This window comes from Vanellus vanellus, assembly GCF_965231255.1.
Source record: "Vanellus vanellus genome assembly, chromosome: 5".
Classification (NCBI taxonomy): Eukaryota; Metazoa; Chordata; class Aves; order Charadriiformes; family Charadriidae; genus Vanellus; species Vanellus vanellus.
Genome location: NC_138910.1, coordinates 61,081,624 through 61,153,712, shown reverse-complemented (window position 1 = coordinate 61,153,712; position 72,089 = coordinate 61,081,624). Strand labels below are relative to the sequence as shown.

General features: G+C 40.0%; 1 protein-coding gene across 1 annotated transcript; it reads right to left on the bottom strand.

Annotated features, from left to right (window-relative positions):
• Positions 1-22,547: 22,547 nt before the first annotated feature.
• On the bottom strand, positions 22,548-67,680 carry PLPPR5 (phospholipid phosphatase related 5; the record flags this gene model as incomplete). The annotated part of the gene is made up of 6 exons (XM_082483463.1): positions 22,548-22,580; positions 31,107-31,226; positions 33,290-33,466; positions 42,363-42,613; positions 44,930-45,062; positions 67,450-67,680. The coding sequence occupies 6 exons, from the start codon at positions 67,678-67,680 to the stop codon at positions 22,548-22,550; spliced, it is 945 nt and encodes a 314-aa protein (XP_082339589.1).
• Positions 67,681-72,089: the final 4,409 nt, after the last annotated feature.

Sequence of the window (72,089 nt, the reverse complement as noted above, 5' to 3'; positions counted from 1 at the left end):
TTCTCATTCCACACTTCACCCTTTGCATTCCTGTTTGTATTCCCTCTGAGAACTTGGCAACTTGTCAAAAAATGTAAAAAAAACAGCCATGTTTAGGACTGGAGAACAGCTAGACAGTTCCCTCTACACGCACACATGCGTTTCAGATGGAGAGACATTAAAAGGTGCAAAATTTCAGCCCACAGATCCTTAGCAGTTACTGAAAACAAGATTCTCTTCTGGTATCACAAATTACCAGCTACTTGGAAATATAGGCCATAAGTGGCCTTCCGTGGAAATTCAAAATGCATTTCAAAGTTGAAACTTGCACCTATTTTCAAGTGTTCACAACATCCTCCTTTTTTTTTAGGTGCATGTGTGGAGATAGGCAAAAGTGTGAAGGCACAACTGAAGCCATTTATTCCTCTAGGGCCTTAATTTTCTGTATTGAGTTAATTAGAGTTGGGCTCTCCAGCAGCACGAAGTTAAACTTTCATTTCTGTTTCTGTGAACCGGAAAGCAAGGTGGTAAATTGCTTTGGCTGCCTTTGAGGCACCTAATGTATTTTTCAGCCTTCCATTTAAAAGCTGGCTGTACAATGGTAATGGTCAGAGGAGAAGATGCCAAACATTTATCAAGTTAAGGCTCATTTAAAAAATATACCAGGAAATATGTATACTGGAGCCAAATATGCCACATATTTTAACAACCATTGAGAATGGTTTTGCTGAAAGAGAAGACACTCAATGTAACAAATACTCCATCTTTCCCTAATATATCTTTGAGAAGACACTAGATTTTTTTTCCCTGGTTAAATTTTTCTTTTCATGCTTGATCACTACAAATAATAGCAAAATCGGGGCCCCTGTTCCTGAAATTATGTAGGTTATAAGGGGAGGTAACTCAAGTATTGGTATTTGAACGTGAAAACTTTGCTAACTCCAGGCTACTATTAGTTTTGCACCCTGCCAGTGAGTAAAGTATGGATTAGACTCGCAGAAATACCCCCAACTGTGCTCATGCCTTGGGGCGGATTTAGATCAGACTGATTGTTCCATTAAGCTCCCAATCTGGTGAGAAGTCACACTAGTAATTTGCATCTTCATAAAAGAATTAGCAGAGCTGTTGCTTTGAAGTTCAATTATCCATGTGCATGTTTAAAGCCGAATATTGAAAATGCGTTGTGTTGTTTGCACAGCTGCAGAGAGCTAAATACGCGGGATGTTTGCAGGTTTGCTATCTAACTTTCCGCGGAGCCAAGGAAACACAGGGCTATTGTGAAGTCTGCAGAAGACCTAAAACCATGGGCAGGCATTGAAGCAGAAGTGAAGCTCTAAAGAAAGTTTATAACTTCATTTGTGGACATTGAGGATAAATTCAACAGGCCACTTAAGTGTTTATATTATGAGGTGCCAGCTGCAGCTCTGTAGTTAAGGCTGAATTGAGCTTTGAATTTAAATCAGGGGGGTTCAACTTCATGATTTATGTGGATGATGTGGTTTCCTTTCTTTTTTCCCTCTTGTCTCAAAATTTACAGTTTTCGAGTACACGATGGATTTCCTACTAACTAGAAAGTAAGTCAAGCAGTTAAGGGTTCAAATGAAACTGTAAAATAGATCCCTTATGAAATTAGATTCTGTTCAGAATACTACTGATTTTTTTCACATTGTTATCACTGTTAAAATTCAGTTATACAATCTAAAAAAATAGCTGAAAAATACTATGAAAATAATTAATCGCTATTTATATAATTGCTATGATCCACAGCTCATTTATACTTATAGGGATTATTACGGCATCAAATCTTACGCAGCCTATCATCCCTCCTTGCCAGCACAGCCATTCATTGCCACGGCACTCCAGGTTTCAGCTTTCCATGCTACAGTACTCCTACTCAGAGAAGGGCAATAGTCCATTTAAACAGCCATCTTGGCCCAGCTGTTATGGCCCTCACACCTTGGTGATCTCCTACCTACATGGCTGCTCAGGTGTGACTGACCCTGCAAGGCTCTGTCAGACTCCCTGCATTGGTGCAGCCCTGCACGAGACCCAGGTGCGATCCCCAGAGGACCGGGGGTGGACGGTGGCTTGCAGTTTCGCCCTTTAAAGCCTCTTCCTACGGACCTGCCTCAGCTCTCCATGTGGGAACACCTTGTGGTCCAGCCTGGGCAGTGCTAGGGGAAGCCTGCAGCTGCCGTGCCCCCAGGCACCACAAGTGGGTCTAGTAGCAACGAGATCACTTGCAAAAGCATCTGAAAAATACGCTGATATCAGCCCACACACCCCTTTGAGAGAGATTCCACAGCTGAATGGGGCTTTAGAGAAGCCACATAGACTAGATTATCCATTATGAAACAGTATACACTGTGAGAAAAATTAATATTAAACAGATTGGCCTGGGTAAGCTGCAGCTACTGCTGTCTACACAAGGCACTTGATATATGTGTTATTTTATGTCCTTCATCCTTACATAAGTGACATAGTATTTCATGGACCACTCTGCTTGCTGCCACTGTGCCACATTTTGGCTGCTGGTCATTTTTGCAGAGAACAGGAGGGATCACTGCAAAAGAGACAGGCATGACACTTAATAGTTATGAGTGAGGAAGATATTTTGATATGACTTTTATATTTATTGCTAGTGACTAATCAAAGTTCCAGCTCAGCATCTGAGGATCAGCATTTCTAATATGCTGGCTGCCTAGCTCTTAATCAGAGCAACATCTTAACATCAAGGATTCTGTAGCCTGTGGCATTTGTTATGGGAATGTAAGTCGTCAAAAACCTAAGAGAAACAGACAGATCTGATCTCAAGGAAACAAAAATATTACAACTCTGATATCATCAAAATTAAATGACTGGCTTTGAACACGCTACTTTTCCTATAGCAAAGACAATTACAAAGGGAAATACAAGTGAGGAAGGTTTTTTGAAATGCAGTAAGTAACTAAGGAAATCTCATGTATGAAAATCCAGGGTGTTTTGTACAATTTCATGCATTGATGAATCTTTGCCGAAAGGAACAGAATTCCTTAAGCTTACAACTGTACATGTAATTAACCACATCAAAATGATAACCCACAGGAATTCAATAGTTTGCCCCAAAACATCATCTTCTTGGGTCTTGTGGCAAACTATTTGTTATACAATAAGGCTAAAATATTACAGAGTCAGATCTGCTCAGTTCACACGTAGTGTATTCAGATAGCTGTGTCTTTCCAAATGAAAAACCCAGTGGAAGAGATAACAATGTATTTATTTTATTGAAATACTACTGATCCTCATAAAACTAAGTTTGGGGTTAATCAGGTTTACTGCAGTTTATTACTTTTCATTTGTGAATTATTGGAAAAGCATCAGATCCTGGTGCAGTCAAAACCCTGGAGTAAACTGCAGATCAATATAAAAATTGATCCAGTTGGTTTCCACAGCACACATCCTCCTTTTGGAGCAAGTACAAATGCTATACAACTTAAACTAAACCACTGCAAAGAATATTAGTATTATAGCTGATTTCTAGCGACTGCTAAACACCTCTAGCCCTGAAACCACACTTTTACCAACTGCACCACAGTCTCGATACATTTCTTTTCAGTGATTCATATTCTTGTAATCTATAGAATCATTTCTTGTCTCTCTGTGTTTAGCACTGCAACAAATAATGTCTTTTCACTGTATTGTAATTTCTTTAATATTCAATACCATTTGCATTCCTATTAAAAAAAAAAAAAAAAAAAAAGAAAAAGCCTTCCATAGTTTTTAATACTGGAAGGAATTCTGTCAGGCAAAGAAAAAAACATCTTAAGAAATAGCAATCCTAGAAAAAAAAAAAGTTTCAAATTAATTCAAAGAAGTCCATGTCAAGCCTGCAGCTCACTCACACACTTGCTTATCCAGTGGACAGAGATAAAACATGGGTTTTACAACATATGCAAAGGACTACTAGCTAATGTTGAATGGGATACTATGGAAAGATCTGATGATGTCCACATCCCACTTCTTTACAGGTTCGTTTCTGACCCATCATATTTAAATTAATACTTTCCTATTATTACTTATTAAACAAATACTTGAATTATTTCTTAAATAGAAACCAAGAGGGGCGTTTGCATGCCTTGTTGCTACATGTAGAGCAACTGCATCTTGTCTACTTTACCGGTCGCAGGGGAAGGGTACCAAAACACCACGGGAATGACTCCAACATCCACTCCTTACATTGTGCCCTGCTGTGATTTATGTTATTTTCCTTAACTGTTTCTGGTCTATGCAGTGTTTGCTAGCTACACAAATCATGTTTGTAAAACTTGCAACATTATTGCCCTGTTGCAAAGAGACTTCACCTTGTATTTTATTACAAACCAAAACTGTTTCAACAAAACAACCCAAACCAAGGGTCTGTCTTTATGAAGTATTTGTATATTTAGCCAGGCAGAATGCAAAAACGATGCCACATTACTGATTTGCTCATTTCCGATCTGAACAGTTCAAACTCTAAATATGAAATGTTTTTATTAAGTCATTTATAGCCAATTCACAGATATAAAATAGCTGAGAGAGGATTTGTAAGTGTAGGCTTGACCTGAGATCCATTTAGTCCAGTGTGCAGTCTCGGATGTGTATCAGCACTGGACTTTTCACAAGAGACCGGGTAAAAGAAAATATGAAATAACCATCCTATAGGAGAAGTCCTCTCTTCAGGACTAAGATTGCTTCCTTAGTCTAATGGTTTAATTATACTGTAAATAGCTTGAAATCCTATCTACAACAGTCATGAACATTTCCATCACCTATACATCTAGTTCTTTTTTCTGAATCTTATTAAGCTCTTAGCTGCAGCAAAACCCTATGGTAATACAGGCCTAGAGTTAATTTAAAAAGTCATTAGTTTTAATCTTGTCTCACTGAAAAACCCCTTTGTACACATGGTAACAGCTCCCGAGGAGCTAGAGCTTCTCCTTTCCTTACTTGCTTACTTTCAGCACAGCCTCTTTTACTTGTTGCCACACTGAACTAGATTCAGGCTTCCTTTGGAAGAAAATGTCTATTTTGCAAAATTATTACTACTCAAAACACACTATTTGTTTATCTCAACATTTTTCGTTTTCTTTGATGAAGATATATTCAGTTTTCTTGATGGAAGCTTCTGTTTCCTTGAAGTAAAACCCAAACACCCTAATGAGGATGACTTTTTTTTTTTTTCCTATAGCCTCATTTGTTGAGCAAGGCACATACATGAAAAGGCAGGTAAAACCACAGTTGCAATACTGCTGTGAAACTGAGCATGGTGCTGCTAAAGGCCTGGCATTAACACTGGGGTTTTCCAGTGGCCAGAAACCCGCTTCAACACAGTCCCGAGCTTTCTGTTTTCACTTTGGCCAAGCTCCAGCATCAGCCAGTGCACTGTGCACAGCCACGGTATAAAATGTCTGACGTACCTGACTATTCATCAACCAGGGACAAAGAAGATGCTGCTGCTCATGAGGAGAAAATATATTTCAACAATATTGTCTAATCTGTCTAAAGGAAATGCAGTTATTAGAAAACATGCAAAGTGCCAAGCCCCTCACAGTGTGCTTAAACATCAAAACAAGCTCCTAGTGAGAAAAGCCTCAGAGAGCAAAGACGTTTGTCCTGAAATTCACACAAAGGGGACTGGCAGCTCTAAAGAACCCAGTTCCAAGGTCAGAAATGAAAAGGAAGACCCTCAGCTTGCAATTCCATCAGCAACCTTTCTGAACCATCCTTCTCAACGGAATGTGACTTCTCCAATACAGTATTTCAGATCTTCCCAATAAAATTCCTAATGAACACTGTGGAGGCCACAATTCCTGCTGAAAGGGTAACTCCTTCTTCAGAAGTGCCAGTGCCAGGACTGCTCCAAGCCCCGAGGAGCAGTCAGTGTGTCCTTTGAACAGCAGTCCTTGCGCTGCTGTGTCAGGGCAAGGGAATAACCAGATGGGCAACAGCTCGAGTCACGGCACACAGCTGCTTCCAAACCCAGCAGGAGAGAAGGGGAGGCAGAGGTAAATCACTAGGGTGGGAAAATTAGCTCTCAGAAGTCCAAAATGACCTTCATAGAGAAAAAGGTAAGTCTGTTGTAACACCCATGGGCACAGAGGGTGCACTGCAGACAAAGTTAGAAGTGGTTATGAACAGTACATAGTACCGACAAGTGTCAGTAATAACTATTAAAAAACTACAACTCAGTAATATGTTGGAAATAACTGTAAAAAGTGTGCAAGGTGCCTGATTGAGTACGGATAATTTCCCCATCTCATTTCTTGCACATAAGGTCCTTTCTGCTCCCATCTCCCTTAAAAAGTGATTTTTGTTTTCTAACTCCTGAAGGGGAAAAGGAAAAAAGAAAGAAAGAACAAAGAATTACTCAGCAGCAATTTGGTACCAGAGAAAATTTATTGACACTGAGTCAATAAAGACAAAACCTCCACATGCTCTGTTTGGTTCCTCACCCACCAGACTGTTTCAGGAAGGTGATGCGTGCAGGAAGACTATATAGTTTAATTGGGTATTATTATCTATGAACTACTAGGTAGGCCCTGAGGTGTTCTGAAATAGTCTGTAAAAGGAAAACGCATCTGCAGTAAAGAGCACGAAGAACATAATTCTTTTCTTATTTACTACTTAAAACCAAGATTTAAAATACTTCTATTTCCAAGGGATCTCAGCCTGCAAATGTACAATGCACCATTATGACAGCTGCAGATGATATTAAGAGAACTGAATTGCAAGTACACTTTGGAACACAGCACTGAATCATCAATGAATGCTGGAGAACTGTTTGTCCATTATTTTAAATGCGTACACATTACCAAATAAAATAAAAATATTGTGTATTATTGATATTATATTACAGCACAGTAGGTAGGTTGCATAGAAACCAGAAAAGGATAACCAGAATACCTCTCTAGTTAAAATATTTAATAAAGTTTATGGAGTTTAATTTGTTATCTGAAAAAAATAACAAAAATGAGATACAGATATAGGATCTACCCTTGATCTCAGAAGGAATTTCATTATATTAATTTCATTACAGAAGATGCTCAGCTTTTGCATGATTTGTTTTTTTATAGTTTAATCATTGTAGGCTTCTCTAAATTAAATAAAATATTCAATTGTTTGGACAAAGAAGCATAAATTATCACAAACACATTAGAAAGTATTTTTAATAAAAGCCTGCTAGGGTCTATGAATGAATGGTGGTGAGGGCTGTAAAATTTCATTTTAAAATGAACTCTTGAATATCAGAGAAACATTCTCATGCTTAAATGCAAGCACACAGATTTTTCTCTAGCATGGGAGTATTATTCTGCAATGAAATGATGAAAACGCCATAATATGTCATAAACATAATTTAATACTTTTTTTTTTCATTAGAAGACTGCTTGCAGGCACAAAGATAAGTTCATTACAGCAGAACCATTGGTGCTTTCACAGTTAATGCCTGATAGCATTTTCATTTAAAATTTGTTTTTTTCCATGCTTTGTAACTTGACAAATTCCCCCAAAACATGGTTCTCAAGAACTAATAGTATGGACCTCATTTAACCAAATTACATTTAAGTATGCATTTTAAAAACAACGGAAAAACATTTTCCGTGACTGAATCGTGATGGTGACAGCCATTCAGGATAAGCGGGAAACTGATAGGATGGTCAAAATCCAGTTTGTGCTCTGGAGCAGGTTAAATATTACCTGTTCAGCAGCATCATGAGAGCTATCAATCTGGCCCTGAAAATCACCATCCCTGCATGCAGGAGCCACTGTTTTATTTCACCACTAAGGAAAACTATTGGCACTGGGAAAACACAAATGATTATCCATACTGCAATGTGTGAGCAATTAAAGCACGGAGGGTTTTCTGTCCTCCAAAGGGCCACCCATCCTACAGTAACTCCTCTTAGATGCCTGCTCACTACCTGTGGGATGAATCACAGGCTTTCACTTCCTAGTGACTTGCCCAGATTTCCACAGATAACCTATGTTAAAAAAACAAAACCTCCAGCCCGTGGTTTACCTGCCAAACAATTCAGCTCTCTACACTTTCTATTCTTTCTTCTCCTTCCAAAAGATGTTCACCTAAACTGGAAGTTTCGAGTCAACATCAGAGATACCGGCAAATTAAGCCTTGTGCCGTTTTCCTTCTGGTTTATTCAAGACAAGCAGGGGCAGAAATATTACTAAACAACATGTGCTAAGTGCATGATGGTTGTATGCTGCAGAACTACGTTTCCCCACTTGAACTTTGCATAGCTCTTTCCTGCTGCCCTGTAAGCATGGGAAATCTCTTAATACACAGTAGAGGCAAAATTAAAATTTCTTTGCTTCAGAAGCAATATTCCAGTATGGGGCTTAATGGACTTAAAAATCCAGAAACTATGATTTCAAGACAGAGCTACTCAGAATCCACGAATCTGCCACTTAAAATTATCAAAAGAATAGTACAGACTGTGCTTTTCAAAGGCACCCCAAAGTTAATCCACTGAACTCCCACTGCAAGCTAAGGCATTTGACATTTGATTTCTACAAACTCTTTAGCAAATCCCTCAGCTATGGTATAAAAGCACATTTTCTTGGCCCAAAGAAATTGTCTCCTGCAGAGACTGTTTTGTGGCCTAGCAGGAGCTGGCTGGGCAGCACCGGCACTGCGGCCAGCATGAATGCCCCAGCAGGAAGAAGCAAGGCCACTCCATGGGGGAGTGCACTCCTTGCGATGCCCGTGCTCAGGGCGCACGCTAGAAGGGTGAACGCGTGGCCTGCCTTTTCCACCACCCTGCTGGAACGAGTATAATCTCTGTTTTTATACTTTTAATTCCTGGGAATCTTTCCAGGCTAATCTGTTCTGCACGGACTGTTTGGGCCGCCTCTGCCCCCGCTAAGTCAGCGATGAGGCACTCATTGCTTTCAGTCCCTGCTGGCTGTATCCAATGAGCTCATCAAGAGCTTGAGACAAATCCAAAATCTCAAGAAGAGCTCCTCAGCATGTCTGGAAGCCCTTTGCTGTGTCTGTCCCACAGTAGTGTATTTCCACAGCTCAGCATCCTATGCAATTGTATTTCTCTACAGAGAGCAAAAAAACTGACTTTCAAGCTGACCCTTGTAGGGTCATTCCAGCATCAGCTCATAACTGCCAGCACATTAAACCCAAATCCATGTGTTCAGCCTAATATTAAACTGCTTCATCCAGACGTATGTACATTCATATAGATGTGAGTAATTAATACCTTTGGAAAAATACTAACTTTTGAAAGTTAAAATGCATTTGAAAACTTTGCCCCAAGGACACAGAAAAGTAAAATTGCTACCAACAGTTTGGAAAAGCCCAAGTCAGCTGTAGCTCTGCTCAGCTAGCTGTACTAAGATAGCTCTACTAGCATCTGCTCAGGCATAAATACAAGATTACAGTAGTCAAAACCGGATCCACATCAGTATAAAAATAACTATCAAATAACATTATACACTTCTAGAAGTAATATCACTTATAATAAGCATTTAGAGAACTTCTTTGAGTTTAAAAAATAATAAAGAACAATGCCATACAAAATACAAATTAGAATGTGATTTTTCTGTGAAGAATGACTTTTAAAGCATAGGCTACTAATTCTTGCATTCAGTGCTTTCCAGACTGAATGTCCTGCTTAAAACACTTTCCATATTCCCAGCTCTGTACTCCCAGTATCTCCCCTTGTGCTTTCACACTTTACAATAATGTCTCATGTTATTTATTTCACTATCCTTCAGTTAATTCTATTTTCTATAGTGAGACAGATACCAAGGTGTGAGAAATCTTAGCCACCAATCTCTGCCACAGACTTCAACCGAACCCTGAAAGGCACTGCTAAGTAGGCTACAGAATATGCAAATATGAAACCTGGTAAATTACTAGCTGCCTTTCAAAATGAATTTATGGCACTCTCTGCCCACAGACGGAGCTTTCCTTGTAATATTTCTCCTCATGGTTCTCTTTCATGGTTCATGAAAGCGTTTCCAAACAGGGTAAACAGGAGGCAAATTTCATGCTCAAAAAACAGTCTGGACACACTTTATGCATCTATCGTTCTTGTGAAAGTTGTCTAAGGACTTTGGTCACAATATCCCCATGGCTAACGATCCCAGACCACCATCCAGCGCTGTGTCACTGGGTATTGGGTGCCTGGCTCCAGGACAGTCAGCCTCTTCAGTCACTACCATTCTTGCCCAGTGACTGCCTTGGATTGGCCGTTTTAGTGGCGCACAGCAACACTATACCAAATTGAAGAACAGCAAGTGAAAACTATATCAGTCTGTTGGTGGAACTGAGTAAATAAAGCCAAGCAGAATATACTTGGAGGTTGGCCAGAAAACAAAATGTACTACAGATCTCATCAAAACGGCTAAGATCTTGCACTACAACTCAGATTAAACTCCATTTAGAAAAGGAAACAAGATGTAGCTACAAACTTATACCTGCACCAAAGGTGACCTTTACAATACCATTTTTTACAAATAGGGGAAGAGATGGGCTCAGATCTTATTTTTGCTGTTGTCTGAAATGTCCTGCTGCTTTGATACTAGCTGAGACATGAAGACCAGGAGAACAGAGAAATGGAAACAAAAGCAACGCTCACTTCTAGCAGCTGCTTCTTTGCTGCCCAAAAGAGCAATTGTCCTGAGGAGTGGATTCCCCTGTTTTTAATTAGAGTCGGGGAAGACCAGCCAAGAGACCAGGTCCTTTTCTATTAAAACTAATGCATAAGAATCAAGCTGGCTATTTTGGCTGAAAAACTAGTCAAACTGCAATGTGTCCTGATCACTTGGGTGATCACATTGGTCAATATCCAGCAAGCCACAGTCACCTGCCATTTTTATGCATCTCTTTAAGCATCTTATAAGCAAGCATATATTTGAGGTTTCTTTCAATTGTTTTAGGATTGTGTCAGGTGAAAGAAATAAGAACACAGGAAAATAAAAAAAACTATTAAATGGTATTTTTATTCTGAGGAAATATGGCTTTAAGTATTTCCTAGTCTTTGCTACAAAAGTACTTAGTAAATCAACAGAAAGGAGAAATGCATTATTTTTTAAAGTTTTGAGAAAATTCAATGTGTCTCCAGTAATTTTTACTGTCTCCCACTAATTCTCAAGGAATTACTTATCTACCAGCTCAAGCCAAGATCTTGTGTTGGCAGGATCTTGCACTTCCACTCCCCAAGCTTTGGTTAATTAGGCTAACTCTGAGGTGAGGCACTAAAAGATGCACAACACAACTAATACAGAGAGAAAAAAAAAGTTACAACTCCCTTAGTTCCTTCAAACCAAACTTTTCATTCTCTGGAGTCTCCCAAGTGCTTCAGAAATATCCATATGCTAGGCTGTTGTAGGAAGGAGCAGGTGACTATACTGAGATGAAAAAAGGTCTGTTACCATGATTTTACTTTTAGATACCATAACGAGCAATTGCTTTAATAGATGACAAGTGTGAATCCTCCTATAGGACCTTCTCATAACTACAGAGTCCTGTAAGGCAGGACTGATAAATTGAGGCCTACGTTGTTAACGCTGAGTTAGCACTTGCACAGCTGTAGAACTACTTTCTTCACGTTTCCTCAGCCTCTGTGTGACAAAACCTTCTCCTAGACCTCTCCAGAAATAAATAAGCAGACAGAAACATCAGGACTCTGATACCTAGAGTCAAACTGCATCTAAATTGCCGGTTCATTTGTCTAGGAGCCTCTCAACTGTAATTAGAAACTGTAATGCTATTACCAACAGTGGCAGTGTCTATTGCTAAGGTCGTAAATTGGGTGATTTGGTTATAATCTCTCTTTGTGGAAGCATGGCTGTGTGATAAGGGTATCAATGAATGATGGATTCAGCAGCCATCACCTCCAGCTCCTAAGCTTTTTATCTAGCTGATATCAGAAGTCCTGGCTGCACACCCATATTCAGCAAAACTCTACTTGATTGCGCATAGTGATCATGATGAGCTCCATTCAGGGAACAGCAGGTCAGAAAACAAATTCCTGTTACATAAATACAGTCTGTAAATATAGTCAATTTATACTTTTGTACACTGATCATAGACTGCAATCTCCTGCATAGGATGGCACAGCAAAAGGCTTAGTCTCAGAAAAAAAGACAGGAATCTATTTGCATTTCTATGTATGTGTTTATGTGGTTTCTTCAATAAAATACTTGGAAAGCTCCCTTTTTGGTGGAGATTTTTTTTTTTGTAATTTTTCATTTGATAGGCTTTGTTACTTCAGTAAGCAACTTTTCTCCTTCAGAATCTTAATATCTAAATAGCTCTTAAAATCTTTAGCTAAATTTCTTTGTCTCTCCTTTTTTTCTTTTCATGCCTTCCCCTTTTCACCGTAATCTCAATTTTAAGCCATCAGTTGCACAGTTCAGCAGCATAAAAGATGCTTATATATCCTGGCCTGTTCTTTCATGTTGACAGGCTGGCTGAAGCATCTCAGTGCTGTCCACCGTTCCAGGTCTGCAGATACTGTGCTCAGCAGTGGGATCCCAAATGCCTCCTAGACAGATAAAAGTGTCTATAGAATATTATGGATGACGTTTAAAGGTCCCATTTGGGATGAAAGGTCCATTTGATGAGGTGCCTTGCAGACCCAGATACAGACAACTCATAGTGCAAAGAATCTACAGTCTAATAGATATAAATCACCTCACACTTGTAGCCAGATACGTAGCAAGAAAGCAAATACAGTCATAAACAGTGCTACTTCTGTTCTGTATTGGTCTTTGTTAAAATAGAACCAAAGTCAAAGGGATTAACAGTAGTGGGGCAGTCACTAGAGGAACAGAATAAGATGAGGGAAGAGAGTCAATATTGTGTTAGTTCCTTGGTAAAAACATGGTCAGTTGTATCTGAAGGATGGATACGAAAACAGATGAGGTGATACTTCCACCGACATATCAGCATGTTGCACGTTTGCATGAAGAGGTACACAACAGAAAATGAAAAAGCGTCAGGGACCCTGTGCATTTTGGGCATTACTTAATCTGCTTTGACCCTGCTGATACAGAAACAGAAGCGTATGGGCAAACCAGCAAAGTACAGCTGTTATTGTGACAACAGCACTGAACACAAAAGCAGGGCTCCAAAAGGACCACACCTGCCTGTGACAGACCTTCCTCAGTCTCATGAGTGACTGTGCCAGGAGAGCCATGAAGACACTGATGCCTGGATCAGGAGGTCTCTCCCCGCTTTCGGAAAGTCTCACATTTCTCCTTGCCTGTACCTCTGCACTGGAACCAGCACTCATGTCCAATAATGCACAAACTGGCAGAACGTCATAGTTCCACCACCGCCACAGGGAAACGGGAGCCTTGGTGTCGAAAAGTGCAAGGCAAAGCTATCTATTTGTCTGTGATATATTCTAAGCCAAATGCTACACTGCAAACCAACATCAAACAATGAGGAAGATGACATGTTTAAACACTGCTAAAGTGTAAAACTCAGCAGAGACAAATGGCACTGCAAGGAAATGGAAAAAAAAATTAAGCTAGATTAATGTATGCTACAAAGCTCTTTATGCCATCTGGCAATAAGCGCAATAAAAGATCAATATGGAAGAGTGAATAAGTTCAAAGAGTAATCAAGAATAAGAAAATGGCATCGGAAAAAAAAGATGGCATCTGTTGCAGAGAATGAATGGAAATCACAACTATCTCATACTCAAGGAATAAGAAATGACGAACTGAAAGCATATTCTGATAACATACTGTCCTAGAAAAGGTCTATGCCAGGATATCTTAAAGCTTCTGAGAGACACAGCTGATAAACTCACATGATAATTCCAGCCTCCATCTGGCAGGTGAAAGAGCCTTTTCCTGTTCCAGGGCTAACCACTGATCTACGTGAGCTTGCAGCCTCCTGTCACAACTAAGTCTGTCAGGAAGAATGATATGAACACAACAATACAACATGCAAATACTCATCAGCAACTAAGACAATGGCCCAGTTTCCCACAGTATGCTGTCCTGATGAAAATGTTTGGTATCTTTTTACCCTAGTAGGAGGGAGCATGGCTGCGTATCTCAGCTCTGGCTGCAGAACACCAGTGACAGGAGAAGCTGCAGCTCTCCTGTGTCCTCCTCACAGCTAATGCAAAAGCTGTGTTTGAAGCCTTGCTAATGGTCTGTGAGTGCAGGCTGGAGCGGGGGCAAGAGCAAAGAAGAGATGCACACGAGAGAAGGTACTGGATTTGCTCAGGTTGCCTGCATTTTTGGTCTAATTCAAAGCCTGATCAGGGTCAGGTACGTGTTTCAGAAAGGGGACTTCTCAAAGCAGGAGGACACAAGGTGGCTGAAGGGGAGCAATGATATTTGGGATTTTCCCGTCACCTCCCATACATCTTTGTTGGTGATTTTCTTTCAGTAGCTCCACACAAGAAGCTTGCTTTGGAAAGGGCCATTTGTCATATGGGAGTGCTGCTCCCAAATACCACACGTATTTGGAAGAATTAACAAACATATGGTCTGATTTGTAAATGATAAAAAGACACAAAACCACACCTCCCACCCTCCGCTAGGTCTCCTATTTAAATCTGGAACAAGTCCCTTGACTCCCACCCAGAGTTACGCAAACGAGAATAGACAAGAGCAGTATCTAATCCTTTCTTGACCAATTTTCTTTTCTGCTATATTGCAGAAGGCATGATACACACAGCCCTGCACATCTTTGCTTTCCCATCAGTTTGTGACTCGCCACAAATTCAGGACATACTTGTACCTATAAACGTGACTGTCAGAACACTATCTGTAGGATCTATAGTGTAGTGAAATAATCTAGTATGATCTGTTTGCTTTACCAGCTGTATAGGAAATTCTTATCCACTGTTTATAAAGTCATTGCACATTATATCCTTTGAAACTCCACTTGAACTCACATTTAAGCCTTTAGCTTAGATTACCTCACTCATGTTTATTACCAAATTCTCCTTGACTCTCAATTTTTTTCTGAAACAATCTCATTTTCTGCTGCTGCACTACTCCCATTAAAATAATTGGTGCCTCACCACATTTTTCTACTTTCATATTCATATCTGCATCTGAAAAATCCATTTTATGTTGGCAAAGGCCTAAGTCCAACTACACTAGTTGGCTATTACACAAAGCGACGCAGTAATATGTAACATCTAATGAGAAAGCCAAATGCCAGAAGCAGAGTGAGAAAGTGAACACAGAGCACAGAGCCATCTAACAAAAGCAGCAGGTATACTAAAGGCCAGTGAGCATGAAGAGGAAAGTTTAGTATATTCTCTTCTGTGTTGAATGTGTATTTCTCAGCAATCTTCCTTTCAACTGAAACCAACAACCATAGTGAAGTGAATGGTACATTTGAAAATCAAATCACGCATAAGATCGAGCAGGTCATAAAAGGCCTTGTAGGTGACCAAAACTTTATGGCATCTCCCACCATAGTGCTCAAAGCTTGTAGAAACTGGCTCTTCCATTGAGCCTGTAGAGGTGACTCTTCCCCTCAACTATAAGAAGCTTTTAGTTTCAGGTTTATAGCAGCATACAGGCAGAAGAGAGTTTACAAACCAAATTTTCAAAAGAAATTACATCCATGAGAGAGATTTTCTTAACCTCTACATGGAGATCACCAGATTTCTGAAGAAAAATTCCATTTTATTCATTCAGAAATGCAGAATACCGCCTTTTACCTTAAATACGCAGGGAAGGCAGGTGATCAGGCAGCAAATAAAAAGCAGCAGCATAGTGTCCAATGCCATGGGAGTACCGACTCCTCTTAATCTGACAAAGAACTAAAGATCAGATAACATCTCATGATTATCTGTTCTTCTGCGCAAAATGGTAATTGACTGAAACGTATACATTAAAAGCAGGCAACATTCCCATAGGAGACCCAGGATGACAGAATTCTGTCACTCACAAGTGAGTCCCTACTCACTTGGTTTCTTTCCTAAAAAGACTCCGTGTGGGAAAGCTCTCACCCTCCACTGACAATTTATAGTTTGTTTAGTCTTCCTATTTCCCTTCTTCTACACTGGTGTTCACTGCCTTTGAGTGTGACTCCATACAAAACCAAGGACATTCTGTTTCTCTCTGGAAGACTATATGCTCCAAGACTACGTCCTTATAATGTTTTCTCTAATTGCTCAGAAAAAAAATGGGTAATGATCTCAAAGAAGATCTATCACCTTGTCTTGACAACAATCCAAAGTATTGCCAAAAGGCAAGGGTCTTGTTTTATTCCTGGTGTTTCCTACTACGATTAGCTTCAATTCCCCTGTCTTCAGCAAAAGCCAAAGGGGCTCTTTGATTGTTTTCCTAAATAAGCACTCCATTCTTATCGCATCAGACTTATCTTTAAAATATTTGAATAGAATATCTTTAAGTTGTCAGTTGCTACTGTATAAACCGAGGTTGCTAAGGAAGAGTAGCTGCTTCCTTAAGCAACAGTAGCAAAAAAGGATGAAACAGCAGATGATTTCTTAGCAGAAACAGCAGACTACAAGCAGCAGTTCTCTTCTACTGCAGTATTTAAAAAATGTAGAAATGCCATCCACTGAAGTATTGATATTTTAAGGCAGAAAAATATAGCAAATCTACCTCAAATTGGCACATTTGCTAACGAGTATAAAGGAGGCATTTTCCTTCCTTCCGAAATTCATCCCCTTCTCACTTTGTAGCTCTTTAGTTTTTATTTTACAGTTGTAGACATGTTTACTCTCCTTTTTAGCGTTATTTGCCTACTTCAGAGCAATTCTAGGAATTCACAACTTAAGCATCTCGCATTCAGAACCATATTAAAGATTGCCAGCAAGGACACAAGTTCCCTGTAGCAGCAGGAAGTGCATATTCAGGTATAATATTGTTACTTAGGGAGAGATTTGTCAGAAGGGTCTGGTTTCTTATTTTTATTTATTTATTTAGATCTGAACATTGTCCAATGAGAACACTGGTGCAACGAATTTGGTTTGGGGGACTAAAACTCTTTACTGGGGCTTCTACTGAAGCCACCCCTTCTTAGAGGATGGATTCAGTAATTTCACACTTGGATATTACCATTGTGCCCATTCTTAATTACTTTCAGAGCATAAAAGCAGTGCTCTGCACCCAGTCCACTGATGAAGCCACTAGCAGGTGCATAATTTAGAGATGATTATTCTGCTCATGTGATCACTTCAGGGAGCTGGCTGCCATGCACTGTTCTGGCTGTAGTCTCTAGGGGAAGATATTACAACAGTAGAGCTCCTGTAGGAGGAAAAAAGTCTTAGGACTTGTCCACACAGGGGACAATTCAGGATTATTTATCTGAATTAGCTACAGATTTGCTGTGGGTTAGTTAGAATCATATAAACCTCAGGGTGTATACTTTTATTCAGAATTAAATTGTCCTAATTCAATTAGATTAATTTACTTCCAAATATTTTACACAGCTAGTGATAACAGACCAAGAGCAGAAGACATGTAAATGGTCTGCCAATGAACACTGCCACTCTCCCCTTATGCCTCGTGAGTATCACATCTCATAGCAGAACACAGTATCAAGAAATGACAGCTGGAATGGAAGAAATTGAGTTGAAGCACACAACAGGCAAAGAACTGTATGTCACCATCTTCTTCAGAAAAAAAGTAGTTGGAGCCTGGGCACTAGCTGATTATATTCCTTCCAGTTAGACTGATCATCAAACGTGCCTGGATCATGATATCCTTTTAGGCAAATGGGAGCTAAGCATCTCTGAAGCTAGCCTTAATGACAGCTATCTTATCACCAACTTGTCTGGGATAGTATTCATCGGACACTGGGGACAGGTTTCATCCAGAATATGCTGTGCTTCCTAGGACTCCCTACAGAGAGAGAACAAGCTCCAGTACTGAACAGGGAACCAAGTACCTAATCCTCTGTGTTGGAAGTGGACTGGGGCTTCATGATGAGGCAAATATAGGCAGTTCAGTATCAAAAACAAACCTATTCAAGTTGTACCATGGCATGGCAACTCAGCAAGTGCAGAGGAAACAACCAGGCTCATTACACAGTCACACTAGGGCTTCCTATGCCCACCCTGACAGGAGTTTTCTGAGTTGTTCAGTTTCCTCTTCCCAGAACATCAGGTCAAGCCTAGAAACCCTACAGAGCTTTTTCAGCCATCCCCACACAGGAGGCGATGACAAAAAGGCAACTTTCTCTCAGTGGAAAGTCCCTGGAGGCCAATAGCAAGAGTAAATCTTAGAATCATAGAATCGCTGAGGTTGGAAGGGGCCTTTTAAGATCATCAAGTCCATCCATTAACCTACCCTGACAAAAAACACTTCTAAACCATGTTCCTAAGTACCACATCTACCCTTTTTTTAAACACCTCCAGGGATGGTGAATCCACCACCTCCCTGGGCAGCCTATTCCAATGTTTAATAACCCTTTCAGTGAAAAAGTGTTTCCTAATATTCAATCTAAACCTCCCCTGACATAACTTGAACCCATTTCCTCTCGTCCTATCACTTGTCACCAGGGAGAAGAGGTCATCCCCCACCTCTCTACAATCTCCTTTCAGGTAGTTGTAGAGAGTGATAAGGTCTCCCCTCAGCGTCCTCTTCTCCAGGCTAAACAACCTCAGTTCCCTCAGTCGTTCCTCGTAATATTGGTCCTCCAGACCCCTCACCAGCTTTGTAGCCCTTCTCTGGACACGCTCCAACACCTCAATGTCCTTCTTGTAGTGAGGGGCTCAAAACTGAACACAGTACTCGAGGTGGGGCCTCACCAGTGCCGAGTACAGGGGGAGGATCACTTCCCTAGTCCTGCTCACCACACTATTCCTGATACAGGCCAGGATGCACAACCCTAGGCACGCAGCAGAGGTTCCAGTGAGCAGAGAGACTGCGAAGCTTTCCTTTACCTTCCTTTGTGGAAGTCCCTGAAAACCAAAAGGCCTAGAAAGTGAAGAAGGCCAAAAGCTGAAGCCATGATAGGTCCCCATTCATTTGGCTTTCCACTTGTCCAAGTAAGAACCAGGCAGCCGCTGGCTCCAGCTGCAGTTGTGCTTGTAGTACACTTCAGGGTGAGGGCATGGTATCTTGCCTGATCTGTCCGGTTTCTCAAAGGTACTTGAGGGGTGATGAAAATTGCTGGTGTACAGCAGGCAAGCCTGGTGTGTCAGGATTGAGTCAGCTGTCAGAGGCAGAGCCTGGTGAAGATGCTCTTGGTGTGGCTGAAGGAAGTTGCTGCAGGGCTGAGAGGTCTGCTCGCCCTTCTGCCTGCAAATGCTCCTGAGTGTCCCCCAAGGCCAACGCTATGCAGATGGCCAGGGATGTATTTGATCAAAGCAGACCCAGATTATCTGTTACTAAAATGTAATGCACTCTGCTTTTTGCATGGCAAGCCTCAGAAACACCAAAATTAGACTTCAGAAGAGTACAGAAAGCTCCGTGCTAACATAGTGTGCAAATGGACTGTTGCACTTACTGTGATCTTGGACAGCAACAAAATTCAAAGGCAACAGCAAAAAGCAAAGAAAATTGCAGCTGAAAAATACCAACATTATCTTCCTTTAATACATATTGTTAAAATGAAAATTTTTAGAAGCTGAAGAGATGTGAGCCCAGATGCTATCACCGTATGTCTTCTGCAGTTCATGATTACAAACAAACAGCAGAATACATATATGGAATCTAAAGTGGTATGGATACGAGCCCAGCTGGTGTCCCCATATGCCTTATGAATTCCATTTTTAGGAACACAGCAGCATATACCATTAGAGATGCTTCTTAAACATCTCATTTATAAATAGAGTGGAGCTGTTGCCCTGAAGTACACACAGAAAAGGTCCACAAGGATCATAAAACCAGCTGCATTCAAAACCACTGAAACAGTTCAAACACAGCGTTTTTGTTAGGAACCACTCTGCACCAGAATATTCCCTGAACGAAGGATGATGCTTGTTTGTCATAGGCTCCTCACTGGGATTTTTTTTTAAAAGCAACCACCAAAAGGCCATTTTAGTCAGAAAACGCCCACTTACTTTTGTTTTGGCTTTTTCAGGTCCAGAATGGAAGAGCAAAGGCCCAAGTTCCAGGACAGTGGAGAGGTACACGTGTGGGGGAGGTAAATTCTTGCCACTTCTGAAAAATCAATCGAAGTAGGGTCTGGAGCTCGGCCGGTCCATGTCCTGGGGAAGAGTCTTTCACCAACAGGCTGTGGACTCTTCTGCAATACAGCTCCTCTTCTCCTGCTTTTCAATTTCACCAGAATCACCTCTAAGGGAAGGTAGTTAACTGTGTGGATTCCTGGTTAATTGTGAAAATACATCACTAAATGCAGTTGACTTAAAAATCATCATTTCATGTACACTATCAAGCAAAATATATCTAGAGCGGATATCTAAAAAAAATACACCACATATGAATGAAAAATTATTTTATTTAAAAATACATTATACAGCAGAGTGTCTGTCTTTGTTTTCTCACTGCTGGTTCACAGAGATAATATGATAAATTTAACCCAAATATTTGACTGGGAAAGATCCTGAGAGAGAAAGAGACCAGTTACAAGCTGATGATATACAGTACACTGAAAAAGAGTCATCTCTTTTAACATAAAAGAATCTCTTGGTAATCTTATAAATCAGATATAAAAAATGCAGGTTTGCTACCATGCAAAAAAATGAGTGAAGATTTCATTTAAATCTGCACACAGAAAAATCATTAGTACCTTGGACCCTAAATAGCTAGACTAAGAGAAGGGTAAGTGTGCCTAACGTGGTGATACAAACTTTGGACCTACTACAATTTTGTAAACATAGTTGATGATAGTCTAATAAAGGTGGATTTTCAATCACCTAGGTAATGCTGTTGTAGCTAAGGGCTCTATTCTAGGACTTTTCTCCCCACTGATGTATTTCTTTATTCTCCACTTCTCAGCTTAGCACAATGACTTCATGAGATATACTCTATTGCACTCAAAGATGACTTGGCCTTGCCCTGTTTGCCAAGCACTATTTAGGTAGCTGTATTTCAGTGAAAGCAGAGGTTAAAATAAAATGTAAAAAGCAGGTGTTACCTGGATGACCATGTGGGAGTGCATTAAAATTCATCATAGAACACACATACCTGATTCTACAGCCTTATGTTTCAAACATCTTCTAACAATGATTAATGCACAGGAAATACACTGAATCATGGAAAATTTAAGCCCTAGAATGTTCAACAGCCTGCACTGAACATTACTATTCCCAATTTGTCTATAGTGTTAGTGTTGTATCAGCTGGTGCCAGAGGAAAACTTTCTGGCAGATATTAAGAGCATCTTCAGGATCTACAATATTCAGATCCATTTGGGGCTCAATTTTTACAGGACAACTTCACTACGAATAGTCAGCAGGGCTGTCTTTTCAAGGGGAGGCTCAATTTGATTATTCACAGCGATAACAGAGATATGGTAACATTGCCTGATGTTAAAGAAAAATCAATTCGTCAACACCGCACAGACTGACAGATTTTTTTGCAAGAATATGGCCCTAAAACACAAACAGAGACAGAAAGATTTGTAGAGGGAAAGTCTGCCTGTCCTGGTCACTTAGGCTGAAGAAAATTAATGAAATCATTTTGTTTTTTTCATGAGTGCTCCAACATGAAAAAGAAGAGTAGAAGCTCATATGCACTTTTCTCACTAAGCCAGTGACCCTCTTCTTATCTTAGCACCCATTCTCCCAGCATAATATCAGGGTGTAAAACAAATATAAGAAGGTGCAGGCTTCCTTGAATAATTTGTTTAAACGATTTATGAATAGCATGGCTTCCCATCAGATATGCTGAGCTAAGAATGGAGCCCTTAACCTTTCATCGGATATCATTAGTAATAAAGAATATATCAATGATCAAACTTTCTATATTATTTTCATTTCTTTTAACCTAGATACATATATATCATTCAAGACATTCAAGAACTACAAAACAACAATTCAACTACAATTATGTCAGGAAAATATCCAAATAAATAAACTTCTAATTATGATACAATACTTATTACAGTAAAAATTGGCATTTTTTTTTTTCTCTTCAAAAGCAGAAGCACCAGTCTTACATATAACATACTGTTTGAATGATATCTTACATGGAATACAGCGTAATACAATGTGCAAACAGCATTTTCATACAGAACATAATATTTGTCTAGTCTTTATACACTGAAACCGCCTCAAATGGAAACACGTTCATGCTGAATTAAAAACGTAGATTTTAAAAATCAAAGTAAAATCAAAATATGAAGTTCTGTTGGAATAGGTACACGAACCATTAAAAACTATGAGAAGCCAAAATAGAGGGTATTGTCAGATAAATATAATTAGTGCTCAGTTTGTCCCACCCCATCAAAAAGTAAACATTTAATATTTTTGCTAGAAAGTAAAGTGACGTTCTAATATTTAAGAATTCTTCAAAATGTTGGTATCATTTTAATGATGTAAAAATCAAGTCAGAAATAGGACTTCTAAAAATTTCTTATTTTTGAATCACTGCAATTATCGTGTGTGGGCTGTGAAAAGAGATGAAGTCCAATGGAGTGAATATACATCAGCATCAACATCATGTGACTTCTGCAAAGGCCGTGATGTGGTTCTACGAGTTAAAGGAAAAACAAACAGATAAAACCCCAGAAACCACGCAGATAGACATCAGTTGCCATTGTGAAACTTTTTGTCTCATGCTCTAGGGACAGCCTTATGCCTAAATACTATTGCAGGATGATAAAAACAAAACTGGTTTTAACTGCAGTGCTCTCACTCACTCCCATAGCAATTCTTTGTTGACAGCTAGAAGACTAGATATTGAAGTACGCTTGAATAAAGTAATTAGGTGCGATGGTTCTACAATATTTTAGTTTTAGATGGGGTTTTTAAAATTAACTAACAATGTGAATAATTGAGTTAGCTGTACTTTTATTGCTACCTTATTCATAATTTAAAGCAAAATTGCTAGAAATTAAAGTTACAGTTTATGTCAGATTATAATATTCTGTTTCAGTGTTAATACAATTTTAATGTATTTTTTTAAAGATTAATTGCTCCTCATGGATGGCACAGAATCAAGTAGCAAAATGTTACAAAATTGCATTCAGCAGTTGAGAATTCCTATTCAAAATTTCTATCTCAGAATCACTACAGTGTCCTCTTCATTTCCAAGATTATTCTCATCTTTCCTTCAACAGGACAATTCTTATGAATACGAAGATGCATATCAGAATGTGAATATACTATGTGTGACTTTTCACAGTAAAAATGCAGCATCCCAAAGAGCTTTGCTGCTTTTTTTATGCTTGTACCTAAGCAAGTGCCTCTGTAAATATTTGGTAGATGAAGACTCAACCACACAGGGATGTGCAGGATCCAAAGGAACTGCACATTCCCTTTAGGCACACAGTACCCTTGACTGCTACCATTTTTTTATAAAACATGCAATGTGTAAAATTAATAAAGGGAACCTTGATGTCAAGCCACATACTTGTTCCCCAGCACAATAATGCAGAAAGGGAAATAGTACCATGCAAAGCACTGAGGATTTCTCTCATCGCCTCCCCTCCTGGAGCAGACCAAAGTCAAAAGAGAGGTGGTGTAAGCTGAAGAGGAGGGGGGGATGTAGATAACTCATGGAGAGTGGGATAGATCTCCTTTTTTTGGTTAAGGGAAGGTGTTCTAAGTCCTTCAGAAAAATCCTGTATCACACACCATAGAAAGTGCTGGAGAGAAACAGTGGCCACCACACAAGTTTATATTTCTCAGTTCTTCTTTAAACTGTCTGGATATTTGTCTGTGTGGGGGGTGGGGCAGGCAGGCATCTTTCATTTTCACATTACGGAAAAGAATTTAGAAATACGCTGAGTGGGAGCACAGGAGATCTGTCTCCTGTTCCCCCCTCTCCAAACAAGGGTGGCAGCTTTGCTTCCTCTCTGCTATAACTGTAGTGTGTCCAGGAGGAGGAGCTCTCTCCCCCCTCCCCTATAATATGCATTTTAGCTCTAGCAATGTTCTTGCTGTATTTTATGACAGCTTTCATAAGGGAACACCACCAAATAGTAAGCATCTATGTACATTCTTCTCCAAAACTGAATATATTTTAAGTAAGTAACAATGATTAAATCATAGCCAGAACATTTTTTAAAAAGCATCAGGAAAAAAAAATGATAGTGCAACTTTCTGTGAAAATGTTTTCAGTAAACAATATTAGCAAATATCATTGTTTCCAGATTTTGATTCTGCAGAAGAAAAGCAAAATTAGATTTCCTAATTAGAAAACAAAACCTTAACATTTCAAAGCACTGTAGTTGGCTGGTCATCTTCTGCTTTCATACATTAGGCAACCTCAATGACTCTGGAGTTGCTGTGAGGCTATTATGACATTTTCCTCACAGTATTTACTTTATTTTTCCTTATTTAGACCTGAAAAATATCCTGTTAACTTAAACTAGCATCAGTCTAAAAATATTCACTTTATTGATACATAAGACAGTTTAAAAATGAGGAATTAGAGGAAAAAATTTCCTCGTTATTTATTCTAATCAGTTCTTTTAAGTCCTGCTGTGTGCTATCCCTTTCTCTATGTGACGTACACTTGTCTGTGGTGCGGAGAACCAAATGCTCTTTCATGTGGCATTAATTCAGGACTGGATAACTATTACTTAGGAAAGGAGAATGTGGTTCACACTCCTGCCAGCTATACTTCCAAAATGAGAAGGTCATCATCCGTGGAAGGACATGCAGAACATGGGATATAACACAGAAGAAAATCTCCCTTCCTCAATAAACCCTCAGAGACAACCGCTAAGCTACTGATCACAAAGCTATTGATTTGGACCTACTGAAGACTTGTCAATTCATTCCAATGGACTCAGCAGGGTGATGCATAACTAGGTCAAAATTAATCACTTGCCGATGGCAAGAATCACTGATACAGATTCATGCAACTGTCTGGGTATTCACGCTTTTCATATGTTATCATTTCAGGGAAAAGTACAAATAAGCCTTGCTGAGACTCTTTACAGAAGAAGGTATCCCTCTAGAACAACCGCATTTCAACTCTCTTACTATGCTTTTTTACTTCTGCTTAGATTTATTGTGACCAAGTTCAGTGTGAGATACTAACCACTGTCAGCAAACAGATTCACACAGATACAGGAGACAAGCAAAAAACCATGCACAAGATCTCAGCTTCTCCAACTCCATGGGAAATTACTTTCCCTACAGTACTCAAAAAGAATGAGAATATGCCGAGGGCCTGCTCAACGGCAGCAGTTTCAGAGAGGCACACCAGCTTTTGCATTACTCATTCTGAATTGACAGTATCAGCTTGGTGTCAGCACCATGTGAACAAAGCATGCTTCATAACCGTGCTCTCACACCACTAACAGAAAAATGAAAGCTAAAGGCTAAGCCTTGAGTGCAAGTTTCTGAGGGGAAATGATCCATACCTGTATATCTTCTGTTAAGATTTTAATTAATTTCTGTTTAAGCAATTCTATAATGTTAAAGCATCAAAAAAAATCATAAAACTTTTCTGTGCTTTGCAGTTTTCATTTCTTTGTTCTACTCTCGTGAATACATTTAGACATATTCAAAACTAATCATCCTAAAAAAGATTTTTCCATTTTTGAAAACAGGAATTTGAAAAATTGTTTGTAGTCCTTCATACATTGGAGTTTGTTAAAAGAAATAGGAAAATACTACTGTAGTAGTTCAGGCAAATGATAATTTATCAGACAGTTCTCTGGGTCAGCAAAGTATATTTTCTGCTTTTACGAATCACATTTTTAGATAAGAGAATGAGTTCAAGCAAAATTCCCCATTTAAAATGTTGCAGACCTGCACAGAACGCTGTTGCCAGACGGCATCTGCCTTTGCTTCAAATCCACATGCATGCACTCATGAGCGCTCTTGCGCGCATACGTTTATTGCCTTATATGAAGATGCTCAAAACGATCCATTCCTGATATCCAGGAGAAGAACCTAATGATGCGTGCTTTGAGAGAGTTTTGTTGCAAAGGATCTTCTTGATTGTTACTAATCCCTTGATTCTGTAACACCTACAACACGTATATTTGAGGAGGTCACACTGAATGTATTGTTCCATGTCCTGTGTTTAAGTCTTATTTTATTTGAATATTCGATGTGGTGATCACAGTTTGCATTCAAACACAAATAATTCTTGGTCAGTCCCCCAGAACTACAGTTAAGCAGCAGAGTAGGGCATGAATGCAAAGTCAAATGCTTGACATTGAAACAAAATTGCTTATGGTCTTTTATGAGCTGCCTCTCCTGGGTATGTGTTTCTGTGTGTGAAACAATGCTGTGATATATCTCCTTTAACATACTGTATTATCAAGAGAGAATCATTATGGCAACAGAAATCTGAAAACTTGCCTATAAGCTAATGTAAGCACATAGACTCTAGTCAAGCCGTCCTGGAGATACACATACATGTATTAAAACGCTGTACGGACAACTATGTACACTTTTGGACATCAAGCACAACAGTGTTTGGATACTTCTCAACTGAACTATTTTTGAGTAACAGAAATAGGTACAAACTCTTTCCCTTACTTGCCCACAGTATGATGAGCTAAAATATCTTTGTGTTTTGCTTTTAGCCTGTGAGGTCAGTGATGGGTGATCAGTCTCCCTGGAGAGCTCCAGGGACCAGACCGGACTCCCTAGGCCATGCTGTGTGTACACAAGTTCACATACCAATGGAAGACAACTTAGTACCAAAATGCTTAAGACCAACAAAAAAGCAGTAACGCCGAGAATTAAAATTAAAAATACCCTTTTCTGACAGTGTGAAGAAGCTGTTGTATGTCTTGTGAATAATCAAGATAGAGTAAACAGAAAAAACCTTATACTTTAAAAACAGAAGGGGAAAGCTTCCCCAGTCTCAAAATACTATCAGAATCCACTGCAATATCTAGACTTACTATTGATAAAATGTTTTATCACCACCATTACCTTTGGCCCATAAACAATAGAACAAGAATTATAATGCCAAACTCAAGATTTTTGAGACAATTAACCTTAATAGTCACTAGCAATTGGTATGATAGGCAACAAGAATGTCACATATTGTGAGAGGAATTCCAAATACTTATCACTATTAAAACTTAGAAATGGCTGTGTCAGAGAGAGGCGGGGGGCAGAGAGAGAGGGCCATAAACTATCCCTTTCTAGTTCACAGTCATGCTGAAGACTCAGTCCTATGGGCGGACTATAAGAAACCTCATTGTAACAAGGAACAGTGAATGTGTTTGGGAACATGGTTTGGACATTGCTGGCAGAAGTAGCACTATGAAGGAATGCCAAGCAGAGCCTTTGGGAATAAATGCAGCTTAGCTGTCAAACACAGCACTGCAAAGAACCCACTGTACAAATAAGTAATATTGAACAGCTACAGAAATCACTGATGATCAGACATAGTAATTGTCTCATTCCACAGATGTACCACAGTGCATCTCCTAACCCAACACTTCCTCCTAAAACCTCTTATCTCAGTATTCTATCTACTGCCTCAATTAGTCCTAAAATGCTCCATGTTCCCTTTGTATTTGAATTTTTCCAAAGCTAGAATACTTATAAGAAAAAAAAAAAAAAAAAAAGGTTATGAGAGCCAGCAGCTACTACAAGAGCTTAGGAGCCCTCTGTAAGCCCTTGTCAATTTCAGGTGACTTCAGCATGAAATAATGTCAGTCTCCCCTGAAAGAGAAAAAATAGTTTGTGACTGCACTGGATGAAGCTGAACTTTAAACTCTTCCACGTACCACCCGAAGTATCCCTATTTCCCAGTAACTCTTGCAAAAGAACAGGAGTCTCTAACCTTGAGTGTGGTGGGAAGAGAGCCTCCTCTCTCTCTATAGGAGAGTCCCAGCTAACTGAAGCATGCATTGTCTTGTAAGAGATGAAGAAGGTCGGAGACAGGAGAGAAAAAGGAGGAGATGGGTGAGTGATGAGGTTTCTTGGCTTTCATTCTTTTCATTAATTCTGAGGATGGATGTAGTTAAGGTGAAAGCAATAAGTCTGCATTGCTGAGCCAGCTCTGGCAAGGATTCTTCAAGGAGACACTGCAACTATGGCTTATTTGAGTGCATGAGAAGCAGGTACCTGTGCAGAACAGCTTAATCATCTGCATGCACCACAATTAAACAGAAGTGCCATGCAAACAGTGATCTACCCTTGTCATTAACCAGCAGCACCTCAATTCAGAATATTACAAGTACACATATTCCTATTTAAGTGCACTTCAAATGTAGCTCTTGACCTTCACCAGAACTCAGACAGTGGCAGCATGGAGAGCATGCCAAGCATGCCAAAAGCATTCGTTCTCCAGCAGGAAAAAGCACTGGAATAGCAAGTAGCAGATCTAGAAGCACAAAAATAAGGTGTTTCCAGGTCTGTGCGATGCACCACGTGCTTATTCATTTATGGGTGAATTTATAACAAAATTGAAATGAGTGAGGTCCCATCTGGTAGACATTTCTAATGAAGTCACTCTTTAAAACAGCATCTTTGGATTGCTCGCTCCCAGATACCCATATAGCTATTATTTTTAAATATCAATAAGAGAATAGCATTACTTCATGCCAACACTGCCTTAGTCCATGACAACTTGAGTCAGTCAGGATTTATGCTACCCTCAGTAGCTAATTTCTGACAGTAAGCTGTCTTTAATACTGACACAGGAGCTTGCAGATTGAGAATAACAAAAAACAGATTTAAAATAAGCCAAATGTAAATGTATGTATATTCAGAGTATGGAACTGGAGCAGCACCAACTGAAATGTAGTGAAAAGTAACTTGCAAATGGCTAAAACAGTCAAAGACAAGTAGCACGCAAATTATTTAGCACCCCTCTCTCTCCAGAGGAGAACAACAGATGTAAACTAAGAAGGAAGTTTAAAAGCAAAGACTAAGCTAATAATTCTTGTAGTGATGGTAGTTAATTGAGATGGCTCAATTTAGACCTTAGTTCCATTTAAGTATTATTCTTAGTGCCTTTTATTTAACAGGGTCTGGCTTCTATCTAAAACTTGAGACTAAATATTAAAAGAAAAGAAAAAATCCACAAAAACAACACCTAAAGCACTCACATGTAAGTAACTTTTTCATCAGTTATTTGCTAATTCAAATTTAAACTTTCTGAGAGTGGCAACAGAAGAAAGCATTTCCCAACAAATAGTAAAGTCTCCACATTATCATCTTCCCATCTCATCCTCTCTTTCTGACACAGAGAAAGGCTTTGCAACATAGACAAAGATAAACCCATACAATGAGATCTCTCCAAGTGTAACACCCTGTGGACAGTCCTTGATTTAATTATCTAGAGAGAAGTTCCATGACAGCAAACAGCTACCCTCTACTGCCATAGAAATATGAGTTCAGATGGAAAGAAGCTTGTTCGTATAATACAGTCGCAAATAGTAGAGGTCATCCTCCCTCAAGCAGAGCAAACATTATTCCTGCCACCACCCTTTCACACTCTCCCATAGCTTTCCCCACAACATCTCAAACTTGCCTAGGCCAAGTCTCAGGAGAAGAACATTGAGCGAGAGGGTGTCAAATCAGGTAGAAACCCTAAGTTAACATGAGGTCTTTATCGCCAGAAAAAAATTAAAAATATCAACAGCCAGAGAACGTGCATTTATTACCTATGATGGCTTTTAAGCCGCAGAAATGGCTTCTATTGCAGGAGACCCTAGCACATAAATAAGACATGCCCTTATTAATGCGGTATGCCCTAAGCCAACTGACATCTTGGTTTTGTTTTGACATTTTACAGGAAGTTTACCGGATGGATTATTTTGAAGATACACATTCATCATCTAAATGCTTGTTCAAGCAAATGAGACTCTGACCTCCTCATGACAAGGTATCAGCAGAAGTAGCTTAGACACACTTGGTTCAAAAAGGTGTGTTAGATCATTCTGAAAAGAAATCTTTCCCTTCAAGGAAAGGAGTAACAAAGCCAGGGCTAGCAGTATTTCTTACCAAAGGACAGCTTCCACCACTTCCAGATGACTAAGACAGACTGGGAAGTGGTTACAAACATTTCTTCTTATGCTTAATATCAAAAAATACCAGCAGTAATTTGGATTTAAAAGAATGCCATAGAAACACACTTTTGGTGCCCTGCCCAGTGTAGAATTGCTTACTACCTTCAAACACAGGTGTAACACGAGACTTTAACAAATAATGACAGATAAACTAGATTTTCTTTCAAACTTTCCCTCTGGTAAAAATGCCTAAAATGTTTTCTTTATTTGGTTATGCTATCCATTTCAGTGCTTGTTTGCTCATAAAATTGTTCAATCTTACCTAACACATAGTACAACATCACCTTCAAAACCAAAATTTTTATTACAGGAAACTAAAATAAATTTTAAACACATTACCATACTTACTCACGCAAAAAATCTTGGCATACCCAGGAGACTATTGCTAGCACATCCTAGTCCAAAATCCCATTTGCTTTGGCAAGAGATCATGGCTTTTGTGCAGTTACTGTACGACCCATGTTACTCTCCAGTATTATCACGTTAAGTTGTTTGCCCTGCTAGTGCAGATGTCAGAAGATGTCATATTCCCAGCATTTCCAAGTGGGTGCCTGTCCTGGGGCTAGCATGTACCTGATGAGAAAAGCCCCACAGCTGATCCAGAAGGGACTGCATCCCATGCTCCACACTAGCCTGAGGATGTGCCCCAAAGAAATACGACAAATGCCACTTGTACCTGAATTGCACAATCCTTTGGGCTCAGGGGTTAGATTTTATTTCTAAGCACTTCAAGTTCTGTGGACTCTCAGCAAAAGCATTACTTAAACTTACTTGAGGAACTCAAGGAAAGACGCCTCAGATCTACTCAGCCTGACTCCATGGACTTAGCAGTGGCTACAGCAGTAAACTGGACTGATATGTAGAGATTGTTCTTGGAGGTGACATGAAGAGTCTCCCAAGCAGCGTCTCTGAATTAATTCTTCCCTTCTTTCTCCTTCACTGCCATGTCCCCTTACTCTAAATCTGATTACCTTGGCACTCTTGTCAAAATAGTTTGGGACCATCCTTCGAGGAAAGCTACATTTTATTTGTTTTTAAAAAAAGTCAGACATTACCTTTTCTAAAGGGCTTTCTACTCGGGGTATGCTGATCATAGGCATCTGGGCCAGATTATCCATGTGAGAATGTTCATGTTCTGGCTGACGTCCTCTGAAGTTATTTACCACACAAACAACCTAGAAGGGATTAGAAGATAAACAGAATAGCTAAGGAAGATAAACAGAATAGCTAAGGAACACCTCATTTTTTGAGCTTTGATCCCGACATCCATAATGAGGCAGAACTGACACCAGCTTTTGTCACAGATTGCAGTAGAAACACAGAAATGCGAAGTTCATGTTCTACAGGAAATCCTTAATTAATATTTCAAGACAAAAGATTTACAACCAATTTATTGTTACATGCATCATCTGAGAACCAAAAAAACCCCTTATATAAAAGCAAATCACTGAAGCTGAATAATATAATATCAATTATTAACAATGTCATGAATAGATGTCCAGAGCACATGCAGCAGAATATGGCAATAACTTTAAAGTCCTATGAAGGGCCAGTACCATCTAAGTTCTGAACAGCCATGACTTTCTCAAGTGGAGAGTGAGAAAGGGAGAATAAGAAGGCAAGGATCATCCCCAGGTTTGAACTAAACTCTACACCTGCTTAGGGGAGCAGTGACTCTTGCACAGGGATTTAGTAATGCGATATATACCAGTTTGTTAGCGTTTCTACTAATTCAGACACTCAGCAGAGCAGCAATGTTTACCCATTGTATCTTCTTCAACACACAACTAAACTTGATCACAGAATCACAGAGTTTTCAGAGTTGGAAGGGACCTCTAGAGATCACCTAGTCCAACTCCCCTGCTAAAGCAGGATTGCCTAGAGCACATTACTCAGGACTGCATCCAGGCGGGTCTTGAAAATCTCCAGAGAAGGGGACTCCACAACGTCCCTGGGCAGCCTGTGCCAGTGCTCTGTCACCCTCACCGTAAAGAAGTGTTTCCGTGTATTTGAACGGAACTTCCTATGTTCTAACTTGTGCCCATTACCCCTCGTCCTGTCACTGGGAAACAGTGAAAAGAGCCTGGCTCCATCCTCCTTCAACCCACCCTTTAGATACTTGGACACCATAATAGGGTCTCCCCTCAGCCTTCTCTTCTCCAGGCTAAAGAGTCCCAGTCTGACTGGGATGTCATGCTACTTGAAGGAGTTTATGCAATATACATCACAAAATATATGAAAAAATGCCGGGACAGATTTCTTTTCTATTCTGTTGTCTTTTATGACTTCAGGGGCTCAAACATAATGGAAAAACTTCTTAAAAATGAACCAAATATAACTCCTGGACACCTTGAGTGGAAGGTAACATCTGCAAGTATGAGCAGCTATATTTTAAAGGAGACCTAAAGCTGCACTCACATTCTTCAGAGGAGTGAAGACACCCACCTCAGCCATCCCTGAGAGTTCTCAGCTAAGCCAAGTCTTCAGATCCAAGATCTTGAGATCAAGACCTTGAGATCCAAGAATCAAGCTCAAAAGTGTTTTCACATGGAAAAAATCCAAAGGTGTATTAAGTACTATTACGAGCTCCCAGGCAGACAAACTTGCAGGCAGTAAACAGCAGTGACTAGTCTATGCCATAGTCTTGCACTGAAGTTATCAGTGAAGGTGATTAATAGATCAGTGGCAGCTTTCTGACACAGACACTAGTCATCATGGACTGTGACTAACCATCTGGTTTTGGAACACAGTTCCAGAAAAGGAAAAGGCTAAACAAGGATTTTTTTGATACAGAAAACCAGAAAATTTCAATGTAAACCTGAAAGAAATTCAATAGTTACTTTAAAGCCGGAAAGTAAATGCTGCTTATTCTCTGATCGGTGTAGGTAACACTATGCTGAATTTAATACTTTATACATGAAATCATAACTAGACGTTATTCTGAAGGATATACACTTGCTTAAAGTGGGGCTTGATGCAAAAATTCTTAGTTGAAATGCTACAGTCTGGTTTATACTGAAGTCAAAAGAGATCATTTGATCAGTTCTTTCTTGACTTCACATTTCTGAGTGTATGTAAATATAACTAAGAAAACCAATAATTAATTAAAAACAAAAATTAGAAACACTTCTTCTGTCATTCGGTTGTCCAAAAAGTCAAGGATACCAATATTTTTTTTAAGAGATACAAAGTTACAGACTGATTTTTTCAAACAGAATTGACACAGATATACACTTACCAAAAATACTGCTATAGATATTCCAATTATAAATCCTGCTATTACATCTGACCAGTGATTTCGATACTCTGCTACTCTGTTGATTCCAGTAAGGAAAGCCAAGCACATTAAGCCCAAACACAGAACAGGTTTTGCAAGCCTTGTTCCTCTGGCTTTTACTGTGTTGGTGATATACATCTGAAAATTAGAAAGGAATAAAGTATGAGACTGTGGAGATCTCTCACTAGTTGGTGAATAAAATCTCTACATTTTGTTTGAATAGATTATGTGTATTTGGCATTTTTTTTTTTGATAAAGAAACAAGAAAGTAGAGTGCTAGACAAAGTCATCACACCCTTTTCCTAGGGATGTAGGAAAAGAATTAGACCATACAGCAAAATTACATTTTATGTGAACCTGAAAAGCCCCTAAAAGAACAAGTAAATTAGGCAATCCAATCCTATTACTCCCAATCTATGCATTTATTTATGCAGAGAGGTAGAGACTGATTTTTCACTAGGCAGTGTTGACAACAATAAAAAAAGGTCTTTACCCTGAAAAGGTAAAGCAAAGGCCTTTCTTCCTCATACACAACTTCTCCATGTGATTAACTCCATTAGATTCGCCAAAAAGCAGTGAAAATTGAACTAAGTGCCTGCATCTGCTTTTATAAATAACGTGTAATAGTTTCAACCAGTGCTGAACCAATACACCCCTGTACTTCACAGACGGTGACTGAGAATGCTTAGTACCAATCCCCGCCAGCACACAAACCAATCTAAATGCAGAAACTTTCATGCTTCAAACTCCGAGAAATCAATCTGCCCTGCTTGCATTCTACCTCTCCCTGTGCAATGCTAACGAATTAAAAGCACTGCCCGATGATAGAGCTGCTCTGCTGCCCTAAGGGTGCATTAGTGTCTACTAGGTTTAAGCCAGCACTTTCCAAGCTCTGATGTGCCAATGGAAGAAACGAATACCAAAGCTTGGAATTTCCCTTCTCTTGAATCTTGTCATTAAGGCTGCTTGAAAGTTCCCCACTGAAAAATTAGACTTCAACTAACGAGATTTTTGAGAAAAAAGTATTTACTTTCTGCAGAAGATGTTTCTGCAATTAAACCACCGAAATCCCTAAACCCTTCACATTTAGGCAGAGAGTTGACGTTTTTAAATTGAAGAATGCAAATATTTTCTATAGAGTTTCACTAGAGACTCCAACTGTGTAATCCCATAACTTCGAAGTGCAAAGGGAAACAGATGAATCTGCACTGAAGAACCAGTACCTTTATGGACAAGAACTGGGCAGTCCTTTGGGGTTTTTGTAGTGTCTGAAACTTCAGTTGATTTTACTGGGTAACCAGTTATGAAATGCTGCAATAATCCAGTTATTCCAAGAGGTTTAGGAAGCGTGGTTACAGTTACTATAAATTAAGTGAAGAAGTGGTCAGAGCTTGTCTGAAAAGAGCAACATCTGCCAGTAGTTTGGTTCAAAACACTAGAGAAAGTTCCATGGCTTAGAGGACAAGTCAAAGCTTAAGCTTAAAATCACAGCAGAGTACTGCAACACATACATCTTCAATGGACCTTACGTGATGAACAGTAAACTAGTAGCAAGCTTTAACTAATGCAGACAGAACAACAGTTTGAAAAGAAGAGTTTTGGGGCGTATCTCCAAACCATGTTTCCTCTCTTCTTCCTAGACCATTTAAGAAACAGTGTTTCTCCCCTTGCTGACTATCCTTTTATCTCAGCTCCTTATATTTTTGCAGACTCTCTTCAGTGAGTTACTCTTATCACATGGAATGCTGGTAAGACAACTGCAACTTTAAATTTCCATCTTTTTAGGCCCACTGTTTTCTTCAAGCTACAGACAGAGCAGTACATGCTGAGTTACTCAGCAACACTCTATTTTACTGACTCTCATCCTACTCCTGGATACGTTAGAACATCTGGCGCTGGCAAAAATATTCTAATATTTTTGAATATACAGCAAGATCACCAAATTTCAAATACTGCTTGGGTGAATTTGACACAGGGAAGTTGACAGGGAGCTATCCTGCATTTAATTCTGTATTGTGGCATATTAAATCAAAATGACTATAGAGACAGAAAAATCAACTCAAAAAAAGAGTGTAGTTTGCTTAAGGCAAATCTCAGTGATATATTTCAGTGATCTGTAACACCGGGTCATTGCCCAAAAAGATTATCTCAATTTTTTTGAAGTCAAAACACATTATAATACAAATACTTGACTCTGCAGTACTTCAGTCAAACTTCAACATTTTTAATACAAAGCTAAACTGAAAAGTGCCCTGCAGAAAATTCTCAGAATCTTTTCACAATCATGTCCTTCAAATCCCGACTCAGATAAAGCACTGAGTGAGCAGAAACAACTGCAGACTCATGCTGTGCCTCACATGAGTAATAACGACCTCCATTTGCTGAGTCCCTTCCTATATGTGCAGTCAAGATTGTCTTGCCCAGTCCATTATTCACAATAACCTGAGGGTTTTTCCAGCATTTCTATCTTTTCTTTAAAGAACAGACACCACTGATGTTAAGAATAGTATTTTAAAATATATATTAAAGGACCAGTTGAAATAGGGTAAACTTTTCCTGAAACAGTGTAGTGAAAAGTCTGTATATTTGCAAAACTCTACAAATGCAGACTCTTCCAAGGCAGGATTCATAGATGTCCATTTTCAAACTTGACCTCTTGCAGTTCTAGTACAATATTTTAAGACAGCCAACTCAGCAAAGATCTGATTTGCATTAAGAGAAAAAAAAAAAAATAATTAAGCAGATGTTTTCTTCTTGATTCTGGAAGAAAAGCTACAAACCAGCACAGTCAGTAATTGACAAAGAATAAACATCCTGAAAAGATGACAGCATTTTTCTTCTCTTACTTTTCATAAATATTAAATGCAGTATCAACAAAGGAAAATAGCTCAGTGATTTAAATGAGAATTAATGACAATATAAATTTTTACACGGCTAAAGATATTTACTGAACAAGACTATCTCAGTTCCTTTGAAGAACAGAAATTGGGAAAGGAGGAATCTAACTAAAGAAATATTTTAAATTAGTCAACAACAAGACCAACAGCAGTAAGATTCTGCATGTAAGGTCAAGGATTGATACAGTAGTTAGAATTCATTTTGTAGGCTGCACATTCTCCTGCAACATCAGATCACTGGTGAATCTTCTCTTGAAGAACTTCTGCTATTGCTTTTCCTTTTTCCTGCAATAAGATTTCAGTATGAAAAGATATAAAGGTGATACAAGGAAGGAGACACTGGCAGAGTCACATAAGGAGGTGGATGTTGTCTCATCGTTCTATATACCAATATTTACTAGATTTTCAGTAAAACACAAACATTTCACCTTCAGTCTTCAAGATGCTGGAAGCAAAGTCTTCAGAGAACCTCATAAATCGAAAGTAAAATTTTAATTGAAGTTGTTTTAAAAATATGTATTAGAGTCAGAATCACCATCATTCACCACCAAAGACAAAGCAACCTGTGTGGTTTCCGACACGACCGTCTCAGGTCATAATATAACGAATAATCATAGCATTGGAACTTAACTTGTACTGGGAAAGCTTTCAAAAGCGTCATGTTGCAAGTTTGACTCATGTGAAATATGTCCTAAATCTAATGCAAACAAAATGATTCTAAAACACGTAAGAGAAGAACAGGAATTGTATGTCAAGTGCAGGACAAAGGGGCCTTCTGGGCTTTGCTGCAAGCTCCTCCTAGTTGTCTTCTTTCAGATATCTTTAGGCTCACCCACACAAACATCTATGCACACAAACACACACAGACGTAACAGGTCCCAGAGTCCCATTTTAGTTAGTGGAGCCAGTCATCAGTCTGGGTGCACCAGCCAGGAGGCAGGTTAATTTTCCTAGCTGATTTCATCAGCCTGGGGCCCAGGGATGCAGGGAGGAAGATCCTCTGTGCTTGCTGTTTCGGTCCTCCCTGAAGCAGATGGTCTGGGGGACTGACAAAGAGACAGACCAGTCCGTTAGTGGGCAGAGAATAATGACTCATGGAGCGACAAGCAGAAAGAAGAAGGAATCACTGTGCAGGCACCTATCCCAGGCAGCGCTCCAAGTATAAATTATCTCATGTTTTGTTTTGCTTTTATAATGTGCTATCATCAAAGAAATATTACTTGCATAGTTCAAGATTCTAAGTAATGCACAACTTTCAATATTCATCATACCTACAAGAAAAGAGATAATCAGAGATCAAAAAAGCTGCAAAAGTAGTGGGCTATAGTGGACGGTAGTCTATAACCAGATTCAAAATTTAGTTAGAATCCTGTTTGATAATCTAAAAGCCCTTCATTTTCCTTAATTAATAATTACTGGGTCAAATTATTACTAGACCAAACCACAGTCATATTCTCAAATCTGGGCCTTTCTGCAGCTACCCACTGGAGGCTTTTTTAGTGCTTTTGAAGCCTCCTCCAAATTTCTCCATAAGTTTTGCAGTAATTATTGATGACCCTAGACAAAAATTTGCTTTCAAAGTCAGTGGTTTGGGTCAGCAAAAGGAAGAGAGAGCTCTAGAAACGCTGGACCTTACTATTAAGTTTCCCACTTCAAGCTCCCCACAATCGTAATTCTAAACAACTGGAGAAGGAAAGAGGTATCTTTCAGTGTACCAGCACTTTAAGATACACCTAAATATTAATTAAAGCTGACTCAGTCTACAGAGGTCATTGTCTTGAGCAACTGAATTGTAATGAAGAACTGACTGATGAGAAATACCTAGAGGTCTTTAGGTAAGTCCCTGGATCAAATTGTAATATCATTTTACTACCCAGCCTGAAGGTAACCAATACAGCCAATATATGAAGCCCATGATATAAGCTGTAGTCAGTATCAAGGGATATTTTTACTTGCTGCACCACATACTGGAAAGAAATTCCACTTTCCTAACATTGCCCCTAAAAAGCAGCCAAAAGAATCCTTTAATTCTTCAATTTCCTAACAAAAAATGGACAACAAAACCGACTCAATAAGGTGGCTCTGCTACTCCTTTTCCTCCTGAGCACTCCCTAAAGCCTATAAAAGAGAGGCCTGCCATGCCTCCTCCAGCTGCTCATTGAGCATGAGCCAAACAGGCACTTCAAGACGAAGGACAAGTGAGAGGAGGCCTACATCCAAAGACTGGATCAAAGAGTGACACCAAGCAGAATATCACCATGTTGCCAGCACTGTGACCCAGTCTGCCTTGCTGTCTTTTCCCAGTGACTTATAAACACAGCAAACAGCAAAGACCATAAAGTAGAATGCCAGGAGCAAGAACCTTGCAGAAAAGATGATCACGGGCCCAACAAAAGCTCTGTAGAGAAGAAAAAATTGTCAGCTTTACCTGCTAGCCCCATCTGAGGCCATACTTGAGGCCAAGGGTTCACAGCACAAAACAACAAAAGCAGCCTAAAGACCTAATGGTTATGTCAGTTATCAAAACATTAAACCTGCTCCTCTATCATTCCAAATTTAATGCAAGTTTGAAACATACGCGGCAACACCAAGTTCAAACATCACCCTACAAGAGCCAACTGCTCCTGTCCAATCCAACAAGAACAAAAGAAAAGCAAAATTTTATAGAATTAGTATAAAATTTGTCTTAAAATACAACTAGCAATGACCAATCCTCTAGGTCTGCAGCACCAAAGGATAACTGTTAGTCACAAGTCTCATATTTAAATCCATGGGAAGACTGACTAAATCTTCATATATCACTTTGATATCCTACCAAAAAAAGAGACTCGTGACTTCTCGTTTCTGTTTCTCAGTTGTGGAAAAAATCCCAAGCATGTGCATAACTTGCTGCTTCAAAATATACCTCTAATTGTCCAGGTTGTGTCAACTTATGCATATCAGTGTGGCTTATACAATTATATTATATTTAATAAACTTGCAGCATTTGCCTTAATACCTGTGTTAGCAGATGTTGTTCCAGCTGAGAAAGCGTGAATTGCAATGCTGATAAGAAGTGAAAGCTGATGCAGTTAACTTATTAACCCAAGAAATAACAAACAAACAAAAGGTCAAAGACTAGTTGAGTAGGCACCTAAGGAGAAATCCAGGTAGCAACCAGCTTGTTTAGAGATTTTGGAAAAGATTTACAGTAGTTCATTCTGAAGACTTTGATACACTGGGAAAAATAAAAGTCTGAAGACGACAAGTAACAGATCCTTGAAAGTGTGTTTGGAGCAGGGTAGAGAAAACGCCTAACCATAATGCTGCCATTCAACATTTCCATTGCTAAGCCTTTCTCGATAGGTACTGAGAGAAAGTAATAGAGGCAAACACTACAGAGAGGTCTAAATATTAGCAATACAATTGTTTGAAAAAGACTGTACTTTCAGCAGGAGAGGAATTCAGAGTTACCATAGCAGCCACCCACTCTCAAAAGAGGGGAGGAGGAAAAAAGGAAGACTCAAGAACTTGGACGGAAAAAGAAGCTATTGTTAACAAGACAATATGCGCAGATGCTAGGTGATAAGGACATGGCTGCACTTAAACGGAACGAGATAGGGGAATTATTAGATAAAGCACAGGCTTTGTTTTTAAATGGGCTGATCGGTGAAATCACACAAGTCTGATGTTGTTTACTTTCACCCCCTCAGAGAGCAAGGACTCTGGATCAGCTTGCTGCCTGTTTATGTCTTTAAGCTGGTTTTGTTTTGTGCATAGCTGGCTGAAATGTCCAGGGAGGATTCATAACAATCCCTCCCTCTCTCCCAAATATTTCTGTTAACCAAAAAGAAAGCACATTTTGTATCAGAGGTCATATGCTTATGAAATACTAGGTAGGTAATATATGGAGTCTTTATGTCCGGGCTCTCAGTAACTGTTGTACCATAGCTCATACAAAGACTAGGCTACTGTTTAAATCTTCTACTCCAGTGAATAGAGATGAGAAAGTTGTAATTCAGGGCCAACTATCCTGATAAACATAATGACAGTGTAAGGACATGACCCCAAATATTGGAACATTGCATTTCTTTCCCTGGGGTGTAATAAACAGTATTTTTAGCTGCAACCATGCAACAGAAATAAAAAAATTAAAAAATAAAAGACTGATAATATTGCATCAAGGACCTACATTTGCAGGCTACAACTCAGCTGATATATCATAGCAATTCTCTTTATTAGGCAGCCTATAAGAATTCAGAAATCCTGTCAGCAGTTTATAATACTTCAGTGAAATGACAGTTGTGCATCATGCTGCAATACAGTAATGACATAGGATATATTCACTTCCGCAGTTACTGAAAGCTTATAAAGTCATTAAACAGATCACAGCAGTTTTAATTTTTGATACTGCTAACGTTACATTGACCACAGACAACATAGGGTTTGCATAAAGTACTCATGCTCATGTCAAAAGCCATTGATACTAGGTATTAGACCTCACTAATGTCTACTTTTTGTTTTTAAAATGTATCGATACTATTTTCCTTCCTGCTTTTCAGTAGCTGAACAGTTGGTTTCCTTTAGTTACCGTGACTCATGGCAACAGTGGAAATCCAACTTTACAGATGGATGAGAAAAATAGGAGCAATTAAAATGAAGAATGCTGAATATTTTCTAAAATAACTTGCACCAAATTTAGAGGTATGTTTCAGCAAAGCAAAGCCTTAGATATCTCCCCAAATAAAGATAATACTATTAGGAGTCTTACACTTGCCTCAAGTTAGAATAGAATTTTATTGCTCGTCTCTTAGTTGCAGATAACACTTGTCTGTACTAACTGATGATCCACATCACTTAAGCAGACATTGCTCACAAGGAACTTTTGGTAAATGTTACTGTCAGTGCTGCAGATTTTAAGCAACCGGTTCTAAAACCATATTCAGAAGGATGGACTTGGCATGCTGCCTGTGGATGGAGTTGGGATCTTTGCCAAGTTGGCAAGTATCAGTTTCCAGATCAATCAGGAATTAGAAATCAGTTCACTAAATATATGCTCAAAAGCAATACACACTCACACAGGTATATATACATGCATATATATGCATACATAAACATACATGTATAGGCAGGCCACTGTTCAAATACCAGCAGAATTTACAGGATGACTCTTGCAGTGATCACAGAGGTACACACACTTGCTTAGTTTCCCACCGACACTATGCGGGCAGCCCCGGGCCCCCCAGAAGGGCTACAAAGGACTGTGACTACCAGCACAGACCAGGTAAGAGACCCTCACAGGCATGTGCTGGGGACAACTTAACTAAGAACAAGATGTGCTTCTACTTAAGACAAGGATGATGTGCACTCCAAACTAACCCAGGGAGTACTACACAGTTACTTGAGTGAGATTCATTAGTCACTCTGCCTCTCACCTGCCTCCCCACACCTCTCAGTAGCCTCTAGAACAGCTCTGATGCCAGGCAGTAAACACCAGTTTTTACCCCAGCCCTGCTCATTGCTCCCTAGATCAGAGGCGCGAGAGGGAAGAAGGGCTGGATTGTCTTGTAGCCCACTTCATTGCAGAATAAGAGCCAAACTGACTTTGCATGAGCACTGACGTACCAATAAGCAACAATTCTGGTACCTAAAGACATGCACAGATCTCAGGAAACTTGCAGAGACCAGACACTTACATATGCCCACTCTCCTGCTTCACCCCACCAAACAATACGGCCATGTGCAATTCTACTAATGTGTACTGTGTTAAAACATAGAAAGGAATCACTACCAGTCACTGGCAATCCTTACCCTTACTCTCTACTACCCAACAAAGCCTCATCCTACACTCTCTGCAAATGGGAAAAAAGTAAAGCAAGAACCTGGTTATCCTATATCTATAACCTTTTTTGGACAACTTGCCCTCTCTCAGCATTGCCTTAGCTTTCAAGGCTCAGAAAACCACTACATCTGTAATTGCCAGAATTAAGTCCAATAAACCAAATTCTCAAAGGCCTCACAGTAACTCATAGAAGGTCTACATATACAAAATCAGCCAATAGTTGTCTTATCTTCTCCCCATTCCTCCCTCCTCCCCTCACAGTGTGAGCCATTTGCTCTCAAAAATATAGTGACATTAAATAGTACAATATACTTACAGCCAGATACATAGCTGCATATACGCTTAGTGCTGCTTCTTTGGATGGGAATGTCTTTCTGGCTTTCATGATAAGGTCTGGATTTCCAGTACAGGCATGTACGCTACTGATGAATTGTGTATACTGTTTACATCCAAGTGCTGTATAGTTGGGTTTACAAAGTGCAAGAAAATGTGGCGCAAGATTCCCTGTTACTACTTGTCCAGCATTTACAAAGATGTCCGTAGCAAACAGTCCAAATGCGTAAATTCCTAAAGAGGGAAACAAAGAGTTAAATTTCCCGACAATTTCACTCAAGGGCAACATATTATAATATTTATCATAGTAATATACCAGGTTCTTCCATTTAAGAACATGAAAAACTCTCATGCTTATGGTACCCTAAAGATCCTGGCTCACGTTGGAAATGGTACTTTCCTACACAACCACAGCAGCAACACTGCAACATACCCACACACCTCATCTCTCTCCATCCTTTGGAGCAGCACATATATCTCTTGTGCAAGTAGCCTGCTCTCCTAGGACCCTTAGGCACAAATTTCCACTGCTTGGGGTAAATAGCTATACTGGTACCTAACTTTTGCCCATGTTCACCAAACAGAAGTGACAAAGGCAAATTCTTCACCCTATAAATTTGCTTGAGAACCAAGGAATTCAGGCCCTGAGGGAGAAGTTGAAAAATCGTAATACGTAATGGACAAACATTTTCTTTTCCCTTGCAGCTGTAAAGAAGCTGAAGTATTGAATAGTTCAATATTGCCATGCATGAGTTGTCTTCATCTGCCTGCTACTGGGTACATCTCTATGCACGGCATATTAATCACGGTATCAACACAGTGAGCTAAAGATCTTGAGGAACTACTTCTGCTAAAGAGTTTTTTTTTTAATCAGACATATCTGCAAAGCATTAAGCACGCGTACTCATTCATCAGAATGGAAATGCATGTATCCGGTTACTTAAAAGAAAAATTTCTGCTATTCTGAGGTCCTTTTCTATCCTTTTGGAACGAGAAAACGAGCTCTGGAAGGAAATGCAAATGCAGCACCCTGACTGGGAGGCAAGGCCAGCAGGTGCGTGTTCAAATCCCACCTGAGCTACAGATTTTCTCCTGTATTTCCATGGGCAAATCACCTTATCTTTCCCATACTTTAATTCACTGTAAATATAACGTGAGTTCTGGCAGTTCCCGACTTCCCAGCATGGGGCACCATGGGGACTTTAATGGATGTACACCACAGCAGACATGATGCCATGGAAACATGTGCATTTCTGGAGGTCAGGTTTTGTCCTCAGCAAAGCTAGAGGACTAAGGATGATTTCTGGGATCCTAGCTGGTCAGCAATGTCACACTAACATTAATTCACCCTGAGATGCTAGACACTGGTGAGCAGCGGACTGTGCCTAGTTGAGTCGCTGCACAGAAGGGACCTTTCAGCAAGCCCCAAGGGTGTGCACTGCCCCAACATAAGTGGCCACATCACTTTGTGTGAGCGTAACAGGTAGTGAGTGATGCCTCATCTGGTAGAACAGTGCACAGGCCATTATTCACCCCTTCCCTCCCTCCCAATTTTTTTTTTTTTTTTTTTTTCCTCATCTGTGAGCAAAGAGGGCCCATCAAGTGGGAAGGAAATGCAGGCACTGATTGCACACAGAGAAACTGGAGCTGGAGAGGCTCCTCATCATCACTCCCCACCTCCTTTGGACCTCCACAAGACAGTCTCATTCTTAGTGACTTTTAGCCCTCCAGTGTGACAGCAAGCAAGCGCTCTCTCAGGCAGCAGGCATGGCTGTTAAACACTGCAAATACAGACACAGCTGCACATCTCCTCCCTCCCCCTGCAACTGGGGCGCAAAGGAGGATTAGCTGCCCCAAGGCTTCATTCCTCCAGCTGTTTCTCTTGGATACAACTGTGAGTGAGAAGCAAACAACAGAATTGAGCCCTGCTATGGCATTCCTGCATGTATTAAAAAGCAGCATCTGGGAATATTCAGTAGACATTTTGAGTGGTGGTACTTCTCCCTCCAATCACATTTGCAATTAACTAAGTAGAAAGATGACATCTCACATCTACTAAAGTCAGTGGGGGAGTTACAGCTGACTTCAGCGGAGCATGGATTTTGTAGTTTTCTACTAGAGACTATAATACAACCTCCAGGCTAAGAAAGTACCTAAACCAGGCTTGGCTTCAAACACACATTTACACCCCAATGTCTTCAACTTTGGCTGCTGTGTGTGTGCATAACCAAAAGAAAACTATCAACTACAGATACTGTACAAGGGTATCTCCCTTCTCCACTTCACCCTACTCCAGGCCTGCTGGTTGTTCTTCCCCCTCGTGTTCCCAGTTTTTTCTATTCTTACTGCTGTTTCTGCAACTATTTTTTTATCCAAACCTCCAAGAAGCTTCATTTGCTACTCAAAAGGAGAGAACTCGCTACACTTGAGTTAAGACTACACATTAAATGTTGTATAGTTATCTGAATAGGTCAAAAATTAAGGTCGAAATTAAAACATAATTGATCACTCTAACCATTCAGAAAATGAAAGCATTAATTTTGCTCATACCAAGGAATCTGATGGTCCTGCGCACCAGTGGATTTATATAACAACAGTCTCCAGTTAATATTGTTTTTTCTTGGTTTTCAAAATCCTTTGTAGCTAACTGTAGACAAAACACTGCAGTTTCTCCAACGATAATCTTAGGGAAGGAGAAAAAAGGGGAGAGAAATGGTACATCAGATTACAGCAAGTAAAATATACTAATATCACAGAGATGGCTATCTCATCTTAAGGAAACAAGACCAAACCAGCACAAAAGACAACATAAGCGAACCAAGTTCTGTACGTTAATCTTCTTATGAGGGAAATATGCCTTATGGCTTGCTTTACTTTATTTGCATTAAAAAAGAATAAACTTATATAACCAGGACTGGACTTGGAATTGACATAACGTAACCTAGTTTTCAGGATAAGGGGAAAGAAAAAGAAATCTGTTAGTTCAAGAAAAACAGATCGAATAATGGACAAGATGTGGACCACAGTAAGGGCCTAATCCTGGAAGATGCTGAACATTTCAGTCCCCACGTGGCTTTCACTGACACTCAGCACTTCACAGGGTTGAGCTCTAAATTTTGGACCATGGAGGGGAGGAGGGGGGAAAATCACAATAGAGCTCCTGTTCACATCAGAGGATTGGTTTGCCAGGAGGTACTTAACAGGGTTTGATTCATATTTTGCTAGCTAAAGTTTATCAAGTCTGCCTTTACTTTTTTTCCTCATGCTTGGACAAAGTGTCACCATGGATATGCTAACATTAAGTATGGCCTGTTTCACATTCATTACACCAAAATGAATAAAGTTCTTATGTCTATAAATCATTCACATTACAGTTTGCAAAAAATTTTTAAAAATCACAAATAAGAAAAATATACATTTTGAATGTGAAATATCCCCTCTAAGGTGTGTATTTACCTGTACAGCAAAACATGACCTTTAATTTACTCATGACAATTATGGTATTGAGACCTAATAGCCTAAGCCAAGCCTTAAGCATGTATCTATCTAAACCCATGATAATGAAGCTTTATGGCAGGCATCACAGGTATGATCAAAAAGAGTAGAGCAGAGGAGTCAAATACTGACCACTGTATTCCAACTTTTGATTCGCTGTGGGCAAGGCTTTTGCACTCTTCTATATGAAAAGCAGTAAAGCTTATCGATAAGTACATCACACTTCGATAAACAGGAATGAAGACCAGCAAACTGAAGTCTTACTACTACACAAATACAAGAAATAATGCCATCAAATCCGATGCATTGCCTAGCTTTTTCTAAACCTTTGACCTAACAGGAAATTATAAATCTTTTCATATACCACAATAGGTCTGAACAGTTCTATACACAGCACTGATTACAAAAAGCATAATATGGGTGATGTCTCATAAGCACAGTCTGTTGTCAATAGGAAGAATGCAATTAATGACCTTAGTTATTTGTAGATCTACACAGATGACTTTGGGCTACATTGTGACACGCAGAGGAGGAAAGTGCTTCTTATAAATAATGTGGCACAAATAACAAAAATAACTGTGGTAGTTTAAAAAGCAAAATTCAGTTTGCCACAGAAACAGTCATCATCTATTACTTTAGACTGGCTTCAGATCCTAGTGGAATTTTTAGATTAAATAGGAAATTCAATATCTGAACTACCAAGTATCCTCTCTCTACTTTGATGCAAGCAAATTTTCATCATTCTGAAGTACAATTCCTTCATCTATAATTAACAAATGATTGGTACACGTATGAAATGTAACTCAATCTTGAATTCAAGGTCATCAAAATTATGACAACGATAAGGAGAATTCAGCTCAATGACCCCTACAGCTCTCAGGAAAAAAAAACTAACAAAAAACCAGTTTTAATATGATTCATAAAGGTAAGAACTGAAATACTAAGATTTTTACTGTGAGTCACAGTAACTCCTGTCTTTCCTCTGGAATAATGAAACATCAAGGACAAGGCAACCTGAACACAGTCAGAATCTGCTTTTTTTTTTTTCTCCAAACTCAATGAATTTCAGTCAAATTGTTGCAGATTTCCAAACTCCAGGAACAAGCAGAATCCAGCACAAGGGAAGCATGTATGATACACAGTGCTCAACCTTTTGCAAGAGCACAAAGAGAAAGTGTGCCAGCAAGCTCAACTCTCCAGGTCTGAGCAGAGTCTCTGAATCTGGAATAAGGGTTCTTCTTTTTGGCTGGTAGGGAAGCTGGGGGTTGTAAACAGGAGAACTGCTCAGTCAGTTACAGGAAAGGAGATCCTCACTTCCAGCAACCTGTCTTCAGCAGCTGCATCTAGGTCCTTGCTGCTGGCAACAATTTTTCCTTGTTACATTTCCTGTCTTTGATGGTGACCTGGATGAAGAAACCCCCTGCTCCAAGAATAGCAGGGAGAAGTGTTCAAGTTCTTAGCTGAACGAAAATACTCTCAGAGTGGGTACGTAGGTGCAAGGGTCAGAATGATGCAGAACTCGGCTAATGACAAAACTTTTGCTGTACTAGACCTAGTGCTCTACCCTCAGAAGTAATCAGAGTGGGATATGCCATTGATCGCAACAGGCATTCATCTCTATGCTTCTGTGGCTGTACTTTAAAAGACTCCTTCTGGAATTTGGCAATAAATACAGGTTCTGTACTCTTCTGTACTGGCAGCTCAGCTAAAGCGGTTCTCCTTCGTCCATCCTTCAGCACAAGCTCTGCTCATCTCAATAATCAGCCTATTGATGTTTCAGAAATGGAAGGAAAATCTTTTTCAATCTCACTGAGTCCCAGAAGAGATTCTGCTTCCCAGTGCAATTCCTTCACCTTCTTCTCTCCAGCACCACTGGCAATAATCAGCTGTACAGCGTAGGAAGGCAATCTCCCTCTTGCCCTTTACCATAATTTGCATGCCTGGTATATTCCATGAGGGAAAAATTTCCATATTTCCTCTGGCACAGGGACAACCATTACCCCTTCCATTGCATATGTGAGCTGCAACCAGTCAACAAATGACATTTAATATAACAGAGTTACTTGTGTACTTCTCGACTAGGTGTTGGGGCAAAAAGTTTTTGGAATATATCGAAACTGACAGTGAAGGATTGCAATGGAGATTCTGAAATCTTTGACAACATAAATTTTTGGACAGAGCTACAAGAGTTTAGGTATAGAAATACAATTTGCAATGAAAAAAGTAAGGATATTAGAAATATCTTTTACCTTATTCTGTCTAACGGGGTCATATTACTTCAGATCACTGTACAGATGTCATGAAGAATGAGATATATTAAAATTTTTAGCTCACAGATATTTTAACAGCTGTTAGAAGCAGAGGCCATCTTCCCTAAGGCTGAGAAAACCTTTTGACATATATTTACAGCATGTAAAGTATAAGGAAAAGAACAATTTTCACCTGAAGACTAACAATACAAAGTACAGGCTTTCAGTATTCTAAAGAACGTACATATACATAATTTTCACAGTCCTTAAATAAAAATGCAGTGTACATAACTGCTACAAGAAGGAGCAAGACAAGAATTATCACCCTATGGGCATCAGCCTGAGCTCTGCCAGGCAGTGACCATGTCCTTGTTCTACTACATCTTCCCTCTGTAACCACAGGGAAAGCCCTTAGTCCTGGTTCGCAATATAAAGGGTAACAGGAACAATACAAAAGTCACCCCACATAAAGATATTTAGTATTAATACATACTTCATAACTAGCATCTAGATAATCCTTTCTTTTTATGGAAGCAAGGAAAAGAAATATTAATCCAGCAAAATCTAAATTACAGGAAACGTTCTTGTAACCATCTCCATGGCAATCGTATCCTGCCTGCAACGTGACAACCCATTCAACAGCCAGGAACAGAGTTTGGCAGGGGTGAGATCTAAAATTAATACTTCTTCCTGTTTCACCTCTTAGCTCCTGATTAATTTATTAGCTGATTGATTTTCATGGTGGTTTTGTACTAGTAATATATCCATTGCCAACCACCCAATACCTGTCCCTTTCCTTGTTTGCTGCACAGGATACTTACAGCATTTGGCACACGTTCCCTACACCGACTCCTTCCTTCCAAATAAGTTTGGTTTTTTTCTGTATTAGTCACTTTTCTGAATCTAGGCAAGCTGTTCCTAGTTTTAGCACTACACGTCAATTTAGAAATCTAATTTGTACTTCCCAAAATCATCCATCTAGTATATTCTTAACTTGGTTCTAAATTCTGAGCTCTTTTTCAACTTGAAATGTCAAACCTGACTCATTCCAAATATTAGAGCTAGAGCAACTCTGACCTTGTTGATTTTCCAGTAAAATGACTCCATAAACAAACTTCCCCTAGTGTCAGGTATGGTTTACAACAGCCAGCAACTATACAAATAAACGACCTTAAGTCTCCACTTCTGAAATACTAATGAAGTTTATTTTGTGGACTACCTCCTCATATATGCCACAACTTCCTATAAAAACCCAGGATTCAAGTAAGAACTAAACTTTCATTTGGCTGACAAGATAGCTGAGATTATATTAATGCATTTAAACAAGATAAATCCTGAAATTTAAGGTTGAGAATCTCTATTTGGGATTAGGAAAGAAATTTCTGTGTACACATAGATCTTTCCAGCTAACACCTCCCTTAGGGTATACAGATGTTCATGAAATATTTCATGTGGGCCAGGGAACATGGTAGAATACACGATTTCCCCTCTGCCAATTCTCAGGGCTGTGTTGTAGCTACAGCAACCGCTCAGATAAATAAGTAACACTGAAAAGTAGTTATTGCATTAAAAAGACCACTAAATAGTCATCCATGTTCTGAACATCTCAAGTTAAGAAGAACAGTTGGCAATATTGTGCACTATAATTTCTCTTCTGACTCCTTTTCATTCATTGTATTTCTCTCACTTAGGCAGGACTTGAACCCTAACCAAGGCTTCTGCGAGCCCATCTTCAAGAAATAACATGGCAAGGGATTGTCCCTTTGGGGAAGGAGCATCTCAGGCAGTCCACAGCTCTGCTTTTCTCTCTAGAATGAGCTTCCTCACACTTCTGTATCAGGCAGCAAGAGAAGCTGAGAAATGGAGCTAAAATGCTTGGAGATGATCTCTATATCTCTAGGCAAATTGTTATAATTTAAGTTGCATGGACTCCCCATTCATTTCACTTATGAGTTCCCACTTAAAAAGCATGGGGTAGATTTCTTTTAAAAATATGCTTCCGTAGGCTTTGTTGTTCTTGTTCTTTATCTTTATTTCTTAACTTTTAGCAAGACCACAGGCTATTTCTGGCTTATTTCCCCTTTAAAAATGCCATCAACATACCACAGAGCATAGCGGTCTCTCAAGTTTGGAAAATCTAGCAGCATAAACCACAGTCTTTAGTGATGCTGTAGATAAGTTTCACTCTCTGCTTTAAGCTAAAATTGCTGTGTGAGGTGACAGCCCTGGCAGGAAAAGCAACAACAGTATTTCCAGCAGTAGCAATTTCAAGTTCATTATGCAGAGCTTTCCCTTGAGGCCATTTTCTTTGTGTTTTTCTCGTTCTCATTGCTTCTTGGTTGCTTAAACTGACAGGAAATGCCCTGGTTGATTTTCACAGAAGCACTTTTTCTATAGTAAAAAATGACCAGTAGTTTTGAGGAAAATGAAAAAATAAGTTCTAGATAAATCTGTCTGCTATTGATAAAACACAAAATATGCCCCCTCACATTCAGCATGGAGATATAGGACCATACTGCCTAGCATCTTCTGAAGGTCTAGAGAAAAGATGTGAAATGAAAATTGCTTTTCTAGAGAAAGATGTGGAAAAAGAATACTCAGCCTTTTTTTCCAGTAAATTTTGTTTTAAAAATATGTACTCTCCATTTTTTGAGGAAACTATTAAAATTTTAATAGAGTTCTAGGTATATATTTAGTCATGGCCATTTACAAAAGAAAAATAGCAGTATAAGATTATATATCTAATACTGATATCTGCTCTACTTATTTCTCTGTAGTGCAGAGTATGGCTACATGCTACTAAAAACTAATGTTACTTCTGACAGGGACAAATATTCTTTACTGCTCTTTGTTACGTACTGACTATGTGTACAATGTATTACAATGGTAAAGGTTGCTCATTTCATACAGACTTTATTGCTATTTGAAAGCAAGGGGCACATAACAACCAAGCATTTATAACCAGGGAGCTTCAAGGGGACCCCCTGAGCACGTAATTACAGAAACATGGACAACTTCATCATTCACTGAATTATCTTCATTCATTACTTTACTATACAACAGAAAAAAAATGAAATATTTTTAAGTAGAGTGCCTCTAAAATATTCCCCTCTTTTCTTCCCCCATTTTTCTTTTTTCCCCCCGAGTAATTAATCATGTATGCAAATGGCATCTCCTCTAGAGCATGCCAGTAACATCCAACAGGAAAAGCTTCTGCACAGCAGCACCCTGTCACCACGGCTGGAATCACACAACACCAGAGCACGTAAAAGATCATTTTACGTAAAATGGTTACGTAAAAGATCATTTTGAGAAACAGTTACCAAGACTCCGCTACTCTGAGTCTAAGACAAGAGCCTTGTGCCATCACCACAAAGAACAAGTCTTGGCGCATGACAGCAGGTCCTGCATTTGATGCTCTGCGACAGAGGCAACGGGGCAAGCAAGCAGCCCCCGAGGTGCACCAGCCCTGCCAAGCTCCGCCGTGACAGGAACATTCACTGAGCACTCATTCTGCTTCACCCGCTGTACTTGGTGCTACTTCCCCTACTCACATCTACTAAACCTTTCACATCACGGTAAGAAGAAGAGTATCCAGCTGCTCTGCACTGCAGTTCTCCAGGGGATTAAAAATGGTCAGGACACTAGGAAAACAAGCTCAGAAATGCTAACATGGCAGTCTGGGGGCCAAATAAGTGTCTGGCACCTGGCTCCAAACATCTAACTGCTGGCACAGTTTCACAATACTGAGACAAGTATTCTGGTGAGCATATGCCAAGAAGTAGTAGATAACAGACTCTGGTGAGAACTCTTTTGCCTGTGCACCAAGCCTTTCTAATTAAAAAAAAAAATATATATAACAACCAAAAGCTAGAAAAAATATTAACCTAGAGAAAATTCTCAACACCTAAAAAAAACCCAGTAATTTTCATCTGAAAATGGTGAGGGGAAGAGAAAAATTAATTCAAAACTGCCTTCTAAAAGCATCAATTCACATTTCAAAAGGCAAAGTTACTTCAAGCTGAAATATTTCAGATAAGGTTCTTAAAATATGGAATTCATACAGGTTTTAAGTTGTTCTCGTTTTCTTTTTTACAGAAATGAGGATGCCATTATCCAAAGCTTCCAAGCTCCACACTTCACTCTACAAACACACCTCATTAGGAAGACAGGTTGTAATATGACCAGAGATCAACTAATTTTAGTCTCCAGATCTGAGTGATACTTGAGAAAGGTTGTTATTACATATAATTATTTCATTAGGGATTTAGATTTTTCTTTTTTCAGGTGCTTAGCTTCAACCTTTAAAATACCAGAACATTTGCAAAGGAAAAACAAAACATTCAAAGGCCCACCATCTATCATAAAATCACAGAATAGTTTGGGTTGGAAAGGACCTTTAAAGGCCATCTAGTCCAACCCCCCTGCAATAAGCAGGGGCATCTTCAACTAGACCAGGGTGCTCAGAGCCCCATCCAACCTGACTTTGAATGTTTTCAGGGATGGGGCATCTACCACCTCTCTGGGCAATCGGTGCCAGTGTTTCACTACACTCATTGTAAAAAATTCTTCCTTAAAATATCTAGATCTACCCTCTTTTCGTTTAAAGCCATTACCTCTTGTCCTACTGCAACAGGCCCTGCTAAAATGTTTGTCCCCATCTTTCTTACAAGCCCCCATTAACTACTGAAAGGCTGCAATATAAGGTCTCCCTGGAGCCTTCTCTTCTGCAGGATGAACAACCCCAGCTCTCAGCCTGTCTTTATAGGAGAGGTGTTTCAGCCCTCTGATCTTTTTTGTGGCACTCCTCTGGACCCACTCCAACAGGTCCATGTCTTTCGGGTGCTGAGGGCTCCTGGAGGCGAGGTCGCACCAGAGCAGAGTAGAGCACAGAATCACCTCCCTCGACCTGCTGGCCATGCTTCTTTTGATGCAGCCCAGGATTCAGATGGCCTTCTGGGCTGCAAGTGCACATTGCCAGCTCATATCCAGCTTTTCATCCACCAGTACCCCCAAGTCCTTCTTGGCAGGGCTGCTCTCAGTCCCTTCATCCCCCAGCCTGTATTGACACTGGGGCTTGCCCCAACCCAGGTGCAGGACCCTGCACTTGGCCTTGTTGAACCTCATGAGGTTCACACGGGCCCACTTCTTGAGTCTGTCCAGGTCCCTCTGGATGGCATTCCTTCCCTCAGGTGTGTCAACTGCACCACTCAGCTTAATGTCATCTGCAAACTTGCTGAGGGTGCACTTGATCCCACTGTCCATGACACTGAAGATATTAAACAGTACTGGTCCCAGTACCAACCCCTGAGGGACAGCACTTGCCAACAATCTCCATCTGGACGTTGAGCCATTGATCAATACCCTCTGGATGCAATCATCCAACCAATTCCTCGTGCACCAAACAGTCCATGCATCAAATCCATATCTCTCCAATTTGGAGCGAAGGACGTTGTGGGGGACCATGTCAAAGTCCAGATAGACAGCATCTGTAGCTCTTCCCTTGTCCAGTGATGTAGTCACTCCATCATAGAAGGCCACTAGGTTGGTCAGGCAGAACTCGCCCTTGGTGAAGCCATGCTGGCTGTTTCGAATCACCTCTCTGTCCTCCATGTGCCTTAGCACAGCTTCTAGGAGGATCTGTTCCATGACCTTCCTAGGCCCAGAGGCGAGGCTGACAGTTCAGTAGTTCCGAGGGTCCTCCTTTCTAACCTGTTTAAAAATGGCTGCAATGTTTCCCTTTTTCCAGTCACTGGAGACTTCCCCTTACTGCCATGACTTTCCAAATATCATGGAGAGTGGCTTGGCGACCTCATCAGCCAATTCCCTCAGGACTCTGGGATGCATCTCATCAGGTCCCATAGACTTAAGTATATTCAGGTTCCTCAGGTGGTCACAAACCTGATCTTCTCTTACAGTGGAAGGAACTTTGCTCCTCAGGTCCCTGCCTTGCAGTCCATCCAGGTGCGAGGTGTGGGAAGAGAGCTTTCCGGTGAAGACTGAGGCAAAAGAGTTGTTGACTACCTCAGCCTTCTCCTCACCCGTTGTTACCAGTTTGCCAGTCAAATCCTATTAAACGATGAATTCCATACAGCATCTTCTGCTCTACACTCAGCTGTATCATGGAAGTCTTCTAGTGGACTTCAAGTGATACACTTGAGAAAGGCTGTGGTTCCTCATGGCCTGGCCTTGGTAAATCCCTTTGTTTCTTGCCTGTCCAAGAAAACAGTACTTTGTTCTGTCTGTTGACAGAGATCGGTTTCTTAATCCTTCTGTGTATGTTGAAAACGTTCCTTGATGAGTACAATATCAAGGCTTATGATACCCATACCAACAATCATTTCTAACAGCAATGTTATTTTATGCTTTCAACCTTAGGCGATCTACACACTTGCATTTTTCTACCCAGGATGAATATTCAATTGCAAAATTCAACATAAATGGTCTTTCATCCCCGTTTGAATAAAAACTGATCACATAAAAGGCATCTCTTAAAGATTCTGGTCACAAAGTAGTGATTTTACAGTCAGTATATGACTGGAGCCAACTGTTCTCAGAGGCTCGGAATAAGAAGAATATCTGAATTTCCTGCTTTTCACACTGTCTTATTTCTAGCTCACTTCTACTCAAGGCGAGCCAAATTTTGCAGATATATTATTATTCCTGAGATCAGGTCAAGAAAAGCCACTTTCACTGAAATACCATAGGCATCAAGCAACTAAAACTGAAGGACCAAACACTGTACCAGTATAAGCACCCTGTGTTTTAATGTAACTATGAGAAAAACAGGCTGCACATATGATTAATGCCTGTAAGATTCCACAAAAATTGTTTTTTGGATTTTTGTGATAAAATATGTGTATCTGCAAAACACACATGCGTAATTGTCTTTTTACTTATGTTTGTTACTGTCAATTAGTATTTGATTCATAATGATAAATTTAAGCAGACAGCTCAATAAAACAATTCTACAATTTTTTATTAAAAATTATCTTCACAATAAAACAGCTTTCTTTGAAAGCACATAACTAGCTCCACTCCTGTAATAATGGCCTCTGTATAAGCATCTCTTCCTTTACAAGGATCTTAGGCTACAGTACAATTTTCAACCCACCAAATACATTAAGGTCATTACCTTTTTCTAGCTGAAATCAAAGGTAACATTCCCACTAAATTCAACAAGGGCTGGATTACTCATGAAAACCTATGGCACTCTAGATTAAGAGCAATGTTTCAGTCAAAGTGGGAAAGTTGAGCTTAGCTATGAATGCCATCCCAAGATAATAAAACAAAACTATTAGGCCAAGACAATCTTACAGGGAAGCAGTACTAAATATTTGAGAAAGAGGTTTAACAGGTCAGATAAATCAGAAAGAAAAGTCCAAAACTGTAATGCCTACTCCCGAGCGTATTACTTTAAAGTCATTCTTCTTATATACTACTTTATAGTCTTCACATTGTAAGCAATTACTCCAAGGATCCAGGTGGCATTAAAAATGAGTTAAAAACACTTTAAAAGCCCTGATCTAGAACTATGACTTTATTCTGAGCTGTCTCACATCAGAATTACCTATGCGTAGGATGTACATTCAGCATAAAACCAGAAGTAAAACTACTGAGGAACAAATCCTGACAGTATTAATCCACGTTTCTAGTGCCTGTGAAAGCCAGGAAATAAATCACCAAACAAGCGCTTTCAAAGAAAAGTAAAAACTGCAACTTGTATTGACATTTCAGTGACACAGTCAAAGCAAATGAAACCATGGCTTTACCAAAGTCAACTCCTGAAGCTTCACTGACTTCACGCAGACCCATGATATTACTCCTGAACGGTCACTAGAGATGCTGGTCAGTGAGAAAGGATCAGAAAGAAAAAAAGAGATCAGAAGTCCCTCTTCCATGCACCCCCCCAAACAACTAGTAAACCCAGATATGAAACAACGTGTGACCATTCACCTGCACCTCTTTCCTCAGACTTGAAAGCAGTAATTTCACAGTGTGCTATTATTTCTCCTTAAGAATGTTATTATAATAAATTAATATACTGAAGTGATGTTTATTAGAAACAGAATCTTAATGAAGGCATAGAAGTGGGAGCAGAGAACTGTTTATGAGCATCAGAAGTTTTAATAATTACTTACCTCTTCTCTTAACAATGCAATGGTAGTGAATTAGCCAGCAAGCTTTTTCATAGAACACTGCATAGCAGTAGCATATCCCATTTGTCTTTATTTGGTACATATGCATGTAGGAAGACCATTTCAATAATGATCCTGTATATCCTGTAGATCAAATATGGGGCATTTACTTTACGGTTTTCTGCAAATATGATTTGTACCACTCTTGTCACTCTTTCAACTCTGCTATACAATGTCTATTTTACTGCTCCTGCCACGAATCCAGATGGCTGCAGATGTGCAGCTGGCAACACTATGTTGTCTGACCCTGTTTAGGAGTTTACACAATGCAGTGCTTGAATTAGGAGGAAGTCCCAAGTGCCCTCATTAGCACAGCAGCCAATGAGCTGAAACAGAAGCAGCAAGAGTGGGAAATTTTAGCAAAAAATTCCTAGTACAGGAAATGCCTACAAGACAGAGGGGAGATTGTATACTTTGCTGTGAAGACAGCAGAGCATAAAAACAGCTCTTTTAGGCATGCCATGGTATTCTGAAAACTAATTGCAAAGTCTATAGGCCAAAGTAAGCCCAGCTACTCTTCTTCAATATGTGCCTGTATCTCCTTCCACTCATAAAATAGGGTATAATAGTGTACCTTAACAAGGGTCATCTCCTTTGCATAGAACTGTAAAATAATAGTAAACACGTTGCTGGCTTTATCAAATATCATCAAAAAAGCTTAAGTGGTGAGAGAAGTATTTTAAGGATGAATAAGTCTATTTAAAATTTTTAGATCCTGTGAAGCTTTGATATTGGCTATCTTCATGGCAGACTTTATAACAGCTGGCATTTGGTCTTCTCTGTGAAGATAATAAATTAGATAAAATACATACTTGTTATGTAAATGTATGTACATATATTGTGTTTTTAATCAGTGTTGGATGTAATCTCTCATTATCTGACCAACTTAAGTTATTACTAGAAAGAGAAGTTCAAAGTATGCTGTGTTGAAAGATGCTTTCACACATTTGGTGACATGATAACCTTTTTAGGTATTCTGGTATGGTGAGCTAATTCTTTCAGGCATTATTTTTTTCCATTGGCATTCAAGGTTAAAAACACACGTGAACTAAACTATGGATACAAATCAATTATCTAAACATGGCTATTTTCTGGCAGCATGTTACGCATACACACTTGCATATGTAAATATATTGAGTTTTTTAAAGAAATAGTCTCTACTTTATGATTTCATTCTACTTCTAATCACAAAACAATCATAATCAATTCATAAACAAAAGGAATACTGAGTAAAACTGCAATACTGACTCTTAACATGAATGTGGTTCCATAAGATTCTATCAGCACCACGCTCATTTGCATACACTATACCATCTCAGGAAAGCCTTGCTATTTCAAGTAGCACTGAGGCATGTGATCAAATCCCACCAATACCAAGATAATTAATTAACAATTAATACATACCTAGCTCTTGTATAACTTTTCATGCACAAATTTCCTAGTGCTTTACAGAGAAGCCTAGTTTCACAATTACCACTTGACAGCTAGGCAGTAAAGGCTAAAGGTACATCCTGCTTGGGTGGTCAGCCCCCCTTAGCAAGGCAAAGCCTGCTGGAGCTCACAACCCAGCTCCATATATTCATTCTGCCAGCTGCAGCTGGCAGTGAACTACTTCCGTACCCCAAGGTCAGTCTGCCTACAAATCTCATCTGCCTTTGCTAAATGCTCTGGAAAGAGTCCCCATGGTTGACTGAAGTGCTGACTTCAGTCAAGCGTGAGCACTTGGCAAAGAGGGCAAAGATGACCATGGTAACAGACGGACTGTCCTCACCACCATTCACACAAGCGCGCTTGTGGCCTACAGTACAACCTCCTGATTCCTCCCTCAGGCCTGTTGGATGCTCAGACTCATGTCTGTGCAGTCTGAATGCACAATGGCAGCAGCCTCAAGGCAGGCCTTACGGCAGAGCCCAGATATGTCCCAACAGGTCCAAGCACATTCCCCATGGGAACATGAGAGGCAGAAACTGAGCAGTGGAGAGGCTCTGGACACCAATCCAAATCTATGTAAGTACGATCAAACTATTATCAAGTATGTGCTGAAACTCGAGCATGTCCACACATTCTGCGTAGAGATGAAGTTAAGCAGCGACCCATGTGCTTCTGCGAATGGGGAGGTGAGACTCCAGACATGAGCAGTTTGACTGTATGAGTCCCCACTTGTCAGCAGAGCCATGTTACGGAGTGTCTGTGCACTGACTCTGTAACATCCAAAAAGGTAACATGTACTGGTCTAAGTCTTAATTAAAGCAGGTCAAGCTGAAATGCTTCACCTCGTGCTCCCCACAGGCTGCAAGTTGCACGTGGTTGGTTACTGCAGCTCAGCTGACCCGTGATTAACAAATCTTTAAGCAGAATTAATTCAGTCATGTCTGAGCCCTAAATTGCTATGGACAGGTCACAGAAATCCCTATTACTACCCAAAATAACTATACTGGGAAGCTGAGCTCCACATCATGATTCTAATATTTAATACTTGATTTACAAAGAGGCAAGCTACAAATTGACCAAGGCAAGGACCCATAATATAATTCAGAGTTTGAACGACAAAAAAAAAAATGGTATGACTTGGATCCCTTTTAGAGACAGCATGAAACCTACCAGCCTAAAACAATGGGTGTTTCAAAATGTTATGTAGAGAAAGAAAAAAGAATCAGAATAACAGGATACTTTTGGGCTGACTTCTGTTCTTGATAGCTTTTTTCTATTATTATTATTATTATTTAGAAAACAAAAAACTCTAGTTTAGAAATGAATGCCTTCATACATACTCCTTAACCCTACATGCACAAGAGGCAAGTATTAATATCTGCAGAGAAGAAAAAATACTATTTCTGAAGAAAGCCCCTAAAACATAGCAATATTGCATTTATAATTGGTTTTACATATAATGTATAATAATTATACAATGGATAATTATGATACATTTATACAAGACATGCAAAATTACAGGTAACAGTGTATGTTGTCCAGAATGGTAAGCAGAAGTAGAATCCACAGCCTACTGAGTTTTCACCCAGTATAACCAGCAGGTTTTTTCATGGTGCCTCGTACCCCAAGAAATAGCATCCAGGACTGAGATTTAATTTTGAAGCGCTACTAAACAATTTATTAGATTAATAGTAGATAAAACAAATCTTAAATATATTTAGTAATTTTTCTACTGCAGATTTCTTAGTGCTTTACATTGAAAAGGCTGCTGATCAGAGATAGCAAGTGCTGTAACTTTTGCTTTCCTACTCCCTCTCTAGTACTATGTTCACTATACTATGCATGAATATAAAGGACTAGTATGTTGACAATGGATATTCCTCATTAAAACAGCATGTTACATGTACATGTTTTCTGAGTATTGGAGATGTGGTATATCTACCTCAGCTAGGCTCTTTTATTTATAATCTATGAGGTACCACACCTCAGCTAAATAAGAACCATTTATGATGGAAGTTGGGTCATCACTCACTTCAATGTATCTGAGAGATGCTGCAAGAACACTGTAAAGCTTTTTAAACATTACACTGCTTTTAAGGCTGAAAACCACAGCTAAAGCTACTTACAATTCTACTTTGGCTGTCATTTATTATGTATCATATGGACACCCGTCTCCTCAATCCTGTATGATGTACAATGAGCAAGACTTGTTTGGTTGAGAAACTGATTATTACTCCAAGCCTACTACTTTAGATTACAAACAATGCATACAAATTCCCTAATCGTGCAGGATCAGTTGGATTAACAGCTTCTCACTTAAACATAACTGCATCGTTTATAGAGCAAGCAGGCACTCAGCTGTTGCAAACAGAACCCTGTCCGCCTTGTTCACATCTGCTTGCCACTTCACTTCCAGAGAGCCCATCAAGGGATGAAGCATATGGCCTCGATGTTGTTAGTGTTTGTAAAGAGCAAGCATAGCAAGCACAGCAGAAATTATACATTCAGTTGGAAGTACAAACATAACTTCTGCAGGCACTGTTCGTGTAAGCCATCACAGCACAAGAGGAAGACAGACAGATAAAGAAGAATTCCCAAGAAAACCCACTACGGTTCTGAATCTTTTATTGTTTCTCCTGGTTACAGCTCTGTTGGATTAGCGGTTTTATGCTGGGATAAAAACAGCATCACGCTATCAAACCACGTATTTGTCTTGCTATCTGTCCCAACAGGCCAATACTGACATCTGGTACACAAAGTTACCACAGGCCTTAACAGCGTGATTTATTTTTTATTCTTAAGTAAAGTTGCAGTGCATTTATCCCTTCACCAAGGAAGAGCATGACATAAATTGTCCCTTGGCTTTAACAGTTTCTGCTGGCATTCCCCCCTTCCAAAAAAGTGGCTTTCTGAAGTCCTCAGCATTTGCACATTAAAAAAAGCAGCAGCAAGTTTTACATGTCTTCCCCCTCCCCCCCTGCAGGAAAAAAAAAAAAAGTGAGAATGGAAGAAGAAACTATCAAGGAAAAGAAGTCGCAGCTGTGCATACACGTTACAACAGAACTACGTAGACAGAGAGCAAATGGGCCCTTCAAGAACAACATGATCGCAGAGTAAATAAAGTATTCTGGCAATTCCTTCTTCATTTAAAGTCTTCACAGCTGTCAAATGTGCCAACAAGTAAAGGACACGTAAATAACCTTTAGCTAATCAAAGATATTCCAGGATTATTGAAATAGGTCATATATCAAGAAGCTAAAGAGAGTTTCTCATACAAGTAAAGCCATTTCCATTTGATTTCAGAGGATAAGTTTAGTCTACCCAATTCATACGAGTCTGGATGTACAATTCTAATCTTCTGTTGCATTACCACTGTCATTTTGACAACAGAACTGGGAAATGTTCAAATATTGCAGCTGCCTAGCTAGCAAAAAAGCTTATTGCTCCCGAAGAGAGCACCAGGACACACTGAACACCTTGCTGGGAGATTCCTCTAACTTGCTACAGAAAATGTACATTAAAATGAACACCTGAATACCCCACTACATATTCTTGAATTTTTTTGCCCCGAAACACAGAGCTCCTGGCAACTGTGCATCCTTGCATTATTTATCAAGTTTCCTTGATTTCTTTCTGGCAGAAGTGACAAAACAGTTTAGTCTCCTTCAGGATGCACAGAAGCCACTTCTACTTCAAGTAGCAGAGCAGGAGAAAAGTCTGTTTGATTCTGCCCCTGTGCTTTAGTTTTTTCCTATAGTATCAAAGTGTCCATAGAAGCTAAAGTGACTTGGTATCAGCCATGAAGTAGAAAAATAAACAGCCTAAAATAGATGGAAGAAACATTTGTGAAGTTAGTGCTTTTTTCTGACTAAGGTTGAGAATGAAAAGCATCTAGAGTTCTCAAGTATGACGTAAATCTCCAGATTCCTGGCACAGCAAATTCATGGACGACATTTCCAGAAATATTTCTTTTTCAGAACTTTAATTCTAAATTGTGTTTTTCCTTAAGATATAACAGATAAGAGAGTATTTTGATGTCCCAGAAATGAATAACAATCCAGCACCCTTCTTCATGTACAGCACTAAGTTATATCAAAGTAGAATAGTTTCCGTGAACCACAGGTTAACTGAAAGCTACTCTGACAAGAGCATTTTGAAAACTCAGCCTGATAAGTCCCAATCAGTCCCTGATGCCACAGCACACGGAATCATAGGTGCCAGAAGGAAAATAGGGACTAGCAGGTTCAAAAAGGAAGAGTGAGATAGCAGCATGCCCAATCACATCAGCTAGATCTCTGTGCTGGAAACAAGTGGTGCATCACCTTCAGGTTTCTGCATATCCTCCAACTACTTCTGAGCTGCTTAGACCTGGAACTATTAAGAGATCGGCAAAGCCAGCGAAGAAGAGAGACTTATGAAATGTGTGCTGTTCCTTCAAAAGGCAGCTTCTCTTTCTCATTATTCACGGAATTATATTGTTTTTTCCTAAAACATGGGGGTACAGTAAATTCCATAAATGAACAAAGATGTTGCATCTCTCACTTTACAGTCTTTTTTGCCAGGTTTCAAAATTCCTTCATCAAATTATCAGAAAGGAAAAAGTTACTGACTAAAGCTAAGCTGAAGGCAGAATGCCCAATTTTTTACATCCATTCCTTGTTTGGGGTGTGCCAATTTAAAGATTCATCCAGTCTACTAAAAAAAATAGAATACAATACTTCACATCTGAATGGCAGATATTTTTTCAATGATCATATTAAGAGGATTATGCTAAAACAAATTAGTCTTTAATTGGTTTACAGAGAAAATATGAATATGCTAGGAATTCATCTAGGCAAATAGAACAGTGTATATTTTATGAATAAGTACTGTAATCATCCGCTTGTTACTTAGAAATAAAAACAAACAACATTTGCATAATAAAACTGTTTACACATCTTAATGAAAGTGTGTCATTATCTCCTCCTGGCTGTTATACAACAGTCAATATACACCTTAGGTCCACTACAGCAGGTTTTACACCAATTATTGCTTAAACAGTTTCAACATTTTAGGTAATCCATATTAGCGTGTGGACTCATTAAAAGAATCCTTGAGTGCAGTTCATAGTATGTTAGAGAGGTCAAAATTATTAAGATCTACCAGAAAGAAATAATGCAGAACTGATCACTCAATAGATTCTGAAAACATGAGACACTAGCCTCACAGGTCTACAAATCATTTCTACTGGAAGCTAAAGGATTAGACTGACGTATATTTCCCAAGCTACATCTGTCATAACAAGTCTAAAAAAGCAACCAGCCCACTGAGCAAGAACTGGCACTTTGGGAAATGGCTTAAATAGCATCAAGCTCTCAACTACCACTTTTATGCGTATTACATATTTGAATAGACTCAAATCAAGAGCGTATTTCTTGTCACATTCACATTTGACTTAAAGATAAAAATTAAAAATAAGTGTATTGATATATTAGTGCTATGGACAGTAAAAGGACAGGAGAGCAGAGCCAGCAGTACTCTTTCAACCCCGAGTCAAAGACAAATGGGAGGAAGGGAGCCCACAGGGGCACTGCCTCTGCAGGAGTCTCATTCTTCCATCACAGAATCTCCCACTTACGGCTTTCACATTCTTCTGATTGCAATTTCAACCTCATCCACATTTTGCAGAACACTTTACTGTTAGTCTGCCTAACGGTCCTAATGCAAACACATCTACTCACTCAAGGCATTACTTTACCTGTGCCTCAAGGTATGATTTAGGAGACCTTCCACAAATAATAGTCTAACATTGGAATGGACCATATATTCTGTTATCTGTTAAGCTGCACTTGTTTTCAGCCTTTTTTAAAAAACAAAACAAACAAACCCAAACATTTGGGCCCTCAAAATTCTCCAGTGGAAGAATTGAAACTACAGATTTAACAGTGCATACACCCTGTAGAGATAACGCATAGAACACAGATTGAAAACCAGTGTTGTAATGTATCCTGCTTCATTTCACAGAACTGGCATAAAAGATAAGAAATCAAGTGGAAAAAGCAAAAGGAGAAAGCTCTTTTCATCCTACAGAATGGCTGCTGGATCCCTCTACATGTGTCCCACAACTGCTATTATCCTAGAATGGTTTGGGTTGCAAGGGACCTTGAAGACCATCTAGTTCCAACCCCCTGCAATGCGCAGGGACACATTCCACTAGATCAGGTTGCTCAAAGCCCCATCCAGCCTGGCCTTGAACACTTCCAGGGAGGGGGCATCCACAACTCCCCTGGGCAACTCTGAAATTGCAGGGACTTCAAGCAGGTATGTCTATTCATGGACAATAAATTGATTACTGTTTAAGTGACTAGCACAACAATTCGAATTCTCACTAGCTACATGACTTAGGAGATACTGTAGAACACAATAGTTCAGTTGGAAGGGACCTACAATGATCATCTAGCCCAACTGCCTGGCCACTTCAGGGGTGACCAAATACTTGGTTAATACTTTGTAAATACTCTACCAAAGACTGTAGATCCACAAACCAACTAAGTCCCAAGTGCAGAGTATGAAACCCCCTTTCTTCAGCCCCAGTTTCCCTTTCCCATACCAGAGGGCCTGAAAGTCAAACATTACAGTAGAGCAAGCAGTCTCTGCTTCTGCCCTGGGGTTCCATTTCCCAGATCAGACTCCCGAAGACCTGTGACCTGACAGCCAGCTACATCTGTTCCTTGGGTGGCATGGGGCAGATGCAATGGGGAAGCAGACAGACTCAGCAATGCTGCACTAGGGCTGCAGGAATGCATTAGTAGGAAGTACCATTTTAAAGACTAACCTGAAAGTTTCCAGGATTAACATAGCACTCACAGGTACATCCCTTGCAAGTGACCCAGCTCATTATTTACATCTCAGAACGTGCATGTTGCTGCCCTGTGACCAGACACTTGGCTCTAGCGCATGGCTTGACACTCAGGTCTGCTACTGCAGCTCTGATGTGGCACAGTTTTGGATGAGCAGCTATGCAACAGCCTCACAGCAACAAGAGACCCATTGCTGAGGAGACGCTCACCAAGACAGATCCAGCTACTGGTACTTTACTTTTTCAGTTTTTTAATAGCAGGTATGCAGAAGGAGGAAAGTCATTGGAAAAACTCATTTATTCTCCAATTTTAAGCAATTTCATTAAAACACAATGCAACGGAGCCATTGATTGAGTCACATTAAGAGAATCTCTATGTCTCCAATTCAACAAGCCTCATCCCTCAAAAAACCCCACAGTTATCCTCAACACCAAGGTAAAGACTCTCTGTTGCTCTACTTCAAAACTCAAGAAATAGCATTAATCCCACACACCAAACTAACAGAAAAAGGAAAAAAAAAATTAACACATCGTAGTGTTTAATAAACTATATTCCATGACAATAGTGATTTCAAAAAAAAAAAAAAAAAAAAAAAACACAAAAACCAGAGTACAGTTTCATTCATAGAAATCCATTTCCTTCACTGGTCTACACTTGCATCTTTACAGGCAGAGATATGGTTTTGCTATATGATTCATTTTTGTATTTCATTTACAGAAAAAAAAAAAAAACAAAAATTACCCAGAACTTCTATGTTCAAACTTTCACAGACAAGAAACAAATGAAATAGAAGAGAATCTTTTAATCTCTGAAATCTTGGGAAAGAAGTTCGACTACTTCTAAAACCATACAAGTTGCTTTGGTGAAGAAATATTACCTTCACCACTTCTTTCAATGAAAAGAACGAGCAAAGGCAGTGTCGATATCCTGCACAACCAAGCAAGAGCTATCCCATGTAAACACTAAGTCCAGGAGGATTGCCCATGGAGAATCAGAACATAATTTTGTCTGAAGACTGAAAAATGTTGCCGTTATTTAATAATGTTAATGATTAATGTTGTTGAAGTCATGAGATTGACATTGCCAGAAGCTGAATTCTCCATTTAACAAAATAAAATAAAAATTTAAAAAAAAAACAATTACAACACAGGCACCTGCAATGTGGTTTTCCATGTCCTGACCTCCCAATGCATGTCATTTGCCCAACAGGCTGGTGACAGGGAGAGGAAGCACAGTTAAATATCATTAAATTCTATTATTAGCTTTTTAGCAAGGCTAATTACAAGACTGCCAACCCAAAATGTCATGGTGATTTCTCTGACGTAATCATCTAGCACCCAGGAAATGAATGGAAACTACCAATCCATTTTGCTAACACACAGTAGGAAAAAAAGAGATGTTCATCATGAATATCTGACATAATCTTTATAACTTCCTGAGCCAAACAAAAGAAACAGAATTAAAAGCAAAACAAACATCACATGCAAAAAAAAACCCAGAAAAATATCACCACCACAAGAAAAAAAAAAAAAATCTTTAAAATCTCAACGGCATTTGGGGATTTAAAAGAGCAAACAAGCAAACTGGTTAATAAAATGGTCAACTAATTGATGTTAAATTAAAAAGGAAAACGAAACCAGAAGACTGCATAACATGTTTTGCCAAACGACATAGTTCAACCCCTAGAAAAAAAAGAACAAAGCCTTAAATACTAAGGCTGAAGCTGACCATGAGGTCCTGCGTTGGATACCATCTGAGACCTCATGGTGCTAGAATGCAGAAGGGAATTGTATCTAGGATTACCACAGTATCACCTTGATGAAGCTTTCTCTATTCATATTTTTTTTGTATTTTCCTGAAAAGGAATTAATCTGCAAAACTAATAATTACTATCTTAAGAGGCCTCTTCTTATTGTTTTTTTTTTTAATTATTATTGTAATGCTTACACCTGATTAAAATAAACTCTTCACAAGGAGTTTCTGTATGTGTAACTGTGTGTGCACCTGGGGAGTCTATATATAATCCATCCCCGATGGTTAAGTACTCCCATCTCATTCCCTCTCAGTCTTTGCTCCACAATATGGTCAATGTTTATTAAATGACGCTGATGCCCTTGTTATCTGACAACACAAATAGTACATTCAACAACTTGAAGGGAAGACATCTCACTGCTTTTCGCGCTTTGCTGTTTTCCAAAGAACCCAAAGAAAATCAATGAAATAAATCTCATTTAAGATACATCTATTTAAACCTGACTGACAGAAGACCATATTCAATTAGAGACACACAGGTTTAGTTTGCACACATATCAGTAACTGTGACATATGGAGACAACTAAATCAAGCAGAACAGCTCCCTGTTCCTCGCACGTATCAGTTTACTTTCAAAAAAAATAAACTGATAGAGGGGTTTTCTAATTAGTACTGGGTGGAATATTAGTAAGTGGCTGCTAACGAGCAGGCGTCCCTCAGGTGATCCATCTACCTGCAACCGACACACGTTTAGAAAGATAGAAGATTATTTTAAGCAAAAGGAGTCGAAGGGGGCCGGCGATACAGGCACCGGCAGTTACATAAATCGGTGCTAAAAATAAACTTCAGAGGCGCGGGGTGGGCAGCGGCTGTGGCCGGGGACGGAGCCGGGGACGGGGCCGGCAGCGCCGCCCGCCGTGCCCGGGCTGCAGCCCCACCGCGCCGGGCGCACGGAGGGTCCCCGCCCGCCGGGCCCACCCCCGGGCCAGCCCGCCGGCGGCGCCGCTCCGGCCGGGGCCCGCGGCGAGGCCCGGCCCAGTCCAGCCCAACAAGTTGCCAGAATAGGGGCGGGGGGGGGGGGGGGGGCGCGGGCAGCCCCTGCTTACCACCAGGACGGGCACGCCTGCGGTCAGCGAGTAGAGGAGCACCGGGGGCACGGCGCTGCGGTCCTCCGGGCCCGGGTAGGGCTTTCGGTACGCGCCCTCGTAGCAGAAGAAGCCTTGCACGTTGACCGTGAAGGTGTCCGTGTACTCGAAATAATAAGCCAGCATCACGGTCCCTGCCATGATCACCATCTGGAAGTAAAGCATGCTGGTGAGCGGAGAGGGCACTCGCATGTACGTGGGCTCCGGCGGCCGCGGCAGCCCCCCTCCCCGGCGGCGCGCTCCGCCCGCTCCCCGGCGGCATCCACCGCGGGCGGAGGCAGCACGGCGGCGGCGGCCAGCAGCGCGGTCAGGCAGGGCAGGGCAGGGCAGGCGGAGGCCCGGCCCGCCGCTCCGGCACCGGCTCCAGCGCGGGCGCCGGCTCGTACGGCGGGCGGGCGGAGCGCGGCGGCTAGAGGGGGCGGCTTCGCCCCGCCCCACCCGGGGACCAGCAGCCGCGCCGGACCCCGGTCCGGGCGGGGAGGAAGGAGGGGGTGGCGGGAGGCTCCGCACCGGCGGCGGAGGCCAATCTGAAAGTTCCCCAGCCCTGGGACGACTCCTACGGCACGGCCCCGCGACCGGGATTAGTGAAGTGAACCCTCCCCGCCTCCTCCCGCCTCCTGCGGGGCGGGGGGTACCGCGGGTCCCCTCTCTACGCCGACACACACACCTGTAAGACGGGCGTGCACAGGCGGGGGAGCTCTCGGAGCTACCCGCCGCCTCGTCCCGTCCCGTCCCGCCCCCGCACGGAGCCGCCGGGAAGCGCCGGGCGCTCGCCACCGCGCGGCCCCGACACCGCCGGCAACCGCAGCTCGGGAGTGCCCGGGCAGTCAAAAGGATCGCCGCTGTTTGCCAGGGTGGTAAAGGCCTTAAAATGGAAATACATACCCTTTTGTGTATGGGTAACCATTAAAGCAATTAACGTTTAAAGCTTTCGTTTAACGGCTATAAAGAAAATGGGTAGCTGGACAGGAAGCTATCCTCGCCCAAGTAGCATCCCAGGGCAAGAGGAAAGACTGCTCCGGTGCTGGGAGAAATCATACGTATACGAACAGAAAAGACTTCCACTTAAAAATGCATATATAGCACATACACCTAAGAATAAACGACTGTGCCCAATGCTTGTACAGATTCACCGGTGTGCAGGCTCTAGTCTGGATTCCCAAAGCCGACAGACAGCAAGTTACTTAAAGGTACTCCCCCCCCTCCCCAATTTGTTATATGGCCGGGAAACAGTCTTTAAAGGGATACCTTAGCCTTAAAGATTCCACTTGGCATACTTAGTAAAGGCTGTTAGAAATAACAAATGAGATTTGATCACCCTGTTTTATAATGTGTAATCATTCTTCTAGTGTTGTACTTTGGCTTCAACTGTTCGTTTTCCTCCCCTTTCAGGAGAATTTTGTTCATATTCAGTAATGTTAGTCTCCGTGCATTTATTTTTAATCAGCCCTCGAAGAACACACTCTTCATGCCTGGATTCCACATCCAGTCTATTTTTATGTGTTCTTAACATACTCCCCAGAAGAATCTAAATCATGTCATTTGCATTGCACTCACCAGACGTGGCTGGATAGCTACCTACCTTTGTGGAAAATTATATAGTGAGACATGAGACATCTTGTGGTGAATTCTGCCTAGCACAGAGTTTATTTTCCCCATTTCTTTAGCACAGTCCAATATCCATTACCATATACATAAAAAAATCTTAATTTCATCCTGGATATTGCATACAAATAGTTCCATTGTTAGGGTAGACTGAAGTACTGACTTTGTTAGACCAAAGTCAATAGCAGGACTGCAATGAGCACTAGACTCAGCTCTTCAGCTCTATTTGAGTAGATGCCCCAGAGAAACCCAGGTTCCCCAATTGGCATTGGGGAAAATCAACCTTTCCCCAGTAACCAGCTAATAAAATACTCCTGCATTTTGCTATTACAAGCCAACTTCTATTTATAGATATACCAGTGGAGCTATCACATATAGGAATTAGAGGACAGAAAAAGTTCTGTTTTTACAAAAAATTTTAAAGGTACTATCAAAATCTCTGAAGGATTTTGGATCATAGATTTTGGAAAGAATCTCCATAGGTCACATATTCCAACCACCTGCTCAACACAGGTCCCATTAGATCAGGTAGCTCAGTCCAGTCAATTGTCAAGTATCTCAAAGGATGGAGAGTCCACAACCACTTTAGACAACCTGTGCCAGTGTCCAACCACTGACATAAAACATTTTTTCCTTATATTAAGCCAGAATTTTCTGTGTTCCATCCTGGGCCTGCTGCCTCTCCTCCTGTCATTGGGAACCTGGAGAGAAAAATCTGACTCTCCCTTCTCTACACCCCACCATGAGGTAGATGTAAATAATAGTAAGAAATGCCCTTGACCTTCTCTCGTTAAAGCTAAACAAAATTAATAACACTTCTGGTGGTACAGGAATACATTTGTATCCTGAGTGCTCAGTCTTTTCTGTTGATACACAAATGCTAGCAAGTATATAGTGGCTGCCATTAAATGAAGCATACGGCTATTAAAGGAATTACTAAGGGTCATTACAATGAAGAGAGTTTGTCTTTATGCTTTTCTCTTACTCTACAACAGTGACACTATTTAGGCTCTAATATGGGGCTTCCAATCATTTAAAAATATGGTGTGTAACGGGCTGGAATAAATCTATTAGATACAATATTCATTCATATTATTTGGCTCAATCTAGTGCCCATGCTTCAAATACTACAGGTTGACTTGCCATTTAATAGTTACAAACCAGAGACTATAGGATTTAAGTCAAAGAGGAGTTTTAAGGTCAGCTTCATTGGTAGTCAACTCGCAGTCAGCTCAGAGTGATCTGAGTCAACTCAGGTCACTGATGAAAAAAACTAAAACATCAAAATGTCAGGGTTTGTTTTTCAATTTAAAAAAAATGGTGCTACATGGGCAAATTGATTGATTGCCAGGTTGATGCCTCACTGAGGAATTAAGTGAATTAATTATTCCCTTTCTTCAACCTCCAGTTTTTAGAGTAAAGATCATTAGGTGAGAAAAGTAGTCAGGTCAGCTTATTGAATAGCAAGGGGCTCAACTACAGAGTAGATGACAAGATGCCAAAAGAAATTTAAAGCAGAAAGTATATAAAACTTTCAATGATTTTTTTTTTAAAGCTCTGTAAACTTATGAGTGTTTCTGAAAATAATGATGAACTGTGTATTTATTTTTATAGAGGTAAGGCCTGTTCTGGCACTGTCATCCTTTCTCAGCTCCTTTTTCCCTTTCTCCCATTTTTAAGATTATTTTTTTTCTTAGAACAAGTCTGAAAGGCTTGGTTTCTTACAGCTGATAAAGTTAAGATCTGTATTAGCTTCTGTCTGACTTGCACCAGTTGAAAAACACCTATGCATTTGATGCTTGCTTGCTATTATTCTCTTCATGGAAGTTGACTGTTGTGGGATGTAGACTGCTGTTTGGTACAATAATGAAGGGTAGAAATGATTAGGAATGCATAGGTAAGGCAGGTCCAAGCTCCACAAATGCTCAGAATATTGCAAAAGCAAAAAGGCAATAATACCAAATGTTGCTTTATTTTAATACTTGTAAACAAATTCCTATTGTTGCAGACATACTTTGTAAGCATGGCCTGCACACTAGAGGCTTGCCTTCATGATTATGCAGTTAGCTGATCAAGTAAAACCAGAGCTATACTTTTTATTATAATGAACATAATGTTTATGGGCTGCATAGTTGAATATGCAAACGTGTATTAAATCAAACAAATAGAAGCACAAGAACGCAATCCCCAATGACCAGTGCAGCCAGCTAAATATATTCTGCAATCACAGTATTCCCTGCTGATTTATATCAGTGATATGCAATGACAGTAGAATGGCAGAGAAAGCCCAGAACCAACAATTTTTGTTTCAGAAGGCTATTGGTAAAATTGTCAGTTGAAACTCAGATGACAGACAAACTGGTTTTGAAACTAACTTTCTTGGGAATAATGCCACTGATCTCAGAGCAGGAGTTCCCCTGATAGTCCTCATGGATTTATCTTGTTCTTTACATTTGCTACCTAATTTTAAGTGAAATATCACCTCAAGAGAGACACAAAGTAGAGCAGAGCAGACAGAGAGAAACCTTAGCTGCACTGTTTTGAAACAATTTGAAATCATGACCTTCATTATAGAGAGATAGTTCCAATTCCAAACCAAATTCACTAACCTCTCATGTGCTTCCATCACCACTTTTTATAGTATTTTATAGTTATAAAACATTACAAATACAGGCTCGGCGGGGAATGGCTGGAGAGTAGCCCTGAGGAGAAGGACCTGGGAGTGCTGACTGACGAGAAGCTCAACATGAGCCAGCAGTGTGCAATCACAGCCCAGAAGGCCAACAGTATCCTGGGCTGCATCAGAAGTGTGGCCAGAAGGTCAAAGGAGGTGATTCTGCCCCTCTACTCCACTCTCGTGAGACCCCACCTGGAGTACTGTATCCAGCTCTGGAGTCCCCAACATAAGAAGGACATGGACCTGCTGGAGCGTGTCCAGAGGAGAGCCGCGAGGATGATCAGAGGGCTGGAGCACCTCTCCTATGAGGAGAGGCTGA